The sequence below is a fragment of the Cricetulus griseus genome, chromosome 3 (genome assembly GCF_003668045.3).
Source record: "Cricetulus griseus strain 17A/GY chromosome 3, alternate assembly CriGri-PICRH-1.0, whole genome shotgun sequence".
NCBI lineage: Eukaryota > Metazoa > Chordata > Mammalia > Rodentia > Cricetidae > Cricetulus > Cricetulus griseus.
This window is the reverse complement of record NC_048596.1, coordinates 203,359,052-203,429,783: the sequence shown is the minus strand read 5'-3', so window position 1 is coordinate 203,429,783 and position 70,732 is coordinate 203,359,052. Positions and strand designations below refer to the sequence as shown.

The window sequence follows — 70,732 nt, the reverse complement described above, 5'->3', positions numbered from 1 at the left end:
AACAGGATTCCTGCAGTTAACATGTTTACTGCTGAAAACAATTGAATCTGTCCCCTTATATGGGGAGCAAGGATGCATACTAGCTGAGGTTGCCGCTTATCACTGTCTCTCTCTGTAGATGGTATGGATGACCACATAGAAAACCTCACATGCCTTCAAATGAATTCTAAATGCAAGTGAGTGAATTCTGCAAGGCTCAAGAATACAAGCCAAAACCCAAAACTCAGACACCCTTCTGCAGACTAACCTTAGGAAAATAAGTTTTAAAGTCCACTGTCATTTATAACCACTACAAAGAATGTAAAAATGCTCCGTGTAAACTTAATAAAATGTGTTCAAAATCTCCACACTGAAAAGTTCAAAGTATTAATGGAGAAAATCAAGCTGGGCATAGTGGTTCACCCCTCTAATCCCAGCGCCTGGGAAACAGAATCAGGAGGATCATTGTGCACTCAAGGCCAGTCTGGCCTACGTAGTAAGGCTAGCTTCTGCCTCAGAAAAAAAGTCTATGGGGGTATGAGATTCTACAGTCAGTAAAAACATTTGCTATGCAAGCCTGTGACCTGAGTTTGGTCACTAAAAACCACGTAAAGCACCAATGCGGTGGCACACATTTGTCACTTCAGTACACCAATGGAGAGCCGGGAGGTGGAGTCAGGAGAATTGCTGGAAGTTTGTGAGCCAGTTACCCTGAAACAACATCACAGAAACAGAGATGATCCAACCCAACGAAGAGAACTGACTCTCCACAGTCGTTACCTGATTGCCATATACACATAGTGGACACAAGTACCCTCATTCACACAGTGCACACAAACAAACACACACAATAAGGAAGAGAGGAAGGAAGAAATGAAGGAGATGAAGAGTTACACTCTGCTCATGCGTTATAAGTTTCAAAATGTGTTACTTCTCCCTAAATGAACTTAATGGGTTAATGCAATCTCCATTTAAAAAAATCCCAGGAAGCTTTTTTACAGACATAGACAATTTATTCTTGCATATACATGGGCATCAAAAGACCTAAAATAGTTAAAACAATTGAGAAAAACTAAAGTGTGAGGAACCACTTTAGCTGATACCATGTAGCTATAGTAACCGTGCTGGTATGATATTAGGGGAGAGAAATAGGCACGTGGATCAATGAAGCAGAACAGAGAACCAACATGAGCATGCCCTTGATTGATTTTTGACAAACTTAAATCTAAAACATAAAAGTGAAATGGAAAGAGAGCCTCTCTCCCTCCCCTCCATCCCTTGTCCCTCTCCAGATAGTGTTGCAAGAACAAAACAATTACAGCAAAAATCGAAATAGCAATACCAATAAGGAACAACAACAACAACAAAAATCAACCATAACCTCCCACTATTGTTAAAATATGACTCAGTATTGGATCTCAAGTTTAAATCTAAAACATAAACCCATTAAAACTTTTAGAAAAAATAAATACAGGATGGAGGGGTTTGTTTGTTTTCAGACAGGGTCTGGCTGGCCTGGAAATCTCTATATAGACCAGGTGGGTCTGGAACTTACATCTATCTGCCTGCCTCTGCCTCCAAGTGCTGAGATTAAACACATATGTTATCATGCCCTGACAGGAAGACATGTTGGATAGCTAAGGCCAGACAGAACAAAGATAAGGGTTATCACCATGATGTGTTAAAGGAAAGATTAAAAGTGTGACCTCATCAAATTGATCAACCCACTAAGAAAAGAACCCACTAAGAAAAGACAAGCTACATATGGAAAGAAAATAGTTGTGAAATATCTGTAGAAACATGTAGCTGCGTGTGTATAAACAGCCTTATTTGTGATAGTCTGGAGCTGCAAACAAGCCAGACACCTGTGAGTGAAACAACCAATGCACCATGGTATCACCCACCACAGGTTCCAACTGAGCGAAGAAAGAAGAGCAAGCTAGTAATACATGGCAGCTTCAATGAAGTGAAAGGTCAGGTCCTCAAAGCTGATATACTACACAAAATCATAAAAACGGAGAACAGATTCCAAGTTGCCAAGGGTGAAGAGAGAGGGCTGGGCAGGAGGCAAGTGAGACTTTGGGAGGCCACGTGAGGGTTGCTCCGATAGCGACCGTGTTCATGTGTTCATTATTATCCAGGTCAGGATCCCAACTGAGATATTGCATAACAATGTTCTAGGTTGCTACTGCCAAGGGAACTAGGAAAGGCTATGCAGGATCTTGGTATGATTTCTTATAAGTCTGCCAATCTGCTTTTATTTGTTTATTTGTTTCTGTGTGCATGTGTTTGCCACAGCACCCAGGTGGAAGTCAGAGGATAACCTAAGAATTGGTTCTCTCCTTCCCCTGTGTGGATTCTGGGGGCCCATGGATACTGAGCCCATGGCTGAGGAGCCAACTTCACTGTACCGTTCAATTTGGAGTGCAAGGGTTGCAAGAAATGGGAAGGCATGGAGCCAACACAGAAAGTGAATACACAGGGACAGATGCTCTCCAGGCACAGGCTTGAACATTAGGAGTATACCGGGTATGGCGGTACATGCCTATAATCCAACCAGGAGACTGAGGCAGGAGGATCAAGAGTTCAAAGCTGCCAGGTCTGGTCTACAAAGTGAGTTCTAGGACAGCCCTAGGACAGCCAGGGCTGTTACAGAGAAACCCTGTCTCAGAAAACCAAAAAGAAAAAAAATTTTTCAAAGCCAGACTGTGCTACATAAGGAAGTACTATTTCAAAAACAGAAATAAACAAACAAAAAAACCAGAAAGAAACATTAAAAATGAAGAAAAAGAAGCCAAGGACATCTCAAGGATCTTTGGGCAGAGAGTCTACAGAAATGGATGGTCTACAATCCAAGCCCCTTCGGGAAACTCTTCCGTGGAGCAGAGGACATGGAGGGTTGATGATCCTCAAGTCTGGCCATGATGGTTGGTCTTAGAAATGCCTGCTTTGGCCCAGCCTGGACGTGTGTGAGGAGAAATCAAGCTACCTATCGGTTTTTGTTTTGAGTGCCTAAGAGGGAAACCTCATCAGGCAGGAGGGCTGTGACACGCTGCTTTCTCACCAAAGTTAACTCCTTGACTGTCTCAGGCTGAAGTGTGATCGGTGAACCTAAGGCCTTCTCCCTGGTAGTGGAAGAAGTGTGTATCTTGGAAACCCTTGTGCCCAGTCAACACCAGCTTGTAGGGGTGACTGTTGTAATAAATGGGTGACAACATTAGGTTCTGATTCCTAGGACTACAGTAATTGTTCTCTTCAGCTGTTGCCATAGCTTCAGGAAAGTGTGGGTAAAACCTCAGTGGGAGACAGGATTGTCTTTGAAGAGCTGGGCCAGTGGGGGTTGCTTTACAGGTTCTGTGGCTGAGTGTGGGGACAAGTGCCCTCAGCCATCTCTACAACGCAACCGTGTGCATCTTTCACACTGCCATGCCACTTATGTTTTAAAAAATCAAATACTAATTAGAGGGGCTGGAGATGTGGCTCAGTTAATGAAGTGTTTGCCATACGAGCCTGAGGGTCTATGTGAAAAATGCCAGGAGTGGTGGTGTGAGCTTGTAATGGCAGCACCAGGGAGCAGAGACAGCTTCCCAAGGCTCACTGGCCAGCTAACAGCCTGCATGATGAGATCCATGCCAGTGAGATAATCTACTGTTGTCCTCTGGCTTGACCTCTACATGTACACACACACACACACACACACACACACACACACACACACACACACACAATTTAGGATACTATTTTGTTAATCCTAAGGGAAATCTCAGACATACGAGGTATTCATTTGAAAGACTGAGTGGCTACATGTGGATTATCTCTTTCCCAAAGGATATAGTATTCCTAAAAGAATATTCCGGAAGTCAATTATACCTTTTCTCAGTAACAGATCCAAACAGTCCTTTTGCCAAAGATATGATTATAAAGAATTAACGAAGGGGAAAGATTAGGCATCCCCTTCCATTACTTTAGAAATGACCTTGGAAGAGGGGTACGGATGGAAACCTCAAGGCTGTGTTTTTCTGCAGATGTCACTTTCCTATGGGACCTGTGCATGGCACTTAGGCTGTCTGCCTTCACAGCTTGAGTTCGGCCATGGTAAAGCTCAAAACTGTCACCTGGGCCTGGGGAAATGTCTTAGAGGGTAAAAGAGTGCTTGCTATGAAAACATGAGGATCTCAGTTTGAATCCCCAGAACCCACATAAAAAGCTGGGTGTGGTATACTTATAGCCCCAGTGCTGCAGGGAGCAGAGGCAGGAGGATCAATGGGACTCTCTGAGTACCAGCCAACTCCAGGGTCAGTGAGATACCCAATCCCAAGAGAATAACGTAGAAAATGATAGAATAGGTCTCCCTCCCTCAGCCTCCTTGTTCATGGGTGTTTACTTATGCAGCTGTGCACACACCACACCCACCCCCACACACATACATATGCTTAAGACAGGGATTCACCACATTCATTTCCCATTTGAGTGATGCATTATAAAATATCCTTTCTACTGTGATTTGCAAATTCGGATTGTTTTCTTTTTTTAGAACATTGCAGTAAGCTGCCTTCTCATGAATTCCAAGAGTAATTAATTCCCCTCACCAGTCAAGCGGTAGGGAGAGGGGACAGATATGAGATCTGATCTTGGACTTGGATTGTGTTGTAATGCCGTTCTGTGCCCACATCCCCTGGGTACCCAGGGTGCATCTCACTGGGGTCCTAGGAGAATGGAGAGCATCTTAGAAGTCAGATCACCCATCGTGCTTAGTGGGAACTGGGCTACACTGATGCCCTCAGCTTCAGATGTTTTCTGCAAGGCTCTTGGTCATAGACCATTCTTTCTGCCTCTGTGTCATGCTTTCTTCTGGTCTTCAGCTCTTCAGAATGCCCTCTGTTCTTCTGCCCAAGGGTATCTTAGGGGCTTTTCTGTGGCTTCTGTAGTGTTACCAGGAGTCTTGGACCAGTGGGAAATTGTGCTACGTAAGCAAATGCTCTCTCTCTCTCTCTCTCTCTCTCTCTCTCTCTCTCTCTCTCTCTCTCTCTCTCTCCTCCCTTCCCTAATAAAACTTCTCATGTAAGCTCTGTCTGCTTGGCATGTTTGTTTCTTGCCCTCCATAGGATGCGCCAAGATCCCCTTCACCCAATATTCCTAACAGTTAGGATCCTGTGAAGTTCTAAGTAAACAGGAAACTGGAGTCACTTTCCACAGCAAAGGGTCCTCAGAGCCCTCTAGAAGACCTATGATCTTGATATATGATGTATAATGCTCCCACCTTATTGATTATGTTTTATTTGCAAAAGGAAATCAAGTTCATTTCCACATCTCATGTGTGCACTCAAATACAGGAAGGTGTATGTGTGTGTGACAGGGTTTCTTATTGGCCTGAAACTTGCCAAGTAGGCTAGGTGTGGATAACCAAGGAGCCCCAGGTGTCTGCCCCTCTCTGTCTCTCCAGCCACCATACCTCAATTTTTCACATGGACTGTGGGGATGGAACTCAGGCTCACAGGCTCTTTAACCACTGAGCCATTTCCGCAGCCCCATTTCCACATTTGAGCAGTCGTACTCCTGCCCCCGTGCCCCCACACATCGCCCTCCTCTCCTCTACTTTTTCTCAGCTGTCTCCCTCACAGCTTCCGTTTGCACTCTTGTGAGCTCAAATCTTTCCTCAAGACTGTCGCATGACCAAATCTCCAAAGGCAACATTGATGCCCACAGGCAAGCAAATCAATCTTATAGCCATTCAAACTCTTAGCAGAGAATTCAAAGTGTTGACAGTTGTCTTTGGGAGAGTCCAATCATGGTCAGAGCTAGCTCCGAAAGTGTGCCATCAGGATCAATAAAGCATTTTCCAAAGCAGACAAACAAAAAGCAATAGTGTGAAGAAATCAACCGATTTCTACTTTCTTTCTTGCTGGTTTCACTAAATGTTTAAGCAAGGAGATGATCACAATATTTCTACAAAATCTTGAGGCTGCCCTGGATCTGCACTGGACGCCTCCCAACTGACGGTAACACAGTGGTGTATATCTGGTGGGTAACCCACTAAGTAACTCTGACAGATGGTATTTCTACTTGATTGTTGGTTCCTTATGGCTTTGGACTTTATCGATGTTTTTAATAACAGCACCAGCAGCAGTGTAGGGTGGCAATCGCCTTTCTTATTGGAGGATTTCTGTTCTTACTTCATAAACAGAAGTGTTCAATCTCGGGTGTTGAAACCACATCATGGGATTATTTCAATTATACAACGTTCGGAAAGCTTCAAGGAAGCAGCTGGCTTTTCATCTGTATGCTGGCTGTATTGACTTTCATTGAAATATCATAATTTATGTACTGTGATAAAAAATTTACAAATTGTATTCTTAGTCTGCAAAATGGAATATATCAAAGGAACCCTGTGCCTGACACTCCAGTCCTGTTGTCCTTTGTTCAGATAGGTTCTTGTTGATTTAATCTCTGGGAAATCCCCCACCAAAACAATTAGAAAATAATTTTCAATTGGCATGGAGGTGCATGCTTGTAAATCCAGCACTCTGGAGGCCAAGGCAGGAAGATTGCTGCAAGTTTGAGACCCGCTTTAGCTACATGGTGAGTTCAGGGTTAGCCTGGGATACATAGTGAACCCTGTCCAAATAAAAACAGAAGGTAATAATAATACTGAAAAGTTAATCGAGCCAAGGCTTCCCCCTTCAGCCATCACACAAGCCCTATGTTTGGGCTGAGGATCTGGCACAGGAAGTGCTGAAGCATTCACTCATGCCGGGTCTATAATCACAAAATGAGGACAGGCCTTAGAGTTAACTACCTTTGTTTGGGTCTTGCACATAGTGGCGCCTCTGAAATGAACTCTTTGCAATCACAGTAAGGGGGGCAGAAGGGCAGAGAGCTGGTGTTTAATTTAGGCAGGTCTGGGCTACACTGTATGCAGTTCTCTAATCCATGAGTGGGAAGGGCTCTGTGGGGTGGGAGAAATGGCCTGCGTCTATCTTGAATCCTTCTCTTGAGGGGAAATGGTATCCTTCCTTTTTCCATCTTCCCTTCCTTCCCTCCCCTTCCCTCTGTTCTTCTCTCTTTCCCTTCTGCAGCCCTCGTCTTGTTCAGAACTGTGGCAAAACTCATAGACTGATTTCCATAACCCTAGCTAGGGCTGGGGCTAGTGCTCAGTTTGGGAAGGTGCTATTTTGCAGTGAACCTCCCCCACGAAGAAGAGAACCACTCCTCGCCCCCCCCAAAAAAACCAAACAAACCCTGATGTAGTAGGACACGCCTGTAATCTGGCACTTGAAAAATGGAAGCAGGAGGATCAGGAGTTCAAAGTCATCCTTATCTGCACCTTGAGTTCAAGGCCAGCCGGGGCTATGTGAGACCCTGCCTCAAGAGGTGGGTGCTGGAAAGATGTCTCAGAAGTTAAAAGACCTTGCTGCTCTTTCCCAGCAAGTTTCCCAGCACCCATGTCTGGACCATGTTGAGAGTTCACAAGGCAGCCTAAAACTCCAGCTCCAGGGGATCTCACACTTTCTCTTTCGAACTTAGCAGTCACCTGCACTCACACATGCACGTGTACACACACACACACACACACACACACACACACACACTCAGAAAATTTTAAAAATGAGTCCAGCATTCCCTGATCTTTGCTAAATTATGGACACTGTACAGAGCAGGGTTTTATTTCTTGGAACAAGAAGGTTGGCCTGAACACCCACCACATGAAAATCATCCGGAGGCTGCTTGCCAGCAGAAAACAACCTCAAAAGTACGGAATGTAGCACTTGGAGCCCAAACCACTTGACAGTGTCCCAGAAAGGCTTGTCCTGACATGTTTGCAGGCTGAGAGGGCTTCAGCATTCCAGGCTTTTAAAAGAAATGTCTCCTGTTACAAGCTGTGGTCTACTGAGACTTTTTCCACCCTGTGAATTCAAGGAATCTGGGAGCCCTGACTCTGGAGCATGTCTGTGAAGACACATGAAGTGACCTTTATGAGAGAAGCCACAGAGATGTCTCTTTCTGTTTTCCAGAGAACAGTTGAAATGAAGCAAATTGTACCCATAATGTGTCCCCACCCCCAGCTTTTGAAAAACAGAATTAAAAAAAAGTATGTTGTCTTCCCACAATCGCACCCAAATAAATGAGAGCCATCTAGGGTTGTAACAAATGTAACATTTCACAAGAGAACGTAGTCGAGGCCAGCTCAAAACTACCTGAATCTTTACTTTGACAAGGTCCTTTATGAATTCTGGATGCAGACCCCAAAGAGGCCACACAGATATTAAGCAGCAAAATCCTGGGTGGGAATGCCCATGAAAACCTCAAAACAAGTTTCCACATCCTGCTGACCTAGTCAGTGGAACGCCTGCCTGCTGGTGTACAGAACCCGCTTTTGTTTGTTGTTTGTGCAACTGAAAGGCCTCTTTTTGTTCTGTTTTGCAGGCCACGGATCATCCTCCAGCATTGTGCGTGCTAGGCCAGAGCTCTAGCATGAAGCCAATATACCCTAACACCAACTGAGGGTCTCTTTTCTAATCTCTGTTCGTCTATGTTTCTGACATTGCATGCTTATGACACTTTGCTCACCAGATATGCATATATGTATAGTATATAGATCATGGGCTGGTTAAATAGCTCAGTGTAAAAAGTAATTTGCTACCAGTCTGGTAACCTGAGCTTGATTCCTGGGACCTGGATAGAGGAAAGAGAGAACCAGCTCCTGAAAACTATGGTCTGACCTCCACATGTACGCCAAAGCAAATAAGTATGCATGTACTACACATAAATAAATAAATAAATAAATAAATAAACATGAATTATGGTAAATGTATTATACATACAATTGTGTGTGAGAGAAAGTAGATAAAAGGGTAATTGAGGGTGGATATGATCAAAATATATATGCACACATGTAAAATTGTCAAAGAATACATTTTTTAAAATGTAATTGAGTGTGTAGATAAATATATATGTTGAAATTTATTTGCATGTACATACAAAAGCACACATGCATACATGATACAAATAATGCAATTTCTTATAGAAAGGTCTGAGAGGGTGGAGAGATAGTCAGTAAAATGTGAGCTGTGCAAGCACAGGACCTGCATTCAGGTTCCCCTCCCCAAGAACCCATGTAAAAAAAAAGCTGGGCATGGCAGTGCCCATCTCTTATTTCAATGTCTGGAAGACACAGACAGGAGGACTTCTGGAGCTCATGGGACATCAAGTCTAGCCAAATGAGAGAGCTCCATGTTCAGTGAGAAACCTTATCTTTAAAAGGACATGTAAATTCATAGTACATATATACAAAAGCTGGAGCACTTCCTCTAAGGTCAGGGATGCTTGATGGTTCCCTGTTTGTTTTAAATTCAGTACAGAAGGCAGTTTGGCATCTCTTCAACTGAACCCTGAGCCTAAGCCAGCCAACACTGTTCCCTCTAAGGATGTGAATATCTTGGAGGCATCTAACCTCACAGTTTCATTGGCATGGTACAGAGCCCCCAGGTAATGGACAGGCATTTACTGGGGTCTTTGTGTTGCCTGAGATCCCCATTGTCTCTACCCACTGTCTGAGAGGTTAGGGCAGACATGACATCAAAACTTGCCATCCTCCTCCACTCAAGAAAAATGCTGGACAGAGGTTTGAGCAGAGCCTTTGGGCCTCAGCGATCCCCTGCCACGATATTTACATACATGTAAATGAAGGAACCAGGAAGAAAATACAAATAAGTGGTAAGCCACCAGTGAGCTAAAGAGAGAACTAACTCCAGCTTGGAAATCCAAATTTTAGCTACAGTTTAACTGCATATTTTCTGTTTCCAGACAAATCCCTTTTTGCCTTGGTGCCTCAGTTACCAGCTCTATAAAGGCAATGGCCAGGGATGGTCAGATAATTAGACAGAGATAGATGGAGACAGAGGAGGCACAATCAAAACAGTTAAAATCTGCCTCCTTGTGAAGTACAAGATGACAACACTCAGAAAGTCCACGTGTGTATAGTTCCCAGGCATGCTTCAAAACCAACTTCCTGGCGTCGGAATTTGCTGGAAGGGCTGGGAGGCTTGCCAGCAAGTCCATCAAAGTTCATTTAGATTTGCATTTTCACTGTGTGTGACAAGCTTTTTAGTAAACAGGCTCTCCTGGGCTGTCACTCTAGGGGAGTGTACTCCACCATTCTCTCCAGCAGTGTTTGCTTGCTGAGTCCAAGCCTGGGAGAGCCACCCATACAGGTTTTCTCCCTCCTTATATGAACTTCACTTGGGTTCCATGCCCATTCTTTCTGTGGCTTGCACTTCCCTTGGTATCACATGAGGGGAGGTGCTGGTTCATACAGAGTCACTAAAATTAATAAAAGAAATTTCTTCTTTTAATTTCACTTCCTTTGGCAAGGAGTTCTCTCTACCTTCTTAAACTGACTCGGGAGGCAGAGGTGGAGGCAGGCATACCTTTGTAAGTTCAAGGGCCTGCCTGTTCTACAAAGCAAGTTCTAGGACAGCCAAAGCTACAAACAAAAAAACCCTGTCTTAAAACAAACAAAAAAGGAGAGAGAGAGAGAGAGAGATAGATAGATAAAGAGAGAGAGAGAGAGAGAGAACAACAACAAAACCAAAAACTGACTAGTGTCCTTTGGTTCCAAGGAGTATTGGAGAAAAAAAATTGTACTGTTTGGTTTCCCAGACTTTGAGATGGGAGATATCATTTGAATGTATGCCCTACCCATAAAATAATTAGGGTTTGTTTGTGCATTTATATGTATATGTGTGTGCCTGTTCACATGGATGCAAATGTGTGTGTGTGAATGCATGTGCCTGTGAAGGCCACTGGCAAACTTCTAATATTGCTCCTGGGGCACCATCTCTCTTGATATATATATATATATATATATATATATATATATATATATATATATATTAGACAGGGTCTTTTACAGGTCTGGAGCTTGCCAATTTCAATAGGCTGGCTGTCCAGCGAGCTTCAGGGATCCCTCTGTGTCTCCTCAGTGCTAGGATTACAAGTGTGCTCCTTTACCAACTGAGCTCTCTCTAGCCCCAAAATGGTTGTTTTAAAAAGCACCCCTGTTGTTTTTCTTTTGGCCAAGTAGGTGAGTAACTAAGCCAGCAGAACTCCATCAATAGAGGCCATATTTTGCTGCAAAAGGACATTCTTTTGCAAAAATACATTTTATCTTGTCAAGATAAAAGTCAGTCTAGTTTATACTAGCTGGCTTCTTTTTCAAGAGAACTCCCAATGACAACAACAAAAGCATGTTTCTAAAAGTTACGATCACAATAGATCCCCTTCTAACAGTGAACTTCTGTAACTATGATTGTCTAGGTGGTTTTTTTTCCTTTGGTACCCAGGAGTCCACTGTCTCTCTGAGTGCTGAGGGGTCAGCACTGGAATCTCACAATAAGAGCAGATTAAACCTCCTGAACTTTCTCTATCAACTTTTGAAGAAACATGCCACTAAGAATCTGAGTGCCATGTTCTGGCTTGGTGAATGTGATAACCACTTTACTACCCAAGTAACCCCAGAGTCTTTGTTTTTTGTTTTTGTTTTCTTTTTTTAAGTCAGGGTTTCTCTGAAGCTTTGGAGGCTGTCCTGGAACTCACTCTGTTGAACAGGCTGGCCTCAAACTCACAAGAGATCCACGTGTCTTTGCCTTCTGAGCACTGTGATTACAGGCGTGTCCCACTACTACCCAGCATAACCCTAGAATCTTTCACCCCAATGCCAACAGCAACTTTTTGTCTAAGATAAAGGCCAGAACACTGTCTGACAACTAGACCTGGGGTTGAAGGAGCTGTCACTTGCCTATCATCTTCATTTGTTGTGAATATTAATTTTTCTTTGAGGGTCTTGTGAATTGTACTGGAATCCCCCCTTTTATAAATGTAAATATAAACTCCCCCTTTTATAAATACACAAGCAACGATTGCTATTTTTTTCTTTTTGAGACTGCGTTTCTCTATGTAATGTACGGGTGGCCACACACTCATGATCCTCTACCTCAGCCTCTTGTATGCTGGGGTTATATATATATGTCACACCTGGCTCCTATGTTTGCTTATATTTAGAAATCTGAACACTCTTTTGTTGGGCTCTGAAACTGTGGAAGAAGCAAAAGCCTGTTCCATACTGTAAAACTTTATTGGCAGTTACAATTTTGACTATTTTTCTGGTATTTTGGTTTGTTTTGAGACAGGGATATGCAGCCTGATGGCCTCAAATTTGCAGCCTTCCTTTGGTTTTGTTTCTGTGACACTCTTACTATGTAGACCAGCCTAGCCTCAAACTTAGAGCTTTTCCTGCCTCTGCCACCAAATGCTGAGATTAAAGGTTTGATCCACCAAGCCTGTTTATTTATTTATTTATTTACTTACTTACTTATGTGAGTACGTGTATTGTGTGTGCACACACACATGCTATAGTGTGGGAGTAAGAGTTCTCCTACCATGTGATTCAGGGAGATCAAATTCTAGTCATCAGGCTTGGTAGCCAAGCACCCCTACCCACTGAGCCATCTCCTCAGCCCATAGGATAGAAATAACGTGTCTCTGAGAGAAATGTAAGAAACGGCACGTCATCACTTACTCTCTGTAGCCTTGAGTGCTGTACTAGAATTTGGTTATCTCGGCTCCTTTTGTCCTACTGAATGACACTGTGGGGAATGTTTGCTTTTAAGCCAGAAAGCTAATGAGAGGATATTGGACTTTTAATATGTTCAAACGTTGTCCACACATCTTCCTACTGCTTATCTTTCAAAGGACTTTAGCCAGTGTGTTAACTACACATGAAACCCACAGCCAGCTCTTTTCAAAAAGCCAATAGAAGGGGGCTCTGGCACCAAGGCTATTGAATCTCTTCCAGGTCTCTTGAAAATTTTCCTTACAGATTGAGCAAGGGTGTGACCTCAATCTCTCCTTTTTCTCTTTCCCCTACTTCCCCCCCCCCCTTTTTGCTTGGCTCTTTAAATTGCAACACAGTCAGTAGTTAACTTACATCAAGACCCCAGTTTTGCTTTAGATGGGGATCTGTATGAATGTAGATACACAGGCTGGTGACAGCAGCTTCAGTTTATACTATGTGGTGTTTATAAGCCCCTGAGATTTGATCTGGTTCTTAGAACCTCCTCACAGAACCCCTTTAACAATAGTAAATGTCCTCTAGCAGGGAAGGGTGGCTTCGGAAAGGTCAAACAGAGGGAAAGCACTTCTAAGAAAAAGAATTATTTGGCATCTGAAAAAACAGTGAAATCGTCCCACGAATGTCGTTGTTCAGAAAAAAAGGCTCTTGAATCAGTTCTAGAAGGTTCATTTCTGTTGCCGTGTCTACAGTTTGTGGAAGCATATTCATATTAACATGTTCTTCTGGTTTTACCACACTTTTGCCAACATCAGTGAGGTGGGCAGTGCCACCCACAGCAACACAAATGATATGCGGCTGTATTATTTTCTCCTTCACACATGCAGAGGTCAGAGTTGAGAAAGCCTCACTATGGTTTCAACATCATTTTTGTTTTGATGTGTGTCCATGCACATGTGTGCACATGTGGGCATGAGTACAAGTGTGGGAAGAAGACAACCTCAGGTGTACCTCAAGTGTCCATCCTTGCCTTTCATCTTGTTCCAGACAGGGTCTCTTGTCATTCCTTGTTTTGTATACCAGGTCCTTGAGCTTCTGGGGGAATTCTGTCTCTACCTTCCATTTTGTAGAAACGCTGAGGTGCTTACGTTGTAGGTTCTGGTGATTCACACTCAAAACCCCAGGTTTGTGTAGCAAGTGCTTTACCCATAGAACCACCCCACCCCCATCCTGTTCTCAATATCATTGTCACTGAAAGTAGCCCTCTACGGAAGTGACACCATGAATCCACATCTGGATACAGAGTGGAGCTCACAAACTTAGAATGACATAGCATAAAGCACCCACAATCTGCAGGGGTCCTGAAGGTAGACCTCCATGTGGATGTTCTCATAGCACCCTGCCCCATAGACAGTGGGTCTATGGCTTCCAGGTATGCACAAGGGCTCCTATGCAGCAGTGGGCCTAGAGAGTAGGTCTCAGAGATCAGATGTCAGTGTCCATGATTGTGAGTGTAGGCTCAGCTCTCTTTTGTTCATGGAATTATGCTTTAGAATCCCTTCTCAAATTGCTATTTGCATCTTGTCAAGCAGAATAGCATTTTGCCCCCAAACTGAGATCTCTATTTTAAAAGAAAAAAATCTTAGGAATTGCAGCCAGGAAAACTGTTGCTCGTCTAGTCTCCACAGAACCCCTCCCTGCAGACTATTTCCTTTAGTTCCTAAAACAAATCACAAGGTTCCAGGGTTCTGGTTAAGCACGGGCCTGGGCTGCTGCACTGCCTGCTTGTCCACTTAGGAATGCACACATACACGCTGCAGCCAATCCTGTAACCTTGACTCTGAGCAGCAAAGCTCATCCTGACTCTTCTGGGAGGACCCAGAGCCTTAAGCAAGAGGGCAGTCTACGTGACTAAAACATGCCAACTTCCTCTTTCATAAGTCGTCACATGGTGAGGTACAATTACAATTCCTGCCTTGTCTGTGCGAATTGCAGACGCATTGCCTCACCCTAGAAACCCCGCTCCTGTGTGTGGAGGAGGCAGGCTGTAACTCCAGCAGCAGCCGCTTTGGACAGGATCCAGCTCCAGTCTGCGCCGGGAGGGAAGGCGGGTGGGTGGAAGACAGAAACAAAGCTATGTTTACTTAGCATACATCGATTAAAAAAAAAAAAAACTGCTTCAGAGTTACATGAAAGGCCAAGCAGCATGAAAGGCTGTTGATACAGTATAAGGAATTGCTGCCCTGGATTCAGGCCTTGCCTTAACCCCGTGGAGCCGGGTTCCTTTTTATGGAGGGCAGCCCAGTCTGAAATAGCCTTTCCGTTTTCCAGCAGGCAGGCATCTCTAGGGGGAAGTTCTAACAGCTGAGTTTCGACATGAAGCCAGTGGTGTGAAATACAAAGGAAATACCGGTCTTTTGGAGAAGTAAAGCTCTACTTAGCATTTCTCAAGGCAGACATTGTACCTCAGTAATTCTATTTTGGGTTGTAGTGTAGGCTTTCCCTGGAGAGGACACTGAGGGCCGCTGGCAGGTGAAACCAGTATAATCAGGCCACGCTTTCATGCAGAGCTCTGCTTTGTTTTAACATTTCCGTGTCTGCCTAGTGGGTCACCTCCTAGGGCACTGAGATGACTCTGCAGTCAGGGCAGCTTCATCTACACTCGATTATCTCCACGGGCAAAATCACGTGCTCAGATGAGTGGCACAGGGTCTTGGAAGAGAGTGACCAGACTGACAGGTCCTGGAGCAGGTGCCCAAACCAGCTGGCACCAGCTGCTTCTGGGAATGGATCCGGGTAGGCCCCATTCCAGACTTGGAGAGGGAGAGGCAGGCTTATGACTGGAAGAGGAGATGGGGAGGCCCTTGACACAGGTGTACCTTCTCCGGAAAGCCCCGAGAGAGACGTTCAAGGTTAGCCTGTGGACGCCCTTGGCAACTGATATTAAGCTTTCTGTGCCATCTCCAACAGGGTTATTCTTGTGCTCTAAGCAGTTCCCTGAGCCGCTTCTCTGTGGGGCATGTTTCCTCTTGTGGCTATTCTTTGAAGCAACCTGGCATTTTCAATAGCAGCAACTGGAAAAACGTCAGCAGGATTTTTTTCCTCCCTTTCCACCTTCCAATCCAGTTGTAGGAAAGATAATGTAATTAGTACCCTGTTCTTCCCACACTTAACCAGCTCATTCCAGTCTTGGGGAGAGAAGTGGGCCTGTGTTGTTCACCACAAAAGCAGCTCTTACACTCAGCCAACTGAGTGTGTAGGTCCCAAATGAGATGGTCAGCCTGAGTGACCAACCACAGATAGCACACACCAATTCCTGCTCCCTATCAAAGTGTACATCTCGGAGTTCAGTCCACTCTGGGCAGCCCGCACTGCCCACCGTGAAAGGGAGCGGCGAAGCGAAGCGGCCGAGCGCATCTGCGCCCATTGGGATAAGCCGGGTGGGACAACGGAGAGCCAAATCCACCCGCCAGCCGCACGCCTCTGGCGCACAAGGGGTAGCCGGCGCCTGGGGCTGGCCACTCCAAGTTCGGCCGGGGTGGAGGTAGTGGGGCAGGGCCTGCGAGCCAGAGTTCGGGGGCGGGACCTGCGCCGTGACGCGGCGGGCTGCAGAGCCCACATCCCTGGAATGTGCACTAGCTCGGCTCGGCCTCAGAGCCCGCGGCGCTGTGCACGTCTATGTGGAGCCTGCGCAGTGGCGGCGTCCCTTGCCCACGTCACGCGCTTGCCGCGCGGACCTACATAAGACGCTGGGGCGGCGGCGCCGAGGGCCCTGATGAGCCTGGGTTATGCATCCTCTTTTTAGTGCACGCGCAAAGGAGGCCGGGCCTGCCAGAGTGCACCAGGCCGTCTGGAGTTTGTAAAACTTAAAGGGACAGCGACTGTGTTGCTTCCTCGACCAAAGCAGGGCTAAGCGTGTTGACTGCGCGCGCGCACGCTCATCTTAGGCCAAGTGAGACTCTTAACAGAAAAGTCTAATAAAGTGCACCTTACTATGCTCGAAATCCCCTGCTCAGGAGGCTGCCAGTAACCAAGCAGTGACAAAGTGACATTGCGTGTAAAATAAAACAGTTTGCACAATTTAATCAAAAGGACACGGCCGTGGGGTGGAGCATCCTAGCGGGGTAGGCGGGGGGTGGGGGTGGGGGACACAGACGACCCCAAGGGCTGAGAGCTGCACACCTGCAGCATCAGGGCCGCGCGAACTCGTGCGGTATTCCAGCCCCTGCGCGCACGCGATCGAGAAAGGGAAGAATCCAGGACGGCGCGCGCGAGAGCGCGGAGGGAGGGCGGGCACACGAGGCCGCGCGCGCCAGGGAGGGAGGGGGCCGCGCAGGCGCCGTGCAGAGCTGTCGAAGAATCAAGTCTGTAGAAGTGGAGCGGCCGCGGCGGTAGCAGCAGCGACAGCAGCGGCGCAGGAGCTGAGCTGCACTGGGTGCTGTGCAGCGGCTGCGCCGGGGCCTAGGACCGAGCTGCACGCCTTAGCGTGCGGCATGCCCCGCCGCTCGGGCTGAGCTGCCCCGGCGGCTGCCCCGCGTCCCCCGTCCCCGCGCGGCTCTGCGCGCCCGGCGCCGCCGCGACCTGCTGCGCTCGCGGCCCGTCTTCGCCCCGGTCTGGAGGCCCGAGCCCGCGCCCCGGCCGAGCCGCCGCCCCCGCGCACGCCGCGCCGCCCCGCCGCCCGTGGGGACCTGCAGCCGCGCCCCGCCGCGCGCCCGCCGCCCCCTCGTGCCCCGGGGGCGCCGCGCGGGCGCCGCGCCGGCCCGGGCTCTGCCGCCGCCGCCGCCTCCTCGCTTGCGGCCGCCGCCGCCGCTAGTCGCGCAGACGCGGGCTTGGGCCGGCCGGCGCGCGCGCGCGGGGACCGCGGGGGGCGGCGGCGTCCCCTCCTCGCCCGGTTCCTCCTGTGGCGCGGCAGGCTGTGCGGACATGGCCGCGGCGGTGGCGGTGGCGGCCGCGTCTCGGCGCCAGTCGTGCTATCTGTGTGACCTGCCCCGCATGCCCTGGGCCATGATCTGGGACTTCACGGAGCCCGTGTGCCGCGGCTGCGTCAACTACGAGGGCGCCGACCGCGTGGAGTTCGTCATCGAGACGGCGCGCCAGCTGAAGCGTGCTCACGGCTGCTTCTCCGAGGGCCGCTCCCCGACCGGCGCTCAACCCTCGACCGCCAAGCCACCGCCACTGTCGGCCAAGGACCTATTGCTGCAGCCGCCGCCGCAGCTGGGCCACGCGGGCGCCGAGGCCGCACGCGCTCAGGCCATGGAGCGCTACCCGCTGGCGCCGGATCGGGCCCCGCGCCTGTCCTCTGACTTTGGCACTCGTGCCGGTGCGGGCCTCCCGCAGTCGGCCGCACCGCAGCCCGCGCCGGCGAACGGCATCCTGGTGCCCAACGGCTTCTCCAAGCTGGAGGAGCCGCCCGAGCTGAATCGCCAGAGCCCGAACCCTCGGCGCGCACACGCCGTGCCGCCCACCCTGGTGCCTCTGGTGAACGGCTCCGCCGCACTGGGGCTAAGCGGCCGTGCTGCGGCCACACTGGCCGCGGTGAGTGGAACACCGGGCCTGGGCTCCCAGCCCGCCGAGCTGGGCACCCACAAACGGCCGGCGTCGGTGTCCGGCGCGGCAGAGCACGAGGCTCGTGAGCCGAACAAGGAGAAGGCACAGCCCGCGCACCGGAGCCCAGCCGACAGCTTATCCGGCGCGTCTGGGGCGAGCGAGCTGGGCGCCGACGGTGCAGGCAAGGGTCGAGCGCCCGGGGAGCAGGACTGGTCCAGCAGGCCTAAGACGGTGCGCGACACGCTACTGGCGCTGCACCAGCACGGCCACTCGGGGCCCTTCGAGAGCAAGTTCAAGAAGGAGCCGGCCCTGACTGCAGGCAGGTTGTTGGGTTTCGAGGCCAACGGGGCCAACGGGTCTAAAGCAGGTAGGGGCGGCTGTGGGGCGAGGGGAGAAGGGATCGAGGGCGTGGACGTTAGAGACAGACAGCGTGCACTCGTGTATGCTGGGGAAGCCACTCTAACATGCACGGTTTTTACTTAGCCCAGAAACAACAAACAGCCAACTTCCTGGTCGGCCTAAGGCTGAAACAGCGCTTAGGAGCAACGTGGTTCCTTTGCTGAACCAGCACAACAGGGATGAGTCAGAGCGGGCTGATAGGCAGCAACACGACGTTTTCCTTTCCCAGCACATTCTTGGATGGGAGCATGAGGGCAGCACTCACCCTTTAACCTGTCTGGGACGTTAGCAGTCACATGTGCCAGTTCTGGGTTGGAACCTTTCAGGCAGGCTTGCATGACTTAGCTTCTCTTGGAAGTGGTGTGCAGGCTTAGAGCCCCTTACTAGAGGAAGTGTTAGAAGCTGCATGCAGAACTTGTATACTAGGTGTGTATTTTGGAGATGGGAAATGTCTCTTTGGATACATTTCCGTTAATTTTTCTTTTTTTCCATTCCGTCTCTGTTTAGTTGCAAGAACAGCAAGGAAAAGGAAGCCTTCTCCAGAACCGGAAGGGGAAGTCGGACCCCCTAAGATCAATGGCGAGGCTCAGCCTTGGCTGTCCACTTCCACAGAAGGGCTCAAGATCCCCATCACCCCTACATCCTCTTTTGTGTCTCCACCACCCCCTACTGCCTCTCCTCATTCCAACCGGACCACACCGCCTGAAGCGGCTCAGAACGGCCAGTCCCCCATGGCAGCCCTGATTTTAGTAGCAGACAATGCCGGGGGCAGTCATGCTTCGAAAGATGCCACCCAGGTTCACTCCACCACCAGGAGGAACAGCAGCAGCCCGCCCTCTCCCTCCTCTATGAACCAAAGAAGGCTTGGCCCCAGAGAGGTGGGGGGCCAGGCCACGGGCAGCACAGGAGGACTGGAGCCTGTGCACCCTGCCAGCCTCCCAGACTCCTCTCTGGCAGCCAGCGCCCCCCTATGCTGCACCCTCTGCCACGAGCGGCTGGAGGATACCCATTTTGTGCAGTGCCCGTCTGTCCCTTCGCACAAGTTCTGTTTCCCTTGCTCCAGACAAAGCATTAAACAGCAGGGCGCTAGCGGAGAGGTCTATTGTCCAAGCGGGGAGAAGTGCCCTCTGGTGGGCTCCAATGTCCCCTGGGCCTTCATGCAAGGAGAAATTGCTACCATCCTCGCTGGAGATGTGAAAGTGAAAAAGGAGAGAGACTCGTGACTTTCTGCATTCAGAAAAGCCCACGGTTACCCTTAACTCAAACTTCTTGAACTGTATATAAATCTCCATATATATATATATATATATAAATATATATATCCAAGACAAGGGAAATGTAGACTTCATAAACATGGCTGTATAATTTTGATTTTTTTGAATACATTGTGTTTCTATATTTTTTTGACGACAAAAGGTATGTACTTTAAAAGGCATTTTCTTCTTTTGTTAACGTTATTAGGCTGTCTGTGCTTGACTTCTCTGGTGACAGTTGCTGTTCTATGTAGGCTGCGACTTGGCTGCTTTTTTTTTTTTTTTTAAAGAGCACTTGGCAAACAAATGCTTCTAGCCGTATTTGTATGCACTTATTTTAAAAAAGAAAAAAAAAGCCAAATACATTTTTCTGACATTGTAAGATTGCCTTACTGTCTGTCATTCCTCATTGCTGGCCCCTCTCCCAGACTGGAGGTCAGTTGGTGGAGAAGGAGGGAAGTGAGTAAAAAGGGGCACTTTTGTCAGAAGGGCATGCCCCTGGGAGATGTGACCCACCTAGCAGGCCCTATCGGAAGGTGGGGAGATGGGGTTTGAATCTTGTCTTGTTAATGGTTCAGTTCTTGCAATACTGATAGAGGTGCTGCTGAAAGATTTGCTGGATTGTGTGTTTGGGAGTTTTTTGGGTTTGTTTTTGTTTTTTTGAAGGCAAGTTGACCGATGTACACTCTGCCCATGTGACCAGTTGTAAGATTTCAATGCTGCATGCTCCTTGGTTGCCTCACTGGTGTTTCCTGCTATAGAAATAATTGTACGGGGTGGTGTGCAAATAAGATGGCTTTGCTGCCGTTTTACAGCAGAGCCTGGCTCTGCAGCGCCACTCAGCCTTTCCAAACACTTCAGGGCTCTTTACTGTTGCTGTTGCAGGCCTGGTGAACCCTCGGGATTTGTTTCATTTCTGTTTTGTTTGTGTTTTGCTCTGTTCTGGTTTGTTTCTTTCATTTACCTGTCCTGTTCCTGCGGCCATTGCTGTTGTCAGTATCCCTACACCCTGTTGTAATGAGTGCTTACTGTAGTATATACATTGACAGTTAACAGCCCTGGGTGCTTCGAGGAGGGCCTGTGGGCATATCAGTGGTGGGGCCCACTGTGGGTAGAGGAAGCCTGCAGTTTCCTTCTTAGATGTGTCTGAAATATTAAGTGTGAATAATGCTGTTCTGGAAAATGACAAAATAGTGAAAACTACAGACATGAAGGGTTTTTACATAATCAAGCCCCACCTCTCCAACTATTTTTAGAAGCCTTTTGTAAACTAATTTCTTTTGATCACTGTTTTGCATTGGTGAAGTGATTGTTTTTTAATGTAAACAACAGGTCATTAGTTATTAGTAGTGGTCGCCCCTTAGTGATGCTGGGTTTTGTGGGGTTTTTTTTACCCCTTTGTGCTGTTTTGGTTTAATGTCAACAGGAACACACTACCCTAAACCCTGATGTGCAGGTGTTTGTAACTTGGCCTTGTAGGCTCAATCATGGCTTCTAAGTCTACTATGGTTAATGTTTTTTTCACAGCCTGGATTCTATTTTAATTTGAAGATATAGGTTATCACCAGCCTGGGATCATTTCTAGTTAACTGGTCTTTTTTTTTTTTTTTTTTAATCAGTCTTTTTAAGGTGGTTTCTTTAGTAGTCAAGTTGCTTGAAAACCAGTGACACTGCACCAAATACAGTATTTCTTGTTGTGTTTTTCGTAAGTGCACCTTGTCCTCCAGGTTCTTGTTACCAGTCATTGTGATGTTACAGACAGGCTTGCGTGGTAGACCAGTTGATTGTTACTGTGACTCAGATCCTACTGGTCTCTGAGGCGGATGTACACACACACACACACACACACACACACACACACAAAAAAAAAAAAAAAAAAGCAGAGTCAGTTTCACCTGCCCATTAAAGACATTTGTGAAGGACCCAACTATTATGGTCTGTATAAATGTGTTTCTAAGCACTTTATTATAAACTGGAATTTGACCTCATAGATGTTACAACTAGATTACTCATTTGACCTAATTTGCCGTGGCTGTATCTTTTGCAATCTCAACACAGATAAGCTCTCCAAAAACATGAATAAAGAACCATCCTGCCGAATGAGAGAAGTCTTTCCAGCTGCGGAAAAGGCCACCTGTGGTTTCTCTGTGCTAGTGGCAAAAGAGGCAAAACTTGACCTGTTGTAAAGGGGTGCACTTTGAGATAAAGGGCCTGTGTGCATCTGCCCAGCCTTGGGTGGCCTTCAGACTTGTAGCCAGAGTGTTGTCCTGGAGGGGGTGGGGTGGGGTTGGGGGGAGTCTTTCTCTGGCCTACGCTGAAACCATTCACGTGAGGACCTGGTTTGATCTTTTCTTGTCCTTAATGACATTTGTGGATGTTGTCCACAGCTGGATAGATTATGTCAGATTCCCAACACTATTCCAGCCGTGATTCTGATACTCAGAATATTAGGGGATGGGGTGTCAGCAGTCCCTTTTCTTTTTTTTTTTTTTTTTTTTTTTTGCTTTAATGAATTATAGAATTTAACAGATAACTATAGTGTCTTTCATGTGGCCTCACTCTGAAATTACAAGAACGTACACATGGTTTACAGCTTTTCTATATATCTTTTCCTGGCCACCAAGTATTTTGAAAGTGTGCCACCTTTTAACCTTTGCTTTTTTTTAAGTTGAAGGTGATAATTTTTCTATATATGATGAAACTCATGTCTACTGAAATAAGTGTAATCTTAGCTATCTATCAACATTATATTTTAAAACCATGCTATGGAAATACCACCCGTGTTCTGTCATTTGTCAGATTTACAGTACTTTTTTTTTTCTTTTAGCATTAAATAAAAATAAAATTGGGAGCACTGAACGTTTTCCAAGGCCTTTTTTTAATTTTTTAAACCAAGCTTAGTGTGGCTGTTAACATTACTCCAGACAGAAGGATGTATATGGGGTTGGGGTTTGCAGGACTATAGAGGCAGCTCTAGGAGAAAGAAGCCAGGGAAAAGGGCAGTGGGAGGGACACAGATAAGAGCTGAGCAGAGGTCATGTGGGAAACACTTGTTTGTTTTTCAACTGGCAGGAGAGCCTGCCACTCTGCAAGAGGGGGTTGAAAGGAGCTGATGGTAAGGACACTGAACTGTCTGTCCCAACCCAGATCTACTCTTTGAAAAGTTTTGTGATAAGCGCCATCTTGGGCCATAGAAAGTATACTGCTGCTGTATATATGGCATCTACACTGGGGAATGCTGTGGAATGAAGCTGGAGTAGAGCCACGTGGGAAGCTTGTTTTGCTGTGAAGCCCCAGATGTGTTTAACTGGTGCCCATCTCCACGTGTACTGTACGGAATTCCCGTAGAGTACACTTGTTTTGATCTCTTGATCTATGGGTGGGAAGACTCCTGAAATAGGAAACTGAAATTTAGGAAGTTCAAGGCTAGAATATACAGAGTTATCTATTTTAAGATGACATCAACAGCATCTTTGGAGTTGGGGGGGTTCCTATATATTTTTAATTTTTGCCATTAGTTCACTGAATTCATTTTTCAAAAAATAATGTGTGACTTTTTCATTTAATAAATAACAAATAGGTTAAAGTTAGCTTTGGTTTTCTTTGAAATGCTAGATTTTTTAGTGATAGTGACTCTTATAGAAGTCACTTAATCTTCAGGGAACACCTTCAGTGATTACATCCAGTGTTGTCATTAACTGGACTCTTGATATGAGGAGGAAAGATTTAAAAGGATTTGGGAGTCCTAGTTCCAAGACAAGTCATCCATTACTCAGTCTTTTTGCATATGACTTACAGATTTTATTTGACCAGTGAAGAGTGAAGTGCCCATTTTCCTGAGTACTGAGTATGCATGGAATCCTTGAGCAAAATATCTTGAGTTTGGGTAGCTGCCATTAGTCCCAAGTCACCCTCATCTGCTTGGCTTCTGTTCATAGGAAACTAGAAGACATGCCCTTCCTTGGTCATAGACCAAGGTCAGACGTTCTGTGAATGGAATTCATACTCATTTCATCATCTAGGGTTCTAGATCCAGGGCTGTGGTTAATGCCGTAAGTGCTATTGCTTAGGCCCACAGTAGCAGAATTAAGTAGAAAGTACAAACAGAAATGTAAGGTTTGTAGATTGTCAACCATGTAGGCCCCTCCTTCCTGTTTCTGGGGCAGCCTGCATCTTCAACATAGCTGAACCCCTTCCTTTGAGACACAAAAATAAAATATGTAGTTTATAATTTAAGAAACTGGAAGTTGTAAATGGCTGGGTTTATGGATCAGCCCTGGATGTCTCTGAACCCCCAGGTAAATTCATGCTTGGGGTAGGGGATATCATGTAACCCCCTGCTGACCATTATTAAGAATGTAAAGGGCTGAAGGAGTAGGTCAGTGTAGTAGAGTGCTTGCCTAACATGCATGAGGCCCTGGGTTCAAGAACAGCACTAAAACAATTCATTAATGAACTTTTTAAACCATCAATATGACCTGTCCCGTGTCAGCCTGATTTAAGACCACTTCCCTTTGAGTTATTACAGCTTTAAAAAAAAAAGATTATAAAATTGTAGGATTGTTTTATGTGTGTGTGTGTGTGTGTTTAAATCACAACATTGTGTGCCTCTTGATGGAACTGAACAATATAAAGTGATCCATGCAACAACAAGAGTATTAGGGCAAAAGTGCCGTAGAGACAGATGATGCTGAATTCAGACATGGTACCACAGTCTCATTGTGAAGCCCTGAAACTTGAAATGTAGATCAGGCTGGCCTCAACTTGAAAGCGATCTGCCTACCTCCCCTTCCTGAATTCTGGGATTAGAAGCATATGACACCACACCTGGTTAAAAAGTATTCTTTTATTTTAAATGAAAAAAAAAAAAAAGACTATTGACATGGTCTAAGTTTCTTCTCTGATACCACCTTCAATATGTCTGGGAAAAACATAGGCTGGCCCTTTATAAACTTATCAGCTCAAAATCAACCAATGTGCCTCCAGTGGGAGTAGTCTCTATCCCATGATCACTAGAAATGCTTCTAGGTAGTGGACATTTTTCCTCCTCCATTGGATTAGATACCGAGACCAAGATGACAGAATTCCCACTGAGAATTCAGAGCACCAGGTACCGGTTGGCCTTTGCATGGGGCTCCAGAGCTCTGATGGTAAAATACACATAGCATATCCTCCATGATGAGCTAAAACACGCTGTGTAGGGTAATGCCACCACATTTGAATATTTCTAAATATAGTGTACATTTTGGGCAAAATAACTTGTTACATAATCTGGAGATCTCACCCCTTAACCACTCTTACTTAGCAATTAGCAAAGCTAAGGAAGTCATCAGTACCAGCTAACTGTTCATACTCTCACCAGGGGACAGGCGTAGGTCACGGATGAGTCAAATTTTGTTGGGTGTGCATGTAAGTGACAACCTTAGCAAATATTTGGGTCACTGCAGATTTCTCTGCCACTTAGAAAACATCGTTCCTGCAGCAGCTCAGTGTCTTCTGAACTGTATATATGTGTCTGTGTCTTCAGGAAAAACAAAACAGAAGCAGCACTACAGCACAGCTAAGGGACTGGATTGATATTAATGTATGGGGGGTTTTGTTGTTTTTTTTCAAGTGAGTCACAAACTATGTTCTTTTACGCTATGATTTTTCAAGTATGCTGTCAAGAGATCTGCAAAAACAAAACAAAACAACCATAGTAAAGACTGCTGGGATCCACCTGAGTTAGCACTTTACAGCCACCTTGGATTGGGTTGCTACCGAGAAAAGGCTGCTGGAGGGGGACGCTCCACCCAGGCTGGAACCTGTTTACCCATCTTGTTATTTGTGCTGCCAGCAGCAATTCAATTAGCCTTTTGGGCGATAAAAGATAAAGACTTATTGTACCCCATATACAACTGAAATCAGAATTTCACAGGCGGGTCACAGTCGTTAGAGACACTGTTCTCCTAATAAGCACCATATGGGTGTCTGCCACCATTCCATTAACACCCCCAACCAGGCACCTCAAGCTATAGCCCAATTTAGATCCACTTGTGAGGTTAGGGTCAAAGCCACCCGTGGAAAGGCCCCTTCTTTGGGCCAAGGACAGAGTGGACAAATTGGTCCACAGTGGCTATCTACCAGGACTGTGAAAAGTAGAGTTGAGGCTAACTCCCACACTGGAGAACGGAGTGTCCTAGAATTTATATCCCGAGCCACAAGCAGCTTTCTGACCCAGGAACACAGTCAGACGTGCATGCGCACAATGCATGCATTGTGCAGCATACAACGGCCATGCTTTTGGCGGAGCATCAAAGCGGCTGCTTCTTTCTGCCGCGTCTGCGCACAATCGCGGAGCCCAGGATGCACGGGGCGGGGTCAGGCTGGGGCTTTTCCTTTTCCCTTTTTAACTTTGCGTGGTAGTTTCGAAGGCTCGTTTTTTACCAGGAAGCCTCCAGTTCATCCAGCCCTAGTCGCTGTTACAAAAAGAACGGGGTCACGCCCACGAGGAACACAGGGAACTGAACTCGTTACGTGGAGGTCTTCACTCCCTAATTTACAGGGGATCACAGCTGAGCACGTAGAGTCTGGAGGTCAATGGGAAAAAGGAAAGCTTCCGATGTGCCCACTGCGCGCTCCGTCCTGTCTTTCTGTGTGCTCGCTCCACAAGCCCGACCCCCACCCCCGCGTCTCCTGCGCGCTTGCCTCCACTCTGGGTCCCACGCCCCCCCAACCCCGAAATCCTCCCGGGAGTCCACCGACCCGCTCCCCACTCAGCAGGCCCCGCCCCTCCCTTGAGGTCCCTCCCCCTCTTCACGGGCGGCGCCCTGCGCGCCAGCTGCCGCGCTAAAATTAGCGTCCCGCGCGTGAGTTGGCGCCCGCAGGAATGCGCGCGCAGGCCGGAGCTACGCGTGCTGCACCAAATAAAGTCAAAGGCTCGTCTGGCAAGGGGGGCTCCGGCGCCTGGGGCCCCCAGGGTCACACGCGGCTGATCGAGGCCGCTAGCGGGTGCTGGGGGGATTTGCGAAGTTTACAGAAAGCTCCGGACAAAAGCTGCCCAAATGTCAGTCACTCCGTTTTTGGAAACCAGCATGCCGGGTTTTTAGGGCTGTAGCTATAATAAGCCAAATGTTCCATGCTGGTGCTGTAAACATGTGTGTCTAAGGGACATCCGAGTGAGCAGAAAGAATACCCACTCTGGACCGTGTTCAAAATGCATTTAGGAAGCAAAGCTCAGTGTCCATGCAGGAGCTCCCATGTCTGATCAGGTGCTCTATCAGCTGGGTTTTCACTTGGACGTGCTTTAATGGTGGAACAGATTTAACTGAGACTAGATGTCTGAGGTGCTACGGCAGTTACTGATTTTTATGAATTATTCAGTTTAACGCTCTGCAGTACCATGCAAGCCCCGTGTTATTATTTTTTAAATGACATTCTGTCAAGTGTGATGGTGGATGCTTGGAATTCCAGCACTGTGGAGGCAGAAGGGTCATAAGTTCAAGACTAAACTGCCCTACATAGTGAATCCCTGTCTCAGAAGGAATAAGGAGGGTGTGTGTGATGACATTTTTTTCCTCAGCAGCCTTGGAGCAGATAGTGCCTATTCCTGGGAGGTATGGACCTCCCTCATTCAGACCTGAATGACATAATAGCTTGTCATTGCTTCAACATCGATTGCAGCACAGGGATGGGACACTAAAGAGTTTTGTGTCTAGAATCCTACTCACCACTTGCTTGAAGACTCTGCTCACATACCCAGAGGCAATTGTGATGGAAATCAAAGGCAGCCGGTCCACATTTTATCAAGGAATCTTGAAGGTTTCCTGGTTCAAACTTCTGGGAGAAATCCCTTCCCTTTCCCTGTGTGTCTAGAGCCAAAGGCTGTTTCATTGGGACACAAGAGAGTTCTGTGCTGAGACCTGGAGACTAAATTCCCATGGGAACACACCTCTCTGTTTTGTCCATGATGCGCATAACAGCTGCCACACGGGTCTGGGAAATCTTAGATGTGAGCATCTCAGGGCATACTGTTCACTTTTATGTCTTAAAACAACAAACAAAGCATCATGTCTTCACCTCAGAGAGGGTCAGTTTCCATGACAGGGTTCTGATCTCCATGTATCTACCCTGAAAAACCACGGGGTATGTGCCAGCAGGAGGCTGGGTAACACCAAATACACACTCTCCTTTATTATATAAACTTGGGTAACAAGGAGTCCCCTTTGAAACACTGGAGAGCAAGGCGCCCCCTGCTGTACTCACTCCTAGAGAGCAGTCTCCTACAGGCTGCCTCCTGCCTTGGGTCAAAGGGTATTTTTTCATTGGGTGTCAATACCATACTGTGTGCAAGCTTATTTCATCAATGACCTTGAGGAATAAGTGACCTCATTGGAAATGAAATAAGCATATGATCCACAAATAAAGGAGGTGAATGTTTTTCTAAAAATAACCCATGCTCAGAGGTATTCATAGACAGCCTACTGTTAAGCCAACAAAGCAGTCTACATCAGTTCACACATGACTTTAAAAGTAAGGACTGCATTTGTGTGGTTGTGAGGGATGGAGGATATATATTTTAGTTTTTAAAAATAAATATTTAAACAACGAAGCAATAAAAGTATATGGGGGGATCGAAGATCTGCTTCACTAGATTAACTTCAGTGAAGATGTTGCATTGGCAAAAATTTGTTTTATTTTCTTAAGAGTCATACATCTTTGTCCTGGAGCCAATGGATCCATAAAAGCCATGGAAAGTCATGAAGAGTTGGTCAACCACAACTTTGTAGCTTGAGAAGGAACTTAGTCAAGGTGTCAGTGGCAAACCAGGCCACCCAGTTAGTCACAGTATTTCTCATGTGGTGCCTGCTGAGGCTGTGGAATGATGGGGTGAAGTTGAGACTCTCTATGACCCAGATAAATCCCAAACACTGAAGGGGAAAGAGGGTGACGTGTTTAAGGATGGAGATGGGAGAGAAAGCTTCCACCAGACCCACATCTGTTCATTGTGTTTCATTTCTTCACTCATTGGTTCACAGTGTTTCCCTCCGTGCATGCACCTCCTGGTAAAGAATGAGGACTGGGGAGATGAGTCAGTTGGTAAAGTGTTTGCTGTGAAAACATGAAGACCTGAGTTTGAATCTTAACACCAGTGCAAAAAGCTGGCCTTGGTGGTACACAATGTAATCTCAGAGACGGGAGGATCTCTGGACTCATTGGCCAACCAGTCTAGCCAATCAGTGGGCTTCAAAATCAGTGAGAGACATGACTCAAAAACAAGGTGGAGAGCCATAGAGGACACACAGCATTGACCTTTTGCCTCCACACACATATACAAGGACACACACACACACACACTCATATTCCCACCCACCCACACAGAATATGGGCTAGGGTCAGATGGTTTCAATTTAAATATTACCTCCCTCTCTTTTTAAACTTTTGTGTTTAGTTTTCTGAGAAATGGGCTAAGGGTGGCTCACCTCTTGGGCTTATAGAGGGATTAATAGACTAAGTTAAGTAGTACACATTTCCATGATTCCAGCTATACACAGTTTAATGATTGGTAAATTGAGAAATGTCCCTTATAACTAGATCAGGTACTGTCTTTAGTTTTTTACATTCTGTCACCCTGCTACCCATCCGGCAGTCCCTTCTCATGTCCCTGTCAGTGCCTCTGGACTCTCTCCTTTCTGTCTCCTTTTCCTCTCTGGTCATGTCATTCAGCATCAAATATTGAAATCATATTGACATACAGACTTCCTCCAAACCATCTCTAGACTCAACTTCCCCCTTAGATACCAACTAGCCTATTACAAACTACTTGTTCAGCATATTCAATGAGCTGTCTAGTTGACATTTTAAACTTAGCATGGCACATCCAAAATCGACCTCCTGTTCTCCCTCCTTCCTATCTCCTTTCCTCAGTTTCCCCTATCTTTGTGAAAGATCATTTTCCCATTTCATGGGCCATAGACCTTGAGGTGACCTTTCTTGGGGTTTTACCATAACCATCCAGTCACCCAGCACATCCTTGTGACTCTACATCAAACAGACATTCAGTAACCAGGCATGGTGGCGCAAATCCTAGGTCTTGTTTGGGAAGTGGAGTCTGGAGGATCAGAAGTTCAAGGCTGCTGTCAGTAATATGGCTAGTTCCAGACCAGATTGTGCTACACAAGACCCTGTCTCAAGTAAGAAGAAAACAAACAACTTGTTCAAAATTGACCTGGTAGGAGCCACTGCCATGCCTCATATAGAATACTACATATGCTTCACTGCCCTTCTTCCAGGTTCTGCCCATGTCCTCTACAACTTATTCCCAAATTCAGCAGCTAGATGAACCTTTCAAATGTGGGTCTGGGGAATGGAGTGAAGGCTCAGAAATCTTAAGCACTGGCCGCTTTTCCAGTTCTGGGGCTCCGATGCCCCCTTCTGGCCTCTGTGGGCACTGCACACAGGTGATGCACAGGCATGCAGGCAAAACACTCCTACACATACAATAAAGTTAACCTTTAAAGTTTTTTAATGCAGGTCTGATCTTTGATCTTCTTTTTCCTTTACTAATATCCCTCCAGTGTCCTTAAAGAAATCCTTCATTATCTAATACAAAGGTTTGCAAGGCCATGCTACCTTCCAGGCGTGGCTACTGCCTTTGCTCATTCTATTTTGGCTGCATGGCTTCCTTGTTCCTCATTCCCAAGCATGCTTCTTCCTCAGGATCTTTGAGTGCAATCTCTATTTACTTGGAATACTTTTCTGCCAAATATATATGTATTAAACTGTTATCCATTGCTCTTACCAAATGCCTACATCTGGTTACTTTACAAAGAAAAGAGATTTGTTTAGCTCACAGTAATTTTTACAGCTTTTTGATATAGGGTCTCACATATCCCAGGCTGGCTTTGAGCTCCCTTTGTAATCAAGAATGACCTTAAACTTCTGATCCTTGGCCTTCCTTTCCAGGTACTGGGATTATAGGCATGCATCACAACACCCAGTTTATGGGGTACTGGGGGTTGAATCCAGAGCCTCATGCATCCTAGACAGCATTCTACCAAGTGAGAAACGTCTCCAACCTTTTAGTTCACAGTGTCAAGGGCTGAAAAGCCAAGATGAGGCAGCCTCCCAATTTGGCCTCTTTGTGCCTTAGAAGTAGAGGGACGGATAATACCAACAGGATAGAACAGCAACCATGAAAACGCACCCTGAGCCGGAAAGTAACACAAACAAGATGGCTTGTTATTTAACTTCCTGTTATCTACCCACCCAAGCTTTGCTTGAGTGATGAAATTAGTATTCCTTGTCAAATGTAAGTTACAACACAGGGACCAGTGTCAGGACAACTCCCTTGATTCATTCTCCTGTGACCTGGCTGTGCTTCCAAACCTTCACAAGGCCTAAAGACACAGAGTTTTCTGGGATCTGATTCTCATGGTTCAGCTGTAGTTGGAAGTCAATGGGTCTTGTGTCTGCAGTACCTCTGCCATGAGGTCCACAGCAAGAGCCAGGAGGTCAAAGATTCCTGGAGAGTCCACAGATGATCCTTGTGGCAAGGCTGAAAGGACCTGCCAGCGTAACCTGCTGTCCTTCATACTCAGCCTTATGGGAAGGCTGCATGAGACAAAGGAAATAAGAATACAGAAAAAGGAAAGACTGGAAGTAATGGCTTCCAGAGGCCGTACTGTGCTGCTTGGGGAAGCTATGTAAACGAGTGTCGTAATTCATCCGTGCTCAGGGTTTCATGGGATTTCAACACTGCCCAACTGCTTTATAGTCCCTTCTAAATATCTTTGTAAGACACCATGAAGACATCGGGGAGACGTCCCCTGTCAGGAGAGAAGCGATAAAGGGTATGAGTGCCTAGAGGAAAAGAAACTAAAACACCTCTGCTCTGGCTCCCAGGTCCCATCATGGAAGCTCCCGTTCATCCAGTCCCCAGACCAATCCAGGCATGAAAAGGAACACAAAAGCCCAAGACCCAAGATCACCCTGTACCACTGAGTTCCCATGTACTATGCCTTCTTCTCCACCCAGGCTCAAGTCCATTGCTCTTGGAAAGCTTCTAGAATGTTCCAGGTTCCTTAAACCTTAGCTCTCATTGACTGCTTCCCTCTCTTGTCTCATGTTGCCAAGACACTGGGCTCCACTTCAGCTTGCCTGAGTCCCATCAGGTTGCCTTCCACCTCCAGGCCTCCTTTAGAAATGGAGATTCCTATAAGCCTTGGTCCTGAGATGTGGGCTCTTCTGCCTGCCCTGGGCTCCCATCATCTTGCCCTGTCTACCTAATCTGACCCTATGACCTTATCTTGGATTCTTTTCTGAAGAACCCAAGACCTTTGGAGCCTAAGGACACATTCTCTTACCAGCAACACCTCTGAAGTCAATGTCTCAGGGCCTGTCCCCCTCCTAGTGAACACATCTGGTGTCACTGGATTAATTGGCATTCTCAAGGGAAAGAGAACCAATACAACACACACATCTATATAGAGACATTATTATTATTATTACTATTATTATTATTATTATTATTATATTTTATGATTTTTAAGATCTGTTTATTTTTCTTTTATGTGTTTTGCATATATGTCTGTGCTGGGAATTAAATCCAAATCCAATTAGGGGCCTTTACCCACTGATACATCTCATGGTTCCTTTTTAAGTTTTAAATATTTAAGTGTGTCTGTGTGTGTGTGTGTGTGTGTGTGTGTGTGTGTGTGTGTGTGTGTGTAAATCCCAAAGAGACCAGAGGAAGGAACTGAATGGTCTAACTGCTGAGCCATCTCTCCAGCCCTTATTATAGTTTTTTGAGACAGAGTCTCAATGTGGAGCCTAAGTTGGTCTTGAACTCACTATTTAATCCAGGCTGACTTCAAACTTAATGCAATTCTATTGCTTTGGTTCCACAAGTGCTAGGATGACAGGTGTGAGCCACCATGCCTGGATCTTTTTGTCCCCCCTTTGGGAGACTGAGGGGGCTCTCACCAAGGCGGATGCATGGCATCAAAGGACAGTTTGCTGGAGTCATTTCTCTCCTTATGCCATGTGCATTCCAGGGATTGAACTCAGGTCATCAGGCTTGGGGGTCTTTACCCACTGATACATCTCATGGTCCATGTGTGGTGTGTGTGTGTGCGTGTGCGTGCGCGCGCGTGCGTGCGTGCCTGTCTGTCTGTCTGTCTGTCTGTCTGTCTGTCTGTCTGTCTGTCAGAGGAGTGAACTGAATGCTCTGGAGCTGGAGTTACAGGTGGCTGTGATTTACCTGATATGAGTACCATAACCGAATTGGGGTTCTCTGGAAGGCAAGTGAATTCTTAATCATTGAGCCATCTCTTCAGCTCCAGGCCCTTTTTATTTTGAAGTGTTTGGGGACTTTTGAGTCAGGGTTTTGTAGCATATCTCAAACTGGACTTGGACCCAAGACTCCCAGGTTCAAGCACTCTTAATTTCAGGGAAGGACCTGCATGCACCTGGTGAGAGATTGATCCTCAAGAATCAGCTACACAGGGATAAGTAGGCAGATCAGTAGGTCAGAGCACTGGCAGCAGAAGCATGATGACCTGAATTTGAACCTCCAGAATGTATGTATAAAGCCAGATGTGGCCGGCTGCATGTTCATCTGTAACCGCAAGGCTGTGAGGGCATAGGCTGGGAATTGGTAGGGTTTTCTGGCTGCCATCCTAATTCTAAGTTTAGAGAGAGACTCTGTCTCAAGGGAATACAGTGGAGAGTGATAGAACTTGACATTCTTGTTTGTCCTCCATGTGTGCACATATTTAAAATTAATACTAGTGAAATATAAAAATAATAATAAATAAATTTAAATGCCTTTGTAGGGAGACACTGTAACCATGCCTCCTAAGGGCTGGCTACAGGTGTGCCTGACCATGCCCGACAGGGTGTGGTCAAGGTGATATCAGGATGACGTGTGAGGAGTTTTAAAGGGATAGACAAGGCACATGGTAGCTCTCTTTTCTTGCTGCTTTGGCATGCTCTGGCTTCCTGTTGGTTGGCATTTACCTATTAAAAGATATCCTAACCTTACGGGCTACGTATTAGTTATTCATTGTAGTATGCCTCTATAGAAATCTCTATATTTGACTAAACAATTGGATATTCTAGTTCAGCCAAAATGGCAGAAAATTAATCATCAAGTCCACTTTTCTGGGTATCTTAGGGTTTCTGTTGCTTTGAAGAGACACCATTACCATGGCAACTTTTTTAACTTTCTTTTTATTTATTCTTTTTGTCTTTCGTATCATGCATCTTGAACCTATTCATTTTCCATTCCTGTGTATCCTTCCTCTGCCCTTGAAGCAACTCCCCCATAAAATTTAAAAGAAAAAAGAAAAAATTAAAAAGGGGAAAAAAATCTCATCATGGAAGTTGTAGTGTGACCCAGTGAGTCACACAGTAAACCCTTTGTCCATACATCTTTACTTGCAAGTGTTCATTGCAAAGAGTCATTGGTCTGGTTTGACGCCTCTAGTTTCTGCTACACTATTGATGCTGGGCCCTCACTGGAACTCCTTATGATTATCCTGCTGTTGCTCTGTGTTGTGGAGAACCTGCAGCTTTGGGTCTTCAAGACCAGGACCTTCACCTGCTCCAGAATATCAGAAATGGGGTGGATATTGGGGTGGACTGACCCATAATCTTGGTTCTGGGCCTGGGTAGTTGTAGGGTTGGTCAGCTTGCCAGCTCTCCCTTGTCCTTACCACCAGGGTGAGCTCTCCTGCATTGTCCTGGCTAGTTCACCCTTTGCAGGGATGAGCAAGGGGCCGGGTCAGTTCTCCTGTTTCATGTCCACAGGGTCTCCCACACCTGCACCTTCAGGGTCAGCTCTACCATGTTGCCCAGGTGTGGGCAAAGAGACCACTCTCCCAAGTACTGCAGCGGATGGGGCACAGGCTAGCTCTCTGGATCTTATGACCCCAGGGCCAGCTCTCCCACCTGCCTCAGATATTAATGGGTGGGGGAAAGGAGCACATGACATCTCTCTGCCACCCATGCCACCACATGATAGGTGAGTAATGGGGACAGCTCTTCCATGTTCACAAGTTCAGGGCTGGCTGGCCCACAGCTCTGCCAAAGGGGTTGGCTCTATTGTGCTGCCCACTTGAGGTGCAGGGCCCACTCTCCCAAGTGTCACAGCTGTCAGTAGGCAGGGGAAGCTCTCCTGCCCTTCTAACCTAAGGGCCAGCTCTCCTAGTCGGTCCAGGAGTCAATGGGTTAGGATAGGGCACCCCGTCTTCATCCACACCACCACATGACGGTTGAGCAATGAGGACAGCTCTTCCACACTACCTTGGGGCTGGCTCAACCACACCTCCACCAACAGGATTGGCTCTACTGTGCTGCCCAGGTGAAGTGCTGGGCCTGCTCTCCTAAGTGTTGCAGCTGGTGGCAGGCAGGGGCAGCTCTCCCTCCCGTATGACCACAGGACCAGTTCTCCCACCTGCCTCAGGCATCGATGGGCAAGAGGGGTTGAGGGCATCTCTCCCCACCAATGGACCACGGCAACTCTTACAAGGACAACATTTAATTGGGGTGGCAGATTACAGTTTCAGAGATTCGGTCCATTATTATCATAGTGGGGAGTGTGGCTGCATGTAGGCAGACATGGTGCTGGTTACATCTTGATCAGAAGACAACAGGAAGTGTTCACAGTGTCACACTGAGGGAAGCTTGAGCAAAAAAGACCTCAAAGCCCACCCCTACAGTGACACATTTCTCCAAGAACGCCACACCTACTTCAAAAAGGCCACACCTCCTTCAAAAAGGCCACACCTCCTAATAATGCCACTCCCTTTGGGGGCCATTTTCTTTCAAACTACCACGGTGGACTTTTTTTTTTTTTTGGTTGTTTTTTGTTTTTGTTTTGTTGTTGTTGCTTGTTTGTTTGTTTGCTTTTTCTCCTGCCCTCCCCATATTATAATCTCACTATCAATTCTGGTTCTTTCATGTCCAAATTCACAGAATACCTAGTTCAACAGATTTAACTTTAAGGGATCCTATCAGTGCAGCTAAAAAGTCCATGGTTGTTTAGGTTTCAGGTCTCAGTTGTTTTAGGTTTTATGCCACTCTCCCTAGTGTTGCATGACTTTTCCTGAGTTGATGGCATCGACGGTGACCAAAGGATTCCACCCAAGTCAAGCTTGGAGAACCAGTGAGTGACTTCAGGGTCATGGGTGACTCTTGGGCAGCTGCACCATTGAAGAATCAGCACCCTGAGTCAACCTTTCTACTTCCTATATAATTTAGCACTCCTCCCCACTCCCAGAGATAAGCAGCTTTCACAGGAGGGAGCAGCGGCTGAAAGGAGGCCTCTTTTGGAAATATTAACATTACCACAGACCCATGTAGCACAGTATTGTTCTGTATTTCATTGCCATATTTGGGACCCAAGTTTTTCTGAAGGTCACCATGGCAACCTGGTTTCATGGTGGTCGTGTCATACAAGGAGGGAATAAACTACTCTGCACCTGTGGTGCTTATATTCCAGAACATCCTTCCAGAATGGGGTGAGAGAGTTCTTATCTTCCTTCTGAGTGGTTAGGTCCTGATATTCTTCCCAAGATACTCTGCTCTGATTGGCTTAAGTATGCCCATGCTCTACCAATCCTGGAACATGGAAATGGGACTGCCCTGACCCACCTCTATCTAAAGGTCTACCCTGGGACACAGGAACATCATTCCTGCTGGAATCAGCAACTGGTGTAGCTGAAGGGTGGACCTGCAGAGTGATAACTGTGGCACTCAGTCAAATGTTGAAGCAGAGGTGCTGCGTTGGCCAAATTCAAGGGATCAAGGATGCCAGCAGGAGCTACTGGAAGCATGAGAGTGACTCATAAAGACATGATTAGAGTGGCTTGGCAGGGACAAAGAATGAAGGAGGGATGTGCCACGAGGACATGTTGGGGCAGTCCAGAGAAGAGGGCTGCCTCCGAGATTCTAATCTATAATTTGTTTTTGTTTAAAAAAAACAAACCAACAGTGGAGGTGACAGAATTCATATCCTAGCAAGCTGGAGATTGTTTCTCTGCCCCTCCCTGTCTACACATCTTCCTTTTTGCCTGCCCTGTCAGAGTAGTCTCTGGCACACATCTGCCACAGAGATGCCAGGGGAGGGAGGTTGGGCACCTTCACTGGAAAGGAGGTCATTCCTTGTACACACATTTCTCTCACACAAGGCACACCTGTTGGCGTGGTGTCCAGGTGTGGTGTGCAGTCTTGCCTGCCAACTTGAAGCCCACCCTATTCTTTTGACTGTTTGAAAGTGATTTATTTTTGGTCCTTCATCTCATGCAAAGAGAATGGAAAGTTCAGGAAATATTAGTTATGACATGACGTGAGGTGGAGTCTCTAAGTCTCTGGCCCTTTGGCTTATGGACTAGCCCAGCCCCATTCTTCCTTTGGGGTTCACTAACATGGTAGTCACTGGCTTCTGTTGTCATCATTCTCCCAGTTCATTAGGAAAACAACCCAGAAGAGTCAGCATGACTAGCCTGGGATCCCTAGATGGAGAAGGATTTACACTCACATCAGTGATATTTCTGGGCCATTGATTAGGCAATTCTGCTTTTATGAATCAATTATGGTGATTGCTGTGCTGAGTAAGATGTGGAAATATTCTCCCAAAGAACCAAGGATTATGAGTTTTAAAACATGTGCTATGTGTGCGCAGATCTAAGTACCCAGTGGCACATGTTTACCTCCTTTTCCTGGCTTGTTTTTGGGTTCTTTTTTCCTTGCCATCCTCCCTCCTTCCCTCCCCCCTTCTTCCCTCCCTCCCTTCCTTATTTTTTTATTGGCTCCGTGTGCACATGGGTGGAGGCCAAAGGTGGTATTGGATATTTTCCTCTATCAGTCTCAATTTTAATTTTAAGACAATCTCTCTCTGACTCACTGGTCAGTGAGCTCCCAGGATCCTCCTGTCTGTGTTCCTACACCTGTACGGAGATGACAAGAGTGCACAACCATGCCTAGCTTTTTCCTGTGGGTTTGGGGATACAAATCTAGTTTCTCTTGCTTTGCTGACTGAGCCATCTTTTCACCCCTGCATTTAGGTTTTCTCAGAGTCTTCCCAGCCTCACTGAGTAAGCAGCAGAGTGATTCCACAGTACACAGTGTCCAGTCATGTGACAGTACTGCCCATTTTCCATTAGCAGGCCGGTGAACAGGTGTAGGCTGGGGTTCAAAGTCCATGCTGTATGCTTGCAGGCACGCCATGCCACGTGCTCTGAGGCAGCCACCAGTGGCTGCACACCTGGACTCTGAAGGTGCCGTCCAGAAGATACGGAGAGTTTCACAAGTGTGTGCAGACACTTCTGAGATCCTAATAATAAATGGAGCTGTGATCTCATCTTTCATTTATGTGCTAATATTTCTTCTTAGAGCAGACAGAGGTCATTTCATAAATTAGACATCTCACTGATTATTCTCCATGGATTGCCTCCTGCTGTATAGCAAATATGATAATTCCAATAATTGCAATTAAAAATCATGGGGCTTTCATTCACAAGAGGTTGTTCTGAAAGCCAAATAATCACTTTGAAGGGGATCTGAAAAGTCTGGATGAGACACCATTGAGACAAAGGGGGTTAGAAAAACACTGACACGGGGACAGACACACTGCAAGAAGTAGGGAACATTGACAGGTTGGCAATTAGGAGTTAAGGATGAGGAAGCAGGTGGCTGGGGCAGGAACTCAGTAGGTCAGGTGAGGGCCTGAATTGGAAACCCAAGCACCCACATCAGAGCCAGTCACAGTGACCTGTGTCTGTAACTCCAGTTCTGGTGTGGGGTTGGAGATGAAAATGACTTTCTAGTCAGTCAATCTAGCCAATCAGTGAGCTCTAGGTTCTGAGAGAGACCCTTCCTCAAAAAATAAGTTGGAGCACAATAGAGGAAGGCCTCCATATGCACGCATGTGAGCCTCTGTTCTCATACACACAAGAATGAAAAGGGGGATATTTGACTCAAATACTAGGGGAGTTTAAAGATTCTAGACACCAGATGTCTCATGAACTATTTATTTAACAAACATTTATCCTATGCATTCTATATGTAAGGAGGAAGGGATTTTAGATATGAATTTTTAAGACCCAGTAGTCCTGTAGCTTCATGGACAGATTAGCTGGCCATGAAGGTAGCAAGAGCAAGAAGAAAAAGCAGAAATGAAGGTAAAGCCCACTTGCGGAAGGTGGTGACACATGGCTTTAATCCAGGACTCAGGAAGCAGAGGCAGGCAGTTCTTCTGTAAGTCTGAGGCCAGTCTGGTCTACATAGTGAATTCCAGGATAGCCTGAACTACATAAAAAGACTCTATCCCAAAACAAACAAACAAAAATCTACACCACCACCACCACCACCACCAACAACAACATAAACAGAACCTGCCACCAACACAAACAAAAATATCCCTTGCAATTCCCAATTTTTCTATAAACAAGATGTGTATGAGAGTTCTTAACTGATGCTTAGAACAGTTCCCACCTGCAGAGATCGGTCTATATTGAATACTCGATATTGCATCATTTCCGTACATTATTCCTTCTGGCAGGTGATGGAAGAAACACAAGATAAAAATCAGGACTCAGAACCTGCTTTGAAAATTCCACGAATGCTAGGTTACATATCCAACCTGTGACAGCACAAGTGTGGCAGGTGGCAGGTGGCCTAGTTCAGACAGGATGTGTTTAGTGGAGCAGAAGTCTAAAATAAAAGATGGCTCCCTGGAGAGGATGGGACCAAGCAGACAGGAGAACTATCACGTGTTGCAGAAATTAGCATCAAGGGGTAAGGTAAAGTTACTCAGTTGGTAAATCAATACAAACTTCAGGACTGGAGTTCAGATCCTTGGCACGCATGTAAAAGCCAGGCACGGTAGTGTGTCTATAACCTCAACCCTGGGGTGAGGGGGTGCACTGACTTCACTGGCCAACCAGAGCTTCAGGTTTGATAAAGGATCTTGCCTCAAAACAGAAGGCAGAAACTATTAGAGGAGGACATCAGACACTACCCTAATACACACACATGAACACACATCTGCAGTTGCATGTGCACACACCACACAAACATGTACATATACCACATACACAAAGAAAATGGTACTAAGCATTTGAGGGATCAAGAAGGGCGAGCCTGCTATATGCAGAGCTCAAGGTCAATGAGCAGTGATGGGAAATTGAGTGTGGAGTGCAGGGTAAAGTGGGACTTGTGGAAGCCAAGACTGATGCATGGGTGGGGCACAGGACCCCATCCAAGATAATGGCGGTATGTGAGGGAGCCCACTGTGGCAGAGACATAGACAAAGGTTATGCAAAGAGCATAGCTGAGGCTACCGACAGGTTGATAGGTTATCCCTGTTTTCAGGGTGTAGACTTTTAGGGTGGCAGGGAAGCAGTGAGCAGATGAGACCTTCGCAGAAGAGAGTTCATTAGGCATAGAGTCTTAAGGCTGTTGACAGGAAGGGGAGGTTCAGCGATGGTGACTCTGAGATTATGTGAGTGAAGATGACACATGCCTGCGTGAGTGTGCAATGATGCTGTGATGATAAGCTGGGGCATGCCCTGGACAGAAACGAGAACTTCTTCTTGCCCCCACTCCTAGGGCTCAATAGGGATGGGTGGGTCCTGCCAGGTAGCACGTGGAAGAAAATGAGTCAGGGACTTAGTCAGGAACTCTGGGTCCAGAAGACCAGGGGGGTCTAGACTGGAAGATGCCATAGGGACAAGGACAACACAGGGTTCATGGTCAGGAGCCAAACTACAGTCTCTGCTCCAGATACATGGACAGGGTCCCTTCGGTCCTCAGCCTGTGGGTGTGCATGCAGGTGAGGCTTGCCTGTTCCCTCCTCCATGAACTTACTTACATAAACATGCATGACCCAACCTTGAATGCATCCCAGGTGCTATGCTGTGTTCCAGAACATAGGGAGTAAGGCAGAGACCAGGGCCTTAGAAAGTTCCCAGTCCACATAAGCAAGCATGGTCCATGGATGGAAGCTGACCCAAGTAGCTATCTGGGCTATGAAACAAATGGAGAGACAATTACATTGAACTAGGACTCAAGAAGGTAGTGGGTATCGAAACTTTGTTGTGGTAATTCCCAGCAGGAACAGCATAGGTGAAGGAAGGAGTAATGGAGGCCAGAGATGCCTGTCAAAGGTTGATGCATTAGCGACTCTTCAGCGGTAGCCTTAGCCTGACTCTCAGAGAAACCAGTAGTAAATGGGGCAGGAGAAAATAGGTTCATTCTTATCTTTGTGCTTCAGGATGAAAACCATTCCATGGGAGCATTGCTTCACCTGCACTGAATTTAGAATCACCGTGGAAACACAGCTCTGGGTGTCTGTGAGAGGGTTTCTAGGTTGGGATAATGGAGGTAGGAAGATCCACTCTGAATTTAGATGGTGCCTGTCCCATGGGGATCCTGACCAGCTAAAAAGGAGAGGGAGCCAAGCACTAGCATTCTCTGCTTTCTGACTGTGGGTGTGATGTGACCAGCCACCTCATGCTCCTGCCACCATGCCATGCCCAAACTGTGAGGCAAAATAAACCCTTCCTTCCTTAGATGCTTCTGTCACAGCAGCCACAAGAGCCAACAGTGACTAACACACTGAGTCTTTTGTTATATGGTGAAGGCCAGTCTTTCCTTCATTAACCTGTGGCCTAGACAGACAGCATAGCAAAGCAGAAGCCCAGGGCTTCCCTCATGGGGCATGGAGTCCACACCAGCTGCCTTGCCCTTAGGTGTTACCCAGAGCAGGTCTCCAACAGTTCCATCTCCCGCTCCTGGTGCATGGTGGTAGAGGGCAAGCAAGGCACACAGTCCACAACACACTACGTATGCCTCATACCCTCTGTACACCCAACATGCACACACATTCTTCACACCTTCTCCAATCCTAACACACAACATGCTACATACACTTCATAACTCCTATATCCCCAACACATACATACAACATACATATACACTACACCTCACACCTTCTACACACACACACGCAACATGCATATACAGCATGCATATACATACCTCACACTCACTCCACCCCAACACACACATATACACTTCACAGGCACACACACACATTGCACACTTCACACCTTCTCACACAATACTCTATACACACATAAACACATAAGACACACAACACACACTCCTTCCAAACCCTCAACACATAACAAATACACCACACACACAGCACACATACCTCATTCCTCACACACATACCACACACACATAAACTCATAACACACACCTTCCCCACTGCACACATACACATCTCATATCCCCACGTCCCCCATACCTACCCTCCAAACACACCATACAGTACACATAAACACACACCACACACTACACACACCACACATAGACATCTCATACCCCGTACCCACACCCGTACACACATACATCAAACACATCACACATACATGCATATGTACCTACTACACATACTACATGCACATAAAACACACATATACTGTGCACTTACATGCATACACCACAGACATGCTCCCCCACAAATATCCACACATCCCAGGTGCTCACATGACTAGAGAGGCACAGAACTGCATCCCAGAGGTAAATCTTGCAGAAGAACAAGCCCACAAAACAAAGAGGCTCATTGCCAGTGGGGGTTTTATTTTACAGTTTCCAAATGCTAAGAGAATCCTATTTTTTTCCTTACAGGTTCAGAATTTACAGACTGCATGTCTTGCCCCTAGGCTGCCCCTGAGGGCCGTAGCATGTCTGCAGCACCCGAAGCTCTAGGTCCTTCTCAGTAGGCTTATAACTTCAATTTTCTATTTCTGAAACCCCAGTTCTTAGTAGCCAGCACTCACTCTGGGCCACAAACTTCCGAGAATGATTGCATTTGTCAGCTGCTAAGTCACATGCCCTTCAGCCTGGCCCCTTCTCGAGGCGTGACAGAACTTCTGTTGGAGCAGATGAATGTTACTGTCACAGAGAGGTTGACATCCCTTGTAATGCCACCCAAGGCTCACCACAATCACCCAGAAGTGCAGCTCAGTCCTGTCAGAGTGAATCAGTGTTCCTGAAGCCCCTGGGTCTCCAAATACCACTGGTAGCAAATTGATGGAGTGTTTGGCTCCTTTCGTTTAACTCACCAAGGAACTGGCCCCATGATGAAAATGTAGTTTAATTAAGATAATAGCTCCCATTTAAATAGAGCCTCAAAGCAAGAATCCAGTCTCTTCATTTTTCTTTTTTAAAAATCAGTTTTATTTTATTTTATAGTTATGTGTATATGTATGGGTACCTGCATGTGAATTCAGGGGGCTTGGAGGCCAGAGGCATCATATCCTCTGGAGGTAGGATTACAGGTGGTTGTAAGCCTGATGTGGGTGCTGGCTACCAAGCTTCCATCCTCTGGAAGAGGAGTAAGCACTTGTAACTCCTGAGCCGTCTCTCCAGTCCTTATCCCATTATTCTCTCGTGCATGTTTGTATGTGAAAATCAGAGAACTTGAAACAGTCTCCTTCACCTTCTACGAGGTGAGTCCGAAGGATGATTTCAGATGGTCAGGCTTGATGGCAAGTGCTTTTACCCACAGAACCATCTTGCCAGCCCAGTTCTCTTCATTTTCAGACCAGTGTCACCTGTCACTCAATGCCAGCCTTCAATGAATGGTGTATTTATTCTCATTTTAGGGATGACAAGAGGGAATTTACTGCGCATGGAAAAGAGAAGCAAATGGCAAAGAGAAGCAAGCCCAGAGCCTCAGGTCCTGGCTTGCACGCTGCCTGTGTTTGCTTAATGTCTGTGAGCTCCCAGCAGCACACAAACATCGAAGGGAAGGCTGTTCCCCAGCGTGCATTTAATGAATAGGGTGTCTTGTGTACTCGAAAAGCTGGAAATAGATCCTCACCGTGGAATGTGGAATGCAGAGTGGACAAATGGCGAATGTGGCGTGCTCAGCAAGGCCGGACTCACCCCACACACAGCCCCACGCTGGCATGCTCTGTGCTGCTTGGAAGCTCCCCCCCACCCCCTGTAAAGCTCAATACATGGTGGTACAAAGAGCCTTGTGTTACGGTCTCAACACCGCTATTAATATCCTGTGGCCCATTAAGCCCTGATCTCTTGGTTGGGGTTCTCCCAACATCTCAAGAAGGGAAAAATAGCTTGCCTGGGGAAGGGACTGGAAGAGGGAGGGAGAGAGAGAGGAAGGGAGGGGAGAGAGAGAGAGAGAGAGAGAGAGAGAGAGAGAGAGAGAGAGAGAGAGAGAGAGAGAGAGAGACTTCTCATTTACAGTCCTTGAGTCAAGAATTTAGAAACATGACCACAGCCAAAGCCTCAGAGCTCTCGTATCAAATGTTGTTATTTTTGGGTAGGTTGAAAATGAAGCTGGCTGAGGGATGGGCAAGGTGCCCCAGCAGTGGCTGCACGAAGCTGGAGGGGCAGGGGCTCTTCAGAAGAGGGTCATGTAACTCCAGGGACAGGGGCCAGGCTGGCTCTTCCCATTGGCTTCCTCTCAGGGGAAACTGAGGAGCTTCTCCATGGGTCTGCCTCCCCCTGTGTGGGCTGTAGGTGGTGACACTTCTCTCCAGTTTCCCCAGAGGCAGCTTAGCACAGTGTCCACCCAGATGACTCTGGGTGAAGAGACTTGGTGAAGCCTAGCTGTCCCTCCCTTGATGTGTCTTTATTTAAACAGCTTTCCCATGACTGAGAGCTCCCTCCCCTCCATAGGAAATCTGCCTACAGGGGATATTTTTATGCTCCACCTGCACTGGGTGAAAGGGAACCCTGGTTTAGGATGTCACTGAGGATGAGTCTCCTCTAGCCCTGCAGAGCTGGGTTCATGGCAGAACTGAGGGGTTTGGGAATACAACTCATTCTGTCCCTCCAGTCTCCATTCCTGGTCATTCTGCCTGGACATGCCACGCCACACCACACACCACATCCCACACACACACACACACACACACACACACACACACACACACAAATAATAAACAAAATGCCATGCTAGTTCCAAGAATCCTTCCATCTACAGAATACAAGGGACAAAATGGAAGTTGCTGCCCTGGGCTGCTGGCTCCTTTGGTGCCCCAAAGGACTTCCTCTGCTCAATGATCATGTGTAGACATCATGCAGGGCCAGGAGGCGGAACATGGAGAGTCACTTGCTGTTTGGAGCCCAAGAGGAAGATGTGTGTCATGACCACTAGGAAGGTACTCTTCCCAAACTCGCTTTCTCAGGCTCTGGGTGCAGCTACTGCCCTGTGCAGCTTCGGCCACCTGCAGCGCCTCTGCAGACACAGATGTCCACTTCCTCTTCTGCTCCTGTCCCTTCCTGCTGGCTCCCTCCTCTAAGCCTCCCAGGCTGGAGCTGGGCAGGTGCAGGGACTTTCCATTCCCTTGAGCAGTCACTGTCCTCATGACTGTGCCTCTGAATCCTGTGACAGTCACATAGACCCTGGGCGGAATTTGTAATAAGCAGAGACTGTCCACCAATATCAAATGCTAATGCCAACCCAGGACCTAATGACAGTTAGTTACACTTTGCAGAACATTAGGCATGTTCTCGGAAGCCCTGTAGGCAGTCCATCTCACCCTTCCGTGTGCCCACTGGGGAACCTGTTAAGATCCAGATGCTGGCCGGGCAGTGGTGGTGCATGCCTTTAAACCCAGCACTCGGGAGGCAGAGGCAGGCAGATCTCTGTGAGTTCAAGACCAGCCTGGTCTACAAGAGCTAGTTCCAGGACAGCCTCCAAAGCCACAGAGAAACCCTGTCTCGAAAAAAAAAACAAAAAACAAAAAACAAAAAAAAAAAAAAAAAAAAAAAAAAAAAAGATCCAGATGCTGAGTGAGCCCCAGGCCCAAGGGCCTGCATTTTCTGACAAGCATCCACTGGGCAATGCTGCCGCTGCAGATGAACACTGTCACAGGGAAGGAGTGGAACCCAAATTCCTTGAGGACCAAGGCCATGCCTGATTTGACCTTGATCCCTCTGTGCTCAGCAGCACCTCAAGAGCATCAGTTACTTTTCTAGTCATGAGTGACGAAATACTTGATGGCGCCACTCAAGGGAGCAGCATTTCTTTTCCTTGGAAGTTTACCAGAGGGAAAGACGCGGCTGCTGACGTGGCTTGGTTGTTGGTGGTGGAAGTTTGTGCTCAACTTGTTCACATCTTGATGGATAGGACACAGAGAGCTCCATCTGGAAGCAAGGCTAGTTTATCCTGCTCAAGACTGGCTCCCAGTGACTTCCACCAATCAAGTCTCCTACTCCAAGGGTGCCACAACCTTCCCAAATGGCACCACCAGCTGTGGACCTAGTATTCAACACATGAGCCTGTGGGGGACAGTTCACATCTGACCTTAACAACAGGGTTTGGGAAGGGGGAGACAAGAGAAGGGGAAGAAGGTAAGAAGGTAGGGGTGGGATTAGAAGTTTTCTTTCAGTTTAAATCTCTCCTGCCCTCCACAAAGATCACATAACCAAAAGCAAGACAGGAGGTGGTGTGGAAGAAAATAGTTCAGTACATAAAAAGCTTGCCTTGCAAGCATAATGAATTGAGCCCAGAACCCATGCAAAAAAAAAAAAAAAAAAACAAACAAAACACACACACAAAACAAAACAAAACAATAAACAAACAAACAAATACATCTGAGCATGATAGTTCATGCTTGTTATCTCAGTGCCAGGGCATCAGGGACAGGTGGATCCCTGGGGCTCACAGGCCGGTCAGCTTGGCATACTTGGTGACTTCCAGGCCAGTGAGAGACACTGTCTCAGAAACAGATGGATGGAACCTGAGGGATGACATCCTTTGACCTACTTTACACTACACACATACCATACACCTATATAGAGAAACATACATATAAACATGCCAACAAACAAAACAATTCAGGCACAGATGAAGAACACTCGAAGCCAGGGTGGTAGCTAGTCCACTCCCTCACCACCCTGCAGTCCTCAAGGCAAAGCCAGAGTTCTCCCATAGGTTGTGCCTATAGCCACTAGGCACTGAAAGAGGACCTGGCCTTCTGACTAGAGTGGCTTTTATTTTATTCTACATGACAATGGGGTACCAGGTCCCTTGGGAATTTGTGATAGACAGCCATTCCTTCAGAGAGTGGTAGAATTCTGTGCATGGAGCTGATGTGAAAGCCTTGAGACACTGTGATCTTCCCAACACTCCCCTTCTACTTGATAAGACAAAGCCTGGTGTTCAAATGTGTGGGCTGCACCCTGGCAGCAGCAAACAGAGACCCAGTTGGCTTTCCCCTTCAACAGTACAGAGCTGGGAAGCAGGGGACAGAAAGAGTGTTCCCCTAAAAGACTGGGTGGTATGTTTACTTACAAATTAAGTTATGCCCAAATTTATCTTTCCTTGCCTTCAGAATAAGTAAGAAATTTTCATTACGAAATGCATAAATCTCTAGGAATTTTTCAAATGAGGGAAAACCCAAAGGGAAGTAATACATGATTACTCACCATTTTCTATAGTCATTGCTATTCGGTTCCTGCAACAAACACCTGACTGAAGCAATTTAAGGAAAGAAAGTGTGTAGGTGCAGTCCATCATGAGGAAAGGTACACCAGAAGTGTGAGGCAGCTGGTCACAGGGTACCCACAGGAAGCAGAGAGAGCTTGCTGCCCCAGCTCACCTTCTCCTTTTGTTCAATGTGGGACACAGTCCATGGAATGACACTGCCCACACAAAGGGCGGGCCTTCCACCTCAGTGAATGGAATCTAGACAACACCTCACAGACATGCCCAGAGGTTTCTTTCCACCGTTATTCTTAATCCCATCAAGTTGTAAGTTGAGAATAACTCTTTTAATGTTAAGCACAAGTCCTAAGAACATGAGATTATAATTTGTCTTTTTCTATGTGTCTTTCTCAACATTATTCTAATTTCCACAGTTTTGATAAGTACTATATGTAATTTTTCCTGGTATTTTAAAATTTAAGCTTATGTCATAAGTGTTAAAAGCTTTGTAGTTATAGTCATCACCCTCTATGTGGTACTCCACACCCTGGATGTACCAACATCCACTAACTCAGTTACTGGGCAGTTAAATATTAGGCATTTAAGTTGTTCCAAAGGTTTTGCAATATAAATGTGCTAAAAACTGTAACACAGAAGGTGCGTATTTACTGTACATATAGAAATATCAGATTGATATTATCCCTAACAGATATATTATTCCAGTTTTTTTTAGGAGCTGGTAAGTAAACAACACTAAAACACGACAGGATCATCTATGGAAAGCAAACTGTAAAGAGACAAGGTCCAGGCCCAGCAGTGTCTACCAGGGAAAGGAGGAAGAAGATGACCAGGGAGGGACTGGTTGGAGAGGGATTTGGAGGGTATTTGTGGGAACTGAACTATGCATCCTGCATGGTGACCATTGTCTTGTCAGTCCACCTGTGTCCCTGCCTCTGCATGGAAGCCTCTGTAAGAGGAGTGTGTGGGAGTGTGTGTAAGGGAGTGTGTAGAAGTGTGTGGAGACTGTCCGTGAGAGGAGTGTGTAGAAGTGTGTGGAGACTATCCATGAGAGGAGTGTGTAGAAGTGTGTGGAGACTGTCCATGAGAGGAGTGTGTGGAAGTGTGTGGAGACTGTCCATGAGGGGAGTGTGTAGAAGTGTGTGGAGACTGTCCATGGGAGGAGTGTGTAGAAGTGTGTGAAGACTGTCTGTGAGAGGAGTGTGTAGAAGTGTGTGAAGACTGTCTGTGAGAGGAGTGTGTAGAAGTGTGTGGAGACTGTCCATGGGAGGAGTGTGTAGAAGTGTGTGGAGACTGTCCATGGGAGGAGTGTGTAGAAGTGTGTGGAGACTATCCGTGAGAGGAGTGTGTAGAAGTGTGTGAAGACTGTCTGTGAGAGGAGTGTGTAGAAGTGTGTGGAGACTGTCCATGGGAGGAGTGTGTAGAAGTGTGTGGAGACTGTCCGTGAGAGGAGTGTGTAGAAGTGTGTGGAGACTGTCCATGGGAGGAGTGTGTAGAAGTGTGTGGAGACTGTCCATGGGAGGAGTGTGTAGAAGTGTGTGGAGACTGTCCGTGAGAGGAGTGTGTAGAAGTGTGTGAAGACTGTCCGTGAGAGGAGTGTGTAGAAGTGTGTGGAGACTGTCCGTGAGAGGAGTGTGTAGAAGTGTGTGGAGACTGTCTATGGGAGGAGTGTGTAGAAGTGTGTGGAGACTGTCCGTGAGAGGAGTGTGTAGAAGTGTGTGAAGACTGTCCGTGAGAGGAGTGTGTAGAAGTGTGTGGAGACTGTCCATGGGAGGAGTGTGTAGAAGTGTGTGGAGACTGTCCGTGAGAGGAGTGTGTAGAAGTGTGTGAAGACTGTCCGTGACAGGAGTGTGTAGAAGTGTGTGGAGACTGTCCGTGAGAGGAGTGTGTAGAAGTGTGTGGAGACTGTCCATGGGAGGAGTGTGTAGAAGTGTGTGAAGACTGTCCGTGAGAGGAGTGTGTAGAAGTGTGTGGAGACTGTCCGTGAGAGGAGTGTGTAGAAGTGTGTGGAGACTGTCTATGGGAGGAGTGTGTAGAAGTGTGTGGAGACTGTCCGTGAGAGGAGTGTGTAGAAGTGTGTGAAGACTGTCCGTGAGAGGAGTGTGTAGAAGTGTGTGGAGACTGTCCATGGGAGGAGTGTGTAGAAGTGTGTGGAGACTGTCCGTGAGAGGAGTGTGTGGAAGTGAGTGAAGACTGTCCGTGAGAGGAGTGTGTAGAAGTGTGTGGAGACTGTCCGTGAGAGGAGTGTGTAGAAGTGTGTGGAGACTGTCTATGGGAGGAGTGTGTAGAAGTGTGTGGAGACTGTCTGTGAGAGGAGTGTGTAGAAGTGTGTGAAGACTGTCCGTGAGAGGAGTGTGTAGAAGTGTGTGGAGACTGTCCATGGGAGGAGTGTGTAGAAGTGTGTGGAGACTGTCCGTGAGAGGAGTGTGTAGAAGTGTGTGAAGACTGTCCGTGAGAGGAGTGTGTAGAAGTGTGTGGAGACTGTCCGTGAGAGGAGTGTGTAGAAGTGTGTGGAGACTGTCTATGGGAGGAGTGTGTAGAAGTGTGTGGAGACTGTCCGTGAGAGGAGTGTGTAGAAGTGTGTGAAGACTGTCCGTGAGAGGAGTGTGTAGAAGTGTGTGGAGACTGTCCGTGAGAGGAGTGTGTAGAAGTGTGTGAAGACTGTCCGTGAGAGGAGTGTGTAGAAGTGTGTGGAGACTGTCCATGGGAGGAGTGTGTAGAAGTGTGTGGAGACTGTCCGTGAGAGGAGTGTGTAGAAGTGTGTGAAGACTGTCCGTGAGAGGAGTGTGTGGAAGTGTGAGGAGACTGTCCATGAGAGGAGTGTGTAGAAGTGTGTGAAGACTGTCCGTGAGAGGAGTGTGTAGAAGTGTGTGGAGACTGTCCATGGGAGGAGTGTGTAGAAGTGTGTGGAGACTGTCCATGTGTGTAGAAGTGTGTGAAGACTGTCCGTGAGAGGAGTGTGTAGAAGTGTGTGGAGACTGTCCGTGAGAGGAGTGTGTAGATGTGTGTGGAGACTGTCCATGTGTGTAGAAGTGTGTGGAGACTGTCCGTGAGAGGAGTGTGTGTGTGAAGACTGTCCGTGAGTGTGTAGAAGTGTGTGGAGACTGTCCATGGGAGGAGTGTGTAGAAGTGTGTGGAGACTGTCCGTGAGAGGAGTGTGTGGAAGTGTGTGAAGACTGTCCGTGAGAGGAGTGTGTAGAAGTGTGTGGAGACTGTCCATGTGTGTAGAAGTGTGTGGAGACTGTACATGTGTGTAGAAGTGTGTGGAGACTGTCCGTGAGAGGAGTGTGTGAAGACTGTCCAGTGTGTAGAAGTGTGTGGAGACTGTCTGTCCATGGGAGGAGTGTGTAGAAGTGTGTGGAGACTGTCCATGGGAGGAGTGTGTGAAGACTGTCCATGAGTGTGTAGAAGTGTGTGGAGACTGTCCATGGGAGGAGTGTGTAGAAGTGTGTGGAGACTGTCCGTGAGAGGAGTGTGTAGAAGTGTGTGAAGACTGTCCGTGAGAGGAGTGTGTGGACTGTCCATGAGAGGAGTGTGTAGAAGTGTGTGAAGACTGTCCGTGAGAGGAGTGTGTAGAAGTGTGTGGAGACTGTCCATGAGAAGTGTGTGGAGTGTCCGTGAGAGGAGTGTGTGGAAGTGTGTGACTGTCCTGTCCGTGAGAGGAGTGTGTAGAAGTGTGTGGAGACTGTGTAGAAGTGTGTGGAGACTGTCCTGTCCGTGAGAGGAGTGTGTAGAAGTGTGTGGAGACTGTCCGTGAGAGGAGTGTGTAGAAGTGTGTGGAGACTGTCCTGTCCGTGAGAGGAGTGTGTAGAAGTGTGTGAAGTGTGTGAGAGGAGTGTGTAGAAGAGACTGTCCATGGGAGGAGTGTGTAGAAGTGTGTGGAGACTGTCCGTGAGAGGAGTGTGTGGAAGAAGACTGTCCGTGAGAGGAGTGTGTAGAAGTGTGTGGAGACTGTCCATGAGAGGAGTGAGAAGTGTGTGGAGACTGTCCATGGGAGGAGTGTGTAGAAGTGTGTGGAGACTGTCCGTGAGAGGAGTGTGTGAGAAGTGTGTAGAAGTGTGTGGAGACTGTCTGTCCGTGAGAGGAGTGTGTAGAAGTGTGTGGAGACTGTCCGTGAGAGTGTGTAGAAGTGTGTGGAGACTGTCTATGTGTGTAGAAGTGTGTGGAGACTGTCCGTGATGTCTGTCCGTGAGAGGAGTGTGTAGAAGTGTGTGGAGACTGTCCATGTGAGAAGTGTGTGGAGACTGTCCGTGAGAGGAGTGTGTGGAAGACTGTCCGTGAGAGGAGTGTGTAGAAGTGTGTGGAGACTGTCCATGAGAGGAGTGTGTAGAAGTGTGTGGAGACTGTCCATGTGTGTGGAGAGACTGTCCGTGAGAGGAGTGTGTGGAAGAGGTCTGTCCGTGAGAGGAGTGTGTAGAAGTGTGTGGAGACTGTCCACTGTCCGTGAGAAGTGTGTGGAGACTGTCCGTGAGAGGAGTGTGTAGAAGAGACTGTGTGAGAAGTGTGTGGAGACTGTCCGTGAGAGGAGTGTGTAGAAGAGACTGTCCGTGAGAAGTGTGTGAAGACTGTCCGTGAGAGGAGTGTGTAGAAGTGTGTGGAGACTGTCCGTGAGAGGAGTGTGTAGAAGTGTGTGGAGACTGTGGGAGGAGTGTGTAGAAGTGTGTGGAGACTGTCCGTGAGAGGAGTGTGTAGAAGTGTGTGAAGACTGTCCGTGAGAGGAGTGTGTAGAAGAGACTGTCCGTGAGAGTGAGACTGTCCGTAGAAGTGTGTGGAGACTGTCCGTGAGAGGAGTGTGTAGAAGTGTGTGGAGACTGTCCGTGAGAGGAGTGTGTAGAAGTGTGTGGAGACTGTGTAGAAGTGTGTGGAGACTGTCAGAGGAGTGTGTAGAAGTGTGTGAAGACTGTCCGTGAGAGGAGTGTGTAGAAGTGTGTGGAGACTGTCCATGTGAGAAGTGTGTGGTGTCCGTGAGAGGAGTGTGTAGAAGAGACTGTCCGTGAGAGGAGTGTGTAGAAGTGTGTGGAGACTGTGTAGAAGTGTGTGGAGACTGTCCGTGAGAGGAGTGTGTAGAAGTGTGTGAAGACTGTCCGTGAGAGGAGTGTGTAGAAGTGTGTGGAGACTGTCCGTGAGAGGAGTGTGTAGAAGTGTGTGGACTGTCCGTGAGAGGAGTGTGTAGAAGTGTGTGGAGACTGTCCATGTGTGTAGAAGTGTGTGGAGACTGTCCGTGAGAGGAGTGTGTGAAGTGTGTGACTGTCCGTGAGAGGAGTGTGTAGAAGTGTGTGGAGACTGTCCGTGAGAGGAGTGTGTAGAAGTGTGTGGACTGTCCGTGAGAGGAGTGTGTGAAGAGACTGTCCATGGGAGGAGTGTGTAGAAGTGTGTGGAGACTGTCCGTGAGAAGTGTGTGGTGTCCACTGTCCGTGAGAGGAGTGTGTAGAAGACTGTCCATGTGTGTAGAAGTGTGTGGAGACTGTCCGTGACTGTCCGTGAGAGGAGTGTGTAGAAGTGTGTGGAGACTGTCCGTGAGAGGAGTGTGTAGAAGTGTGTGGAGACTGTCCATGTGTGTAGAAGTGTGTGGAGACTGTCCGTGAGAAGTGTGTGGAGACTGTCCGTGTGTAGAAGTGTGTGGAGACTGTCCATGTGTGTAGAAGTGTGTGGAGACTGTCCGTGAGAGGAGTGTGTGAGACTGTCCATGTGTGTAGAAGTGTGTGGAGACTGTCCATCTGTCCGTGAGAGGAGTGTGTGTGAGAAGTGTGTGGAGACTGTCCATGGGAGGAGTGTGTAGAAGTGTGTGGAGACTGTCCATGTGTGTGAGACTGTCCATGTGAGAGGAGTGTGTAGAAGTGTGTGGAGACTGTCCATGGGAGGAGTGTGTAGAAGTGTGTGGAGACTGTCCGTGAGAGGAGTGTGTAGAAGTGTGTGAAGACTGTCCGTGAGAGGAGTGTGTAGAAGTGTGTGGAGACTGTCCATGGGAGGAGTGTGTAGAAGTGTGTGGAGACTGTCCGTGAGAGGAGTGTGTAGAAGTGTGTGGAGACTGTCCATGTGTGTAGAGGAGTGTGTAGAAGTGTGTGGAGACTGTCCGTGAGAGGAGTGTGTAGAAGTGTGTGGAGACTGTCCATGGGAGGAGTGTGTAGAAGTGTGTGGAGACTGTGTAGAAGTGTGTGGAGACTGTCCGTGAGAGGAGTGTGTAGAAGTGTGTGGAGACTGTCCGTGAGAAGTGTGTGAAGAGACTGTCCATGGGAGGAGTGTGTAGAAGTGTGTGGAGACTGTCCGTGAGAGGAGTGTGTGGAGACTGTCCGTGAGAGGAGTGTGTAGAAGTGTGTGGAGACTGTCCGTGAGAAGTGTGTGAAGACTGTCCGTGAGAGGAGTGTGTAGAAGTGTGTGGAGACTGTCCATGTGTGTAGAAGTGTGTGGAGTGTGTAGAAGTGTGTGGAGACTGTCCAGAGGAGTGTGTAGAAGTGTGTGGAGACTGTGTAGAAGTGTGTGGAGACTGTCCGTGAGAGGAGTGTGTAGAAGTGTGTGAAGAGACTGTCCGTGAGAGGAGTGTGTAGAAGTGTGTGGAGACTGTCCGTGAGAGGAGTGTGTAGAAGTGTGTGAGACTGTCCGTGAGAAGTGTGTGGAGACTGTCCATGTGTGTAGAGTGAGTGTGTGAAGTAGAGTGTGTGAGAGGAGACTGTCCATGGGAGGAGTGTGTAGAAGTGTGTGGAGACTGTGTAGAAGTGTGTGGAGACTGTCCATGGGAGGAGTGTGTAGAAGTGTGTGGAGAAGTGTGTGGAGACTGTCCATGGGAGTGAGTGTGTAGAAGTGTGTGGAGACTGTCCGTGAGAGGAGTGTGTGAAGTGTGTGGAGACTGTCCGTGAGAGGAGTGTGTAGAAGTGTGTGGAGACTGTCCGTGAGAGGAGTGTGTAGAGTGTGTGGAGACTGTGTAGAAGTGTGTGGAGACTGTCCGTGAGAGGAGTGTGTAGAAGTGTGTGAAGAGACTGTCCATGTGTGTAGAAGTGTGTGGAGACTGTCCGTGAGAAGTGTGTGTGTGTGAGACTGTCCATGGGAGGAGTGTGTAGAAGTGTGTGGAGACTGTCCGTGAGAGGAGACTGTGGAGTGTGTAGAAGAGACTGTCCGTGAGAGTGAGTGTGTGAGAAGTGTGTGAAGAGACTGTCCGTGAGAGGAGTGTGTAGAAGTGTGTGGAGACTGTCCGTGAGAGGAGTGTGTAGAAGTGTGTGGAGACTGTCCATGGGAGGAGTGTGTAGAAGTGTGTGGAGACTGTCCGTGAGAGGAGTGTGTGGAAGTGTGTGAAGACTGTCCGTGAGAGGAGTGTGTAGAAGTGTGTGGAGACTGTCCATGAGAGGAGTGTGTAGAAGTGTGTGGAGACTGTCCGTGAGAGGAGTGTGGAAGTGAGACTGTGTGGAGAGTGTGTGGAGACTGTCCGTGAGAGGAGTGTGTGGAAGTGTGTGGAGACTGTCCGTGAGAGGAGTGTGTAGAAGTGTGTGGAGACTGTCCATGGGAGGAGTGTGTAGAAGTGTGTGGAGACTGTCCATGGGAGGAGTGTGTAGAAGTGTGTGGAGACTGTCCATGGGAGGAGTGTGTAGAAGTGTGTGGAGACTGTCCATGTGTGTAGAAGTGTGTGAAGACTGTCCGTGAGAGGAGTGTGTAGAAGTGTGTGGAGACTGTCCGTGAGAGGAGTGTGTAGAAGTGTGTGGAGACTGTCCATGGGAGGAGTGTGTAGAAGTGTGTGGAGACTGTCCGTGAGAGGAGTGTGTAGAAGTGTGTGAAGACTGTCCGTGAGAGGAGTGTGTGGAAGTGTGTGGAGACTGTCCATGAGAGGAGTGTGTAGAAGTGTGTGAAGACTGTCCGTGAGAGGAGTGTGTAGAAGTGTGTGGAGACTGTCCATGGGAGGAGTGTGTAGAAGTGTGTGGAGACTGTCCATGGGAGGAGTGTGTAGAAGTGTGTGAAGACTGTCCGTGAGAGGAGTGTGTAGAAGTGTGTGGAGACTGTCCGTGAGAGGAGTGTGTAGATGTGTGTGGAGACTGTCCATGTGTGTAGAAGTGTGTGGAGACTGTCCGTGAGAGGAATGTGTAGAAGTGTGTGAAGACTGTCCGTGAGAGGAGTGTGTAGAAGTGTGTGGAGACTGTCCATGGGAGGAGTGTGTAGAAGTGTGTGGAGACTGTCCGTGAGAGGAGTGTGTGGAAGACTGTCCGTGAGAGGAGTGTGTAGAAGTGTGTGGAGACTGTCCATGAGAGGAGTGTGTAGAAGTGTGTGGAGACTGTCCATGGGAGGAGTGTGTAGAAGTGTGTGGAGACTGTCCGTGAGAGGAGTGTGTGAAGACTGTCCATGTGTGTAGAAGTGTGTGGAGACTGTCTGTCCATGGGAGGAGTGTGTAGAAGTGTGTGGAGACTGTCCATGTGTGTGAAGACTGAGTGTGTAGAAGTGTGTGGAGACTGTCCATGGGAGGAGTGTGTAGAAGTGTGTGGAGACTGTCCGTGAGAGGAGTGTGTAGAAGTGTGTGAAGACTGTCCGTGAGAGGAGTGTGTAAGTGTGTGGAACTGTCCATGTGTGTAGAAGTGTGTGACTGTCCGTGAGAGGAGTGTGTAGAAGTGTGTGGAGACTGTCCATGGGAGGAGTGTGTAGAAGTGTGTGGAGACTGTCCATGTGTGTAGAAGTGTGTGAAGACTGTCCGTGAGAGGAGTGTGTAGAAGTGTGTGGAGACTGTCCGTGAGAGGAGTGTGTAGAAGTGTGTGGAGACTGTCCATGGGAGGAGTGTGTAGAAGTGTGTGGAGACTGTCCAGTGTGTGAAGAGTGTCCGTGAGAGGAGTGTGTAGAAGTGTGTGGAGACTGTCCATGGGAGGAGTGTGTAGAAGTGTGTGGAGACTGTCCGTGAGAGGAGTGTGTGGAAGACTGTCCGTGAGAGGAGTGTGTAGAAGTGTGTGGAGACTGTCCATGTGTGTAGAAGTGTGTGGAGACTGTCCATGTGTGTGAAGTGTGTGGAGACTGTCCGTGAGAGGAGTGTGTGGAAGACTGTCCGTGAGAGAGTGTGTAGAAGTGTGTGGAGACTGTCCGTGAGAGGAGTGTGTAGAAGTGTGTGGAGACTGTCCAGAAGTGTGGAGGAGTGTGTAGAAGTGTGTGGAGACTGTCCGTGAGAGGAGTGTGTAGAAGTGTGTGGTGTCCGTGAGAGGAGTGTGTGGAGACTGTCCATGTGAGAGGAGTGTGTAGAAGTGTGTGGAGACTGTCCGTGATGAGAGGAGTGTGTAGAAGTGTGTGGAGACTGTCTCTGTCCGTGAGAGGAGTGTGTAGAAGACTGTCCGCTGTGTAGAAGTGTGTGGAGACTGTCCATGGGAGGAGTGTGTAGAAGTGTGTGGAGACTGTCCACTGTGTGACTGTCCGTGAGAGGAGACTGTCCGTGAGAAGTGTGTGGAGACTGTCCGTGAGAGGAGTGTGTGGAGACTGTCCATGTGTGTAGAAGTGTGTGGAGACTGTCCGTGACTGTCCGTGAGAGGAGTGTGTAGAAGTGTGTGGACTGTCCGTGACTGTCCACTGTCCGTGAGTGTGTGGAGACTGTCCACTGTCCATGTGTGTAGAAGTGTGTGGAGACTGTCCGTGAGAGGAGTGTGTAGATGTGTGTGGAGACTGTCCATGTGTGTAGAAGTGTGTGGAGACTGTCCGTGAGAGGACTGTGTAGAAGTGTGTGAAGAGACTGTCCGTGAGAGTGTGTGGAGTGTGTGAGAAGTGTGTGGAGACTGTCCATGAGAGGAGTGTGTAGAAGTGTGTGGAGACTGTCCATGGGAGGAGTGAGAAGTGTGTGGAGACTGTCCGTGAGAGGAGTGTGTAGAAGTGTGTGGAGACTGTCCATGGGAGGAGTGTGTAGAAGTGTGTGGAGACTGTCCATGTGAGTGTGTGTGTAGAAGAGACTGTCCATGGGAGGAGTGTGTGAAGAGACTGTCCGTGAGAGGAGTGTGTAGAAGTGTGTGGACTGTCCGTGAGAGGAGTGTGTAGACTGTCCATGTGTGGAGACTGTCCAGAAGTGTGTGGAGACTGTCCGTGAGAAGTGTGTGGAGACTGTCCAGAAGTGTGTGAAGACTGTCCGTGAGAGGAGTGTGTAGAAGTGTGTGGAGACTGTCCGTGAGACTGTCCTGTCCAGAGGAGTGTGTAGAGTGAGTGTGTAGAAGTGTGTGGAGACTGTCCGTGAGAAGTGAGACTGTCCGTGAGAGGAGTGTGTGGAAGTGTGTGAAGACTGTCCGTGAGAGGAGTGTGTAGAAGTGTGTGGAGACTGTCCGTGAGAAGTGTGTGGACTGTCCGTGAGAGGAGTGTGTGAAGAGACTGTCCGTGAGAGGAGTGTGTAGAGTGAGACTGTGTAGAAGTGTGTGGAGACTGTCCGTGAGAGGAGTGTGTAGAAGAAGACTGTCCGTGAGAGGAGTGTGTAGAAGTGTGTGGAGACTGTCCATGTGTGTAGAAGTGTGTGGAGACTGTCCATGTGTGGAGAGGTGTGTAGAAGTGTGTGGAGACTGTCCATGGGAGGAGTGTGTAGAAGTGTGTGGAGACTGTCCGTGAGAGGAGTGTGTGAAGACTGTCCGTGTGTAGAAGTGTGTGGAGACTGTGTGTAGAAGTGTGTGGAGACTGTCCATGGGAGGAGTGTGTAGAAGTGTGTGGAGACTGTCCATGTGTGTGAAGACTGGAGAGGAGTGTGTAGAAGTGTGTGGAGACTGTCCATGGGAGGAGTGTGTAGAAGTGTGTGGAGACTGTCCGTGAGAGGAGTGTGTAGAAGTGTGTGAAGACTGTCCGTGAGAGGACTGTCCATGAGAGGAGTGTGTAGAAGTGTGTGAAGACTGTCCGTGAGAGGAGTGTGTAGAAGTGTGTGGAGACTGTCCATGGGAGGAGTGTGTAGAAGTGTGTGGAGACTGTCCGTGAGAGGAGTGTGTGGAGTGTGTGACTGTCCAGAAGTGTGTAGAAGTGTGTGGAGACTGTCCGTGAGAGGAGTGTGTAGAAGTGTGTGGAGACTGTCCATGGGAGGAGTGTGTAGAAGTGTGTGGAGACTGTCAGAGGAGTGTGTAGAAGTGTGTGGACAGAGGAGTGTGTAGAAGTGTGTGGAGACTGTCCACTGTCCGTGAGAGGAGTGTGTAGAGACTGTCCATGGAGGAGTGTGTAGAAGTGTGTGGAGACTGTCCAGAGGAGTGTGTAGAAGAGACTGTCCATGGGAGGAGTGTGTAGAAGTGTGTGGAGACTGTCCGTGAGAGGAGTGTGTAGAAGTGTGTGAGAGAGGAGTGTGTGAAGAGACTGTCCATGGGAGGAGTGTGTAGAAGTGTGTGGAGACTGTCCGTGAGAGGAGTGTGTGGAAGTGTGTGAAGACTGTCCGTGAGAGGAGTGTGTAGAAGTGTGTGGAGACTGTCCATGAGAGGAGTGTGTAGAAGTGTGTGGAGACTGTCCATGGGAGGAGTGTGTAGAAGTGTGTGGAGACTGTCCGTGAGAGGAGTGTGTGAAGACTGTCCGTGAGAGGAGTGTGTAGAAGTGTGTGGAGACTGTCCATGGGAGGAGTGTGTAGAAGTGTGTGAAGACTGTCCGTGAGAGGAGTGTGTAGAAGTGTGTGGAGACTGTCCGTGAGAGGAGTGTGTAGAAGTGTGTGGAGACTGTCCATGAGAGGAGTGTGTAGAAGTGTGTGGAGACTGTCCGTGAGAGGAGTGTGTAGAAGTGTGTGAAGACTGTCCGTGAGAGGAGTGTGTAGAAGTGTGTGTCCGTGAGAAGTGTGTGGAGACTGTCCGTGAGAGGAGTGTGTGGAGAAGACTGTCCGTGAGAGGAGTGTGTAGAAGTGTGTGGAGACTGTCCATGAGAGGAGTGTGTAGAAGTGTGTGGAGACTGTCCATGTGAGAAGTGTGTGGAGACTGTCCACTGTCCGTGTGTGTAGAAGTGTGTGAGACTGTCCATGGGAGGAGTGTGTAGAAGTGTGTGGAGACTGTCCATGGGAGGAGTGTGTAGAAGTGTGTGGAGACTGTCCATGTGTGTAGAAGTGTGTGGAGTGTGTGTAGAAGTGTGTGAGACTGTCCATGGGAGGAGTGTGTAGAAGTGTGTGGACTGTCCGTGAGAGGAGTGTGTAGAAGTGTGTGGAGACTGTCCGTGAGAGGAGTGTGTAGAAGTGTGTGGAGACTGTCCATGGGAGGAGTGTGTAGAAGTGTGTGGAGACTGTCCATGTGTAGAAGACTGTCCTGTCCGTGTGTAGAAGTGTGTGGACTGTCCGTGAGAGGAGTGTGTGAAGAGACTGTCCATGGGAGGAGTGTGTAGAAGTGTGTGGACTGAGAAGTGTGTGGTGCTGTCCGTGAGAGGAGTGTGGAAGTGAGTGTCCGTAGAAGTGTGTGAAGACTGTCCATGTGAGAAGTGTGTGGAGACTGTCCGTGAGAAGTGTGTGAAGACTGTCCGTGAGAGGAGTGTGTAGAAGTGTGTGGAGACTGTCCATGGGAGGAGTGTGTAGAAGTGTGTGGAGACTGTCCGTGAGAGGAGTGTGTGAAGAAGTGTCCGTGAGAGGAGTGTGTAGAAGAGACTGTCCATGTGAGAGTGTGTGGAGACTGTGTGTGTAGAAGTGTGTGGAGACTGTCCGTGAGAGGAGTGTGTGAAGACTGTCCGTGTGTAGAAGTGTGTGGAGACTGTCCATGTGTGTAGAAGTGTGTGGAGACTGTCCATGGGAGGAGTGTGTAGAAGTGTGTGGAGACTGTCCATGGGAGGAGTGTGTAGAAGTGTGTGGAGACTGTCCATGTGAGAAGTGTGTAGACTGTCCGTGAGAAGTGTGTGAAGAGACTGTCCAGAGGAGTGTGTAGAAGTGAGTGTGTGACTGTCCATGAGAGAGTGTGTAGAAGTGTGTAGAAGTGTGTGAAGAGACTGTCCATGTGTGTAGAAGTGAGTGTGTACTGTCCGTGAGAGGAGTGTGTAGAAGTGTGTGAGACTGTCCAGAGGAGTGTGTAGAGTGTGTGAGAGACTGTCCGTGAGAGTGTGTAGTGTGTGTGTAGGTGTGTGGAGACTGTCCGTGAGAGGAGTGTGTAGAAGTGTGTAGAAGAGACTGTCCGTGAGAGGAGTGTGTAGAAGTGTGTGAGTGTGCTGTCCAGAGGAGTGTGTAGAAGAGACTGTCCTGTGAGAGGAGTGTGTAGAAGTGTGTGACTGTCCGTGACTGTCCAGAGGAGTGTGTAGAAGTGTGTAGAAGTGTGTGGAGACTGTCCATGGGAGGAGTGTGTAGAAGTGTGTGGAGACTGTCCAGAAGAAGTGTGTGGAGACTGTCCATGTGAGAAGTGTGTGGAGACTGTCCAGAAGTGTGTGAAGACTGTCCATGTGAGAAGTGTGTGGAGACTGTCCGTGAGAGGAGTGTGTGGAGACTGTCCATGTGTAGAAGTGTGTGGAGACTGTCCATGGGAGGAGTGTGTAGAAGTGTGTGGAGACTGTCCGTGAGAGGAGTGTGTAAGAAGACTGTCCGTGAGAGGACTGTCCAGAGGAGTGTGTAGAAGTGTGTGGACTGTCCGTGAGAGGAGTGTGTAGAAGTGTGTGGAGACTGTCCATGTGTGTAGAAGTGTGTGGAGACTGTCCATGAGTGTGTGAGACTGTCCGTGAGAAGTGTGTGAAGAGACTGTCCATGTGAGAAGTGTGTGGAGACTGTCCGTGTGTAGAAGTGTGTGGAGACTGTCCGTGATGTGTAGAGGTGTGTAGAAGAGACTGTCCATGGGAGGAGTGTGTAGAAGTGTGTGGAGACTGTCCGTGAGAGGAGTGTGTAGTGTGTGTGTGAAGAGACTGTCCGTGAGAAGTGTGTGAAGAGACTGTCCATGTGTGTAGAAGTGTGTGGAGACTGTCCGTGAGAGGAGTGTGTAGTGTGTGTGTAGAAGAGACTGTCCGTGAGAGGAGTGTGTAGAAGTGTGTGGAGACTGTCCACTGTGTGAGAAGTGTGTGGAGACTGTCCGTGAGAAGTGTGTGGACTGTCCGTGAGAAGTGTGTGAAGAGACTGTCCGTGAGAGGAGTGTGTAGATGTGTGGAGTGTGTAGAAGTGTGTGGAGACTGTCCATGTGGAGGAGTGTGTGAGAAGTGTGTGAAGAGACTGTCCGTGAGAAGTGTGTGGAGTGTGTAGAAGTGTGTGAGACTGTCCGTGAGAGGAGTGTGTAGAAGTGTGTGGAGACTGTCCATGTGTGTAGAAGTGTGTGGAGACTGTCCATGTGTGTAGAAGTGTGTGGAGACTGTCCGTGAGAAGTGTGTAGAAGACTGTCCGTGAGAGGAGTGTGTAGAAGTGTGTGGAGACTGTCCATGTGAGAAGTGTGTGGAGACTGTCCATGTGTGTAGAAGTGTGTGGAGTCCATGTGTGTAGAAGTGTGTGGAGACTGTCCATGGGAGGAGTGTGTAGAAGTGTGTGGACTGTCCGTGAGAGGAGTGTGTAGAAGTGTGTGGAGACTGTCCGTGAGAGGAGTGTGTAGAAGTGTGTGGAGACTGTCCAGAAGTGTGTAGAAGTGTGTGGAGACTGTCCATGTGTGTAGAAGTGTGTGGAGACTGTCCGTGAGAGGAGTGTGTGGAAGACTGTCCGTGAGAGGAGTGTGTAGAAGTGTGTGGAGACTGTCCATGTGTGTAGAAGTGTGTGGAGACTGTCCATGGGAGGAGTGTGTAGAAGTGTGTGGAGACTGTCCATGGGAGGAGTGTGTAGAAGTGTGTGGAGACTGTCCACTGTCCATGTGTGTAGAAGTGTGTGGAGACTGTCCATGGGAGGAGTGTGTAGAAGTGTGTGGAGACTGTCCATGTGTGTAGAAGTGTGTGGAGACTGTCCAGAAGTGTGTGAAGACTGTCCGTGAGAAGTGTGTAGAAGTGTGTGGAGACTGTCCATGGGAGGAGTGTGTAGAAGTGTGTGGAGACTGTCCGTGAGAGGAGTGTGTAGACTGTCCGTGAGAGGAGTGTGTAGAAGTGTGTGGAGACTGTCCATGTGAGAAGTGTGTGGAGACTGTCCATGTGTGTAGAAGTGTGTGGAGACTGTCCGTGAGAGGAGTGTGTGAAGACTGTCCGTGTGTAGAAGTGTGTGGAGACTGACTGTCCGTGAGAGGAGTGTGTAGAAGTGTGTGGAGACTGTCCAGAAGTGTGTAGAAGACTGTCCATGGGAGGAGTGTGTAGAAGTGTGTGGAGACTGTCCGTGAGAGGAGTGTGTAGAAGTGTGTGAAGACTGTCCGTGAGAGGAGTGTGTAGAAGTGTGTGGAGACTGTCCATGTGTGTAGAAGTGTGTGGAGACTGTCCGTGAGAGGAGTGTGTGGAAGTGTGTGACTGTCCGTGAGAGGAGTGTGTAGAAGTGTGTGGAGACTGTGTAGAAGTGTGTGGAGACTGTCCTGTCCGTGAGAGGAGTGTGTAGAAGTGTGTGGAGACTGTCCATGTGTGTAGAAGTGTGTGGAGACTGTCCGTGAGAGGAGTGTGTGAAGACTGTCCGTGAGAGGAGTGTGTAGAAGTGTGTGGAGACTGTCCATGTGTGTAGAAGTGTGTGGAGACTGTCCATGGGAGGAGTGTGTAGAAGTGTGTGGAGACTGTCCATGTGTGAAGACTGTCCATGAGTGTGTAGAAGTGTGTGGAGACTGTGTGTAGAAGTGTGTGGAGACTGTCCATGGGAGGAGTGTGTAGAAGTGTGTGGAGACTGTCCATGGGAGGAGTGTGTGAAGACTGTCCATGAGAGGAGTGTGTAGAAGTGTGTGGAGACTGTCCATGGGAGGAGTGTGTAGAAGTGTGTGGAGACTGTCCGTGAGAGGAGTGTGTAGAAGTGTGTGAAGACTGTCCGTGAGAGGAGTGTGTGGAAGTGTGTGGAGACTGTCCATGAGAGGAGTGTGTAGAAGTGTGTGAAGACTGTCCGTGAGAGGAGTGTGTAGAAGTGTGTGGAGACTGTCCATGGGAGGAGTGTGTAGAAGTGTGTGGAGACTGTCCATGGGAGGAGTGTGTAGAAGTGTGTGAAGACTGTCCGTGAGAGGAGTGTGTAGAAGTGTGTGGAGACTGTCCGTGAGAGGAGTGTGTAGATGTGTGTGGAGACTGTCCATGGGAGGAGTGTGTAGAAGTGTGTGGAGACTGTCCGTGAGAGGAGTGTGTGGAAGTGTGTGAAGACTGTCCGTGAGAGGAGTGTGTAGAAGTGTGTGGAGACTGTCCATGGGAGGAGTGTGTAGAAGTGTGTGGAGACTGTCCGTGAGAGGAGTGTGTGGAAGTGTGTGAAGACTGTCCGTGAGAGGAGTGTGTAGAAGTGTGTGGAGACTGTCCATGAGAGGAGTGTGTAGAAGTGTGTGGAGACTGTCCATGGGAGGAGTGTGTAGAAGTGTGTGGAGACTGTCCGTGAGAGGAGTGTGTGAAGACTGTCCATGAGAGGAGTGTGTAGAAGTGTGTGGAGACTATCCATGTGTGTAGAAGTGTGTGGAGACTGTCCATGGGAGGAGTGTGTAGAAGTGTGTGGAGACTGTCCATGGGAGGAGTGTGTGAAGACTGTCCATGAGAGGAGTGTGTAGAAGTGTGTGGAGACTGTCCATGGGAGGAGTGTGTAGAAGTGTGTGGAGACTGTCTGTGAGAGGAGTGTGTAGAAGTGTGTGAAGACTGTCCATGGGAGGAGTGTGTGAAGACTGTCCGTGAGAGGAGTGTGTAGAAGTGTGTGAAGACTGTCCGTGAGAGGAGTGTGTAAGGGTGTGTGTGGAAGGAATGTGTAAGGGAGTTAAAATGCCCGAGGAAGGCAAATCTCTCAGTACAAGTCAGAAAACACCCAAGTGACTGTCTCATGGTAGTCAGGGGAACAGTCCACTCCAAAAGCTCTGCTTCTGTGTGTAAAGATATCAAGAAGTTTTAAGTTGGGCCTGAGAGATGGCTCAGTGGTTAAAAGCCCTTGCTCTTCCAGAGAACCCAAGTTCAATTCCCAGAGCCCACATAGAGCAGCTCACAACTGCCTGTAAGTCCAGCTCAAGGGGATCTGATGATTTTTTATTGGTCCCCACAGGTACACACAAACACACACACACACACACACACACACACACACACACACTTAAAAAACATACTGTAAAATAATCCTTCCATCATGACAAATATTCTGCCATAACAACAACAACAAAAAGTCCCCATCACACCAGGGACTGAGGACAGGAAACGGAACAGTAGCAAAGCATCCAGGAGAGCAGTGTCACCTCCATGATCCACATGATGAATCTGAATCACTCAGCTGGCCATGTTCCAATGATCAGAAAGAATAAACACTGGTCCATTGTTATACACTTACCTATGGAATCAATCTTTGTTTCCTTTGTTTCAATAAAACAAAACCCTTATAATAAAATGTTTTCTGGGGCTGGAGACAGTTTGGCAGTTAAGAGTGCTTACTGCTCTTGTAGAAGACCAGGTTCAATTCCCAGCAAACATATCAGACAATTTACAACTGCCTGTAACTCCAGCTTCAAGGGATTTGACTGCCCTCTTCTGCCCTCTCTGGGTACTACACACACACACACACACACACACACACACACACACACACACACACACTTGAAAATAAAATCTAAAATATTTTCTGTGCTTTATTAATAACATTGAAAATAGATGTAATTATATAAATATATTTTCATCAATATGTACATCAATGTTAGTGTGAAACACCAACATGTTAATTTTAGAAGAGTTCTTAAAAAGCTATTTGTCTTCAAAAATATTAAGAAATATTCACTATGACCAATACATAAGATATCTAGTAAATAGCTAAGATTAAAATTATCAAAGTATATCTGAAGTTATTCTTTATTTTGTAAAATTTAATTATTGCTGGCTGTAGTAGCATGCATCTTTAATCCTAGTACCGAGGAGGCAAAGGCAGGCAAATCTCTATAAGTTTGAGGCCAGTCTGGCCTACATATAGAGTTTCGTACCAGTCAGAGTACACACATGAATGATGCACCATTGTACAGTGAACCATATGTACAGAAGTACACACATGAATGATGCACCATTGCACAGTGAGCCGTCTGTACAGGAGTACACATTCGAGTGGTGCACCATTGCACAGTGCCCCTGTCACTGTGAGATGTGATATGTATGTATTGGTAGCTTAGTCTTCTGGAAGCCTGCATTGGAAGGTTCAGGGAGACAAAGACTGGACCTTCAACAATTCTACCTCATGCAAGCCTCTACTTGGGACCCTGCTTTGTGAGAGAAGGAGCCTAGAATGATGATGACCTGGGATTTCCTCCCATCTTAGAACTTCTGCAGGTCAAAACTCTCCACTGAGCCATTTCTCCAGCCCCCACAAGTACTGTAATCTGTGTGTACATATAGAGCCTTTGAAAGCATGAGGTCTGCTGGAGAGATGGCTCAGAGGTTAAGAGTACCAACTGCTCTTCCAGAGGTCCTGAGTTCAATTCCCAGCAACCACATGGTGACTCACAACCATCTGTAATGAGATCTGGTGCCCTCTTTTGGTGTGGAGATATACATAGAAGCAGAATTCTGTATACATAATAAATAAAATCTTTTTTAAAAAAAAGAAAGCATAAGGTCTGTTCATTATTATATTTATTTGTGTGTTCACGCATGGGGGTTGGTGGGAATGCATGCACATCAGTGTGGAGGTTAGAAGTCAACCTCAGGTATCATTTCTCAGGAATCATCCACCTTATTTTTCAAGACCCCTTGCTGGGACCTAGGGCTTGCCTATTAGGCTATACTGACTGGCCATCAGACCTCAAGTCCCTGCTTCCCCAGTCCCAGTATTACAAAGAATGTACCACCATTTTTAATATGGGTCTTGAAGGTGGAACTCAGGTCCTCATGATTTCAAGGCATTTCTCAGTTGAACCATTTCTCCAGTTCCTGTGTCAATTTGTTACAGAAAGTAGAAAAGACAGGACCCTCCTTCCTCACTACCAGGGACCTTCTAGAATGCTACAGCTAGCCCTAAAATAGACCTGTGTATCTGGAGAGCTGCTTCCCTACACTGAGCAGAGGGCAAAAGCCCAGAGGAGGAGGCACAGGTCCAATGTGAGTCAGATCCCCACTGTGATCTTGGGACTCTCTCTGAACCTGCCCTTTTCTCATTATCTCCCAGGCTAAGCCAAGCTCTGCCACCTTCCAGAAGCTTCCAGCCATTAGTCATGGGAACAAGGCTCCAAGGAAATAAATAGAAAATAAGATTGAATGCAAGACAGTCTTTTTTTTTTTCAGCCTGGGCAATGACATAATGATATCACTGTCTGCAGAGCTGAGCCTCTGGGCACAAGGCAGAGGACAAGGCTGTGACCCGAGCTGCCTGGCTGAGGTGGCCAGCATCCAGAGTCTTGGACAGCCGGGGAAGTGACAGGGTCTCCACTAACAGGCTAAGCTCCTTTCTTCAGGAACACTATGGTTCTTTCTCTAGAATCCGTCTATGCATTTGTCACTGCTTGAATTTGATTTACCAGCCCCCACACTGAGCTTTTGTAAGGCGACTCTCTACCCTGGATTCAGCCACTCTGAAAATCAGCATTTCAAAATCACCATTTTTCCTCTTGTCGGGTAAAGGCAAGAGGTTTAGCTTAGTTTACTTGAGGTTTAGCTTAATTTTCTTCTTTTTTTTAACTTTTAAATTGGCAATTGACAGTGGTAAAAGGTCAGTCTTCAGTTTTGTTTTGCCAGGAGAGGTTGTTGTTCTTGTCATGCCATGGCCTATGTGTGGGCATATATGACCTTACCTTCCTGTTCATTTGAGGCAGGATCTCTTTGGTGTTTGTCCCCATGCACACCAGGCTAGCTGGTATCTGATCCTCTCGTAGGTGCACACTACCTTATCTGGCATCTATGTGGTTTCTGGGAGCTGAACTCAAGCCCTCAAGCTTGCATGACAGGTGCTTTGCCCACTGAGTCATTCCCTGAGCCCAGACCTCTGTCTTAGTCTTCCTATTCTGAGATATGATTCAGGGGAGAGTCTCACCATGTCATCTTTTACTTTATTTACAATGAAACGATGCTTTCACAAGGCACCAGCCATTTCTATTTCGGGAACATCAGGCAGGTAGGTGGGAAGGCAGGGAGCAGTGAGATATCAAGCAGGGATGAGAATTAAAGAAGACAAAAACAATAGCTGGGACCAGGAGGTCTCACATAATCTGATGGCTAATGCCAAGCAAGTTTGTTAAGAAGGACAGCATCCATATGCCTTTAATCCCAGCACTTGGGAGGCAGAGGCAGGCAGATCTCCGAGTTCAAGGCCAACCTGGTCTACAGAATGAGTTCTAGGACATCTAGGGCTGTTATACAGAAAACTCTGTCTCAAAAAGACAAAAGAAGAAGAGGAGAAGGAGGAAGAGGAGGAGAAGAGAGAGTATCTTATATACTATTTGCAGGGAGAAAATGGCTAAGGTAAGCAGAGAGCTAAGCCAGACAATGCTAGCAAAGAGAACACAGTACCTCAAACATCGGTGACCTAGGCCTCATAACCACTGTCCAGGGAGAAGAGTCAGGTCACCATAAGCTACAGCCTTGACTCCTTTACAGCACTGGCTCTAGCACTAGACTGGTCTTGCCTAGTCTATTTCTGTGCAAGAACGCAGAACTAAAGTCCCTTTGTCATCAGGGCCCCGGATAAAGTCTTTGGTTGGTCTGGCTCCCCACAAATCTGGAACCAATGTCACCAGATGAGAGGGACTTGCAGTTTGATCTTGCAGTTGGGCCAAGGAGATTAGGATGCCTTCTCCTTTCTGCAGACGGCCCTCACAGAGAAGAGCTTCTTGGAGAAAATGTCAGAGGAGAAGAGAATGAATGAGCCTTGTTCCAAGGACAGCAAGTGTTGCTTCATTGGCCAAGGATGGTCTCTTCCATAGCCTCTTGGGGCAGGTCTGGGTGTGCAGTGTGAAGCCATGCAAGCCATGGAAGGCAGTGGGGAGTGTGAAACAAAGAGGGGGCGGGGCTTTGATGCTGGTTTTCTACAGGAAGGTAGCTATCCAACTACAAGGGGAGGATGAGGAAGAGGACAGAAAGCTTCTGGTACCTCAGCAAGGAAGGCCCAAGGATCTGAGCCAAGAGAACAAGTTGGGCCCTGAATCCACTGCCTGGGCCTCATTTTAGGAGATCCACACAGTCAAGAGTCTTGTTGTATGCTTCATGAACCTGCATTTGAGGTGGTCCCAAGCCCCAACATGCTTGGAGGGTCACGGGAATGAGATAACAGGAGTTGGTCCCAGGTGGGCCACCTGCAGGTATCCTGGGGCCAGTAAGATGGTCAGGATAGGTGGAGGCCTAATCTGGAAATACCACCTGCTGTTAGGGTAAGGTACAAGCATGACCCTTTAACACAGTTAATGCCAAAGATATAAAAGCCAAAATACCAGGCGGCTAGGAAAATGGAAAATCTAGGAAAACCTGAGCTCACATTCTGTCTGAGTCTCTAGGCTGTGCTTGGTTTTTCAAGACAGAGTTTCTCTGTGTATAGCTTTGGCTGTCCTGGAACTCATTCTTTAGACCAGATTGATCTCGAACTCACAGAGACCCACCTGCCTTTGCCTCCTGATTGCTGGGATTAAAGGTGTGCAACACCACTGTCCAGCTAGGCTGGAATCTTGGCACTCAGTTTCTGGGGCCACAGTTTGCACATCTATTGAGATGTGCTTGGATCTGTCAATGGTGAAAGAAAAAGACTAGGGAGAGAGAGGGTGGTTCTGAGAAGCAGTAGAAGGAAGCCCCACCCAATCCTATTGGGGGGCATCTCCCAAAGAGAACCCCACTGAGGCCTTTGATTGAACAATTTTGAGATGCAGGCTTCTCCCTGGAAAAGAATCTGGCCTTAGCCAGATGGATCTCATTATCAGGAGAAACCCTGAGAGGATATCTACTGTGACCCACTCAAAGGTGACCGACCCAGCAGCTGGAGAAGTGAGGGCCCTCTCTGAAGAGAGATCTAAGGGCACCACAGGGCCTGTGAAGTCCTCTAGCTTCTGGGGTTCTGAGTTTCTGGAGAAAGGCTGGGGGGGGGGTGTTCTTACCTGAGAATCTAGCTCATCACAGCAGGTCGAAAACCCATAGCTGAGAGCCACGAAGCCTGAGGGACCAAGGGTCTTGCTAAAGGTAAGGTCCATATGTGGTCCACAGGTGGGTCTTTAGCCTGCCACTTGCCAGCAGATGGTCACAGGCAAATGACTCATCTTTCTCCCTCACTTTCTTCATTTGTCAAGGAGGCACAAAAATGGAACTTACCTCACAGAAGTGCTGTGAAGCTCACTGGAGGTACATGTCCTAAGGAAGGTTACAGGTGGGCGGCTGCCAGCATTGCTGCAGTGCTTTGTATCTGGAGAGCAGCCTCAGATGGGCACGGGGAGCCTGAGTTCTAGTCCTCAAGGTCTAAAAGTGTGAACATCAGAGCAAACACAGAAGCAAAAGGGGTACAGGTGGAAGTCTTACCAAGTGTCCCAGAGAGAGAGAGAGAGAGAGAGAGAGAGAGAGAGAGCACAACTGCTGTCCCCTTTCCTTTCTCTTTGCACTGGGCAGAAGTAGGCTGTTAAATCCCAAAGCAGGGACCAGAAAGATGGCTCAGCATTAAAGGGTACTTGCTGCTCTTACAGAGAGGACCAGAGTTTGTTCTTAGCATTGGTGTCAGGAAGCTCACAACTGCCTGTAACTCCAGTTCCAAGGGAGCTAATGCTTCAGGCCTCTAAGGGTACCCCCCCCCCCACACACACACAGAGACACATAACTTTAAAAAGTCTTTAAAAAGCCAAGAGTAGGGCTAGTGAGATGGCTCAGTAGATAAAGGCACCCACTGCCAAACTTGACCAGCTGAGTTCAGTCCCCAGGATCTCCATGGTGGAAGAAGAAAACTGACTCCTATATAACTGTCCTCTGTGCCCCACACACATGGAAACAAATAAAATGTAATAGAAAAAATAAAGCCCAGAGTGTCCCATGTGTTAAGGCTCACCTGAAATCCCCACTCTCTGTGGAGGCTGAGGCAGGAGGATTGTGAGTCCTGGGCAAGCCTGGGCTCCATAGGGAGGCCATGTCTCAAAAACAAATACAAACAAACAACCCCAGAAAAACAGCAGGAAGCAGCAAAAATTAACATGCAAAAAGTGTGAGAGGAAGACTGAAGGCATCTGTGGTAAGAGATTCACTTAGCTTTTTTCTGTTTTTAATATTTTAGTTTCAATATAATTACATCATGTTCCCCCCTTCTCTTTCCTCCCTCCAGCCCCTACTGTGTCCTCTCTCTCCATGTCCCTGCTTTACTCCTTTTCAAGTACATGGCCTCTTTTCCTCTTATTATTATTTTACATACATATGGATAAATACATAAATGCAACCTGCTGAGTCCACTTAGTATTGCTTGTATGTGTGTGATTTCAGGTCTGACCACTGGGTATTATGTAACCAATTAAAGGGCTCATCCCTGGGGAAGACTAATTCTCCCTCCACAACAGTCATTAGCTGTCTCTGTTTAGGGATGGGGCCCGGTGAGACTCCCCACCCCTACATTAGCATGTCTATTGATGCTGTTATTCCCAGGTCTTGTGTAGGCGACTAGATTATTGCAGTATCATGGGTGAAGCTTGTCAGTCCTTTCTA

The 70,732-nt window shown here is 47.7% G+C and overlaps 1 protein-coding gene and 1 long non-coding RNA gene across 3 annotated transcripts in view; one reads left to right on the top strand and one right to left on the bottom strand.

Moving 5' to 3' along the window:
- The first annotated feature begins 17,357 nt into the window (after nt 1-17,357).
- Nucleotides 17,358-22,605, top strand: Irf2bp2 (interferon regulatory factor 2 binding protein 2). Of its 2 annotated transcripts, none has more exons than XM_027404792.2 (2): nt 17,358-18,413; nt 19,001-22,605. In XM_027404792.2, exons 1-2 carry the CDS (start codon nt 17,471-17,473, stop codon nt 19,714-19,716), a joined length of 1,659 nt encoding a protein of 552 aa, XP_027260593.1. In that variant the 5' UTR covers nt 17,358-17,470; the 3' UTR covers nt 19,717-22,605. The 2 variants fall into 2 exon arrangements, with proteins under 2 accessions (XP_027260593.1, XP_027260592.1); XM_027404791.2 differs by having other exon boundaries at nt 17,359-18,461.
- Nucleotides 22,606-65,699: 43,094 nt separating this feature from the next.
- LOC118237912 overlaps nt 65,700-70,732 on the bottom strand; it is an 11,700-nt gene continuing 6,667 nt past the window's right edge. The window contains exon 2 of the long non-coding RNA XR_004769314.1: nt 65,700-69,511. This is a non-coding gene — a long non-coding RNA (uncharacterized LOC118237912). The remainder of the gene's footprint in view (nt 69,512-70,732) is intronic.

Bases quoted from the DNA above. Each gene is read 5' to 3' on its own strand.
- Irf2bp2 (XM_027404791.2), top strand. From the start codon at position 17,471: ATGGCCGCGGCGGTGGCGGTGGCGGCCGCGTCTCGGCGCCAGTCGTGC. The intron at 18,462-19,000 runs GTAGGGGCGGCT...GTCTCTGTTTAG, and splicing joins GGCCAACGGGTCTAAAGCAG to TTGCAAGAACAGCAAGGAAA.